We start from the raw sequence: 72,089 nt of genomic DNA, 5'->3' as shown, positions 1-72,089 counted from the left end.
AGATCCCGTCCTACTGGCTTCAACTTAAGGAACCCTGGGCAGCTGGTCTAGAAAAAAGCTAGATAAAGCTTAAATTCTTTACCTTCCGGGAGCACTATGAGTCTAATGGTGGGCCAAATGCAGCTGCATGCGGTATAGCACTAACGCGCCTTCTTTTTCAACCAACCAATCAACGATCTTTCAATATAAAGTTAACAGTTCGATAGTGTGGAGCTACGGCGCCTTAACAATATGTGTTTTTTAATCTTGAGACCTCATTTCGTGTGAAATTTTTTTGCAACAGGCCATAACTTGAATATAGGAAAAAGGAAATAGACGCTGGAAGCGAATTCCAGTGGGTGATGGACTATCTCACTGCATAGTTCCTTCAATTTATAAGTCATATCGTAGACATTGTCTACGCAAAAAAGTCTATATGAATAGAGAAGATTAGCAAAGATTCATCTCTATTAATGAACTAAAAAGTTGTTCGTGATTTCCGTCGTTAATCCTTAAACATTTCTCTTCATTAAAGTAATGTATAATAGCTTAAAATCTGTATAACCGCAGCCCCATACAGCATAGCAAAGACAACCTCGTCACGTGTCGCATCTTATGCGTATCTGCAGTGCAGATTTCTCTACCGTAATGCTTCTTTCTTTTTTTTTTTGGAGAAAGCCAATCCAGCACGCGATTTCGCTTCTCCACCAAAATGGCTGACGACACCACAAAGCGCACGCACGCCTGCAAAGTGCAAGCAAATAGCACAATAACAATTGTACATACTATACACACATCCATTCATATGTATGTACCATATGCCTGTGCATGCAGAAATTTTGCAAATAAATTTTCACTTTGTTGTAATTTTTTTTAACTGCCACATGAACCTTTGCCAAATTAAATTATTACATTGTACGCGCATTATTGTAATTGTTGTTGTGGATTTTATTTTGCAAATCCGCAAAATGGCGAACGCCGCTCATATTTCATTGTTAGTCGGTGTTATTGATGTCACATTTTGCATTGTGCTGAAGCCACAAATTGTATGCAGATTATAAGAGTCACACATACATACATACATACCAACATACAAATATTCGAACAAATATACTGACATGTATGCAAATATGTACATATAAATATATACAATAATACACGTACAGGTATGCTTACAAGTACATACATACATGAGCATTCATATTCATAGGCTCATAGTGATTCATACGATTTCCCCACCTTCGGAAGCTTCACCTTATGATTATATATAGACACATATATAAATATTATATAACCATAAATTATTTTGGAATTAAACCATTTATTCACATTACAAAAAATTGAATTTGGCTTTACAAAAGCGCATAACCACAAACGTAAACATAAACATAAGGCCTGTTAGTTGCATGGGGTCTAATACGAGTTTTCACCCGATTTTATTCATTCTAAACACAAATATACACCGTTGTAAAAAAAACACGATCTATGAATTTTATATTTTACTTTGAGGTCAAGTTCCAAAATCTTTATATTACAAGTAGGTATATGGAAGTTAAAGGAAGTATTGACAGGCATACTACTATCAGGAAAGAATTCTCTCTAAATTCCAATTATAAATTTCATCATGGAAAGACTTATGCCCATTTTATGAGCAACGTAATAGGCCTATTGAGCGTACTACTCGCAGCACCATCACCCACCTACTGAATAAAGCACGTCCAGCACGCCGTGAAGAAAATAGAGCAGCCGTAGTTGAGAGTGTACACGAAGACTGTAGAGAGTAGATTCGGCAACTCGGACTGACGTATGGAACCACTTGCTGCATTTTACGTCGAGATCTTAAATAGAAAGCGTACAAAATACAGCTTGTAACATACAAGAACTGAAGCCGTCCGACCTTTCCAAGCGACATGGCTTCGCTCTATAAACTCTTGAAAAGTTTTAAGAAGACACGGCGTTTTCGAATAAAATTTTTTTCAACGATGAGGCCCATTTCTGGCCCAATGGGTATGTAAACAATAAAAATTACCGCATTTGGGACGAAAAGCAACCTGAAGAGATTCAAGAGCTGTCGTTTCATCTAGAAAAAACAACGTTTTACGAGGGCTGCTATATATATTTCTGGCCTAATAATGAAAATAGGCATATTTATCAACGAAAATGGTTTTTTTTTTTCTTTTTTTTTCGTTGGATTTGGCTCGTCTTGGAAGACCCACACGGTCGATTGCTGTTTTGTTTCGGGCTCATACGCATAGATCCATGATTCGTCACTTGTGACGATCTTATAAACGTCTTTTGAAGCACCGCGATCGTATTTTTCAGCATTTCTTTACACCAATCCACACGAGCCTTTTTTTGAGCGATTGTCAAATTGTGCGGGATCCAACGAGAACAAACCTTTTTTACGGCCAGGTGTTCATGCAATATCGAATGTATGCTGGTGGGAGAAATGCATAGGCATGCCTCTATCTGAAGGTATGTTACATGACGGTCTTGCATTATCAGTTCACGTACGGCATCGATGTTTTCTAGCACAACGGCTGTTTTTGGACGACCTTCACGGAATTCGTCTTTGAGCGAACGTCGACCACGATTGAATTCGTTGTACCAGTTTTTCACAGTGCTATAAGATGGCGCTTCATAGCCATACAAAGATTTTAGTTCATCGATGCACTCTTGTCGTGATAATCCACGTCGAAAGTTGTGAAAAATGATCGCACGAAAATGTTCACGAGTCAATTCCATTTTTTGGCCGAGATGAATTTTTTAATTTCCTGTAAATAAAACAATTCCCGATTAAATGACAAAACGTTCTGAGTGATTTTATGCTAAAAAATGTCAAACTTTCCAATGGAAATGTCAGATTGCACCTGGCAACACTTAGTGTTGCCTACGTCAGAGATATATATAGCAGCCTACGTATATGGTTTGTGAGCCGGTTGAATCATCGGTCAATTGGAGTAGAGAACTGCGAAATGGATCACCCTATAAGTATACGTAGGTACACTACTATACTCAATTACATATTATCATAACATGGAATAAGTTTAACATTGGACTCATAGTCGAAACCTGTTCCATTTTATAGTTTCGGAGGATTAATAGAGTAAGTACTTTTAAAATGAAACCAATTTTGATTTGGTTATTTGGTTAGTGAGCAGTTAGTAAACATCCTTCGCAAACAAAAATGTTTGTAGTTTTTGTAGCACCATAGAATATAGTCGTTTTCGATATGACTTGACAGAAATTAAAATAATAGTAATAATTTTAAAAGTAATGGCTCTATGTATTCATACACTTCCAACCGGAGCTACTTGGGGTGACCATCACTAATATTTGAAGAACCAGCTAAAATCAATAGTAAATACTCATAGATAAGAATATTTTTATAGTCAACAGGTTGGAGAAACGTTTCATCCAAAAACTCTATGTACTCGGAGCATCGGTGATCAGATTACGATTTTAGTTCGTAAATGAGTAAGCTCCGATTTTGAAACCTTCCGTAAGACGTCGCATCTTATCCTAAAATTTACCCCTATCATCCAGCTTATCAAGCTCTTCGTACTCACGCATTTCGGCCTCATTCTTTTTCTGTCTGCAAATGCGTCTCGCTACCCACTTCAGCTCGTGGTATCTATCCCATCCCGCTCGTGTTGTGGTCGATCGTAACGTTGCGAAGTAGGCAGTCTGTTTTCTCTTCGCTGTGACACGGCACTCCTCGTCGTACCAGCTGTTCTTTTGCATTTTCCGAAAACCAATGGTTTTGGTTGCAGCTATACGTAAGCAGCTTGAGATGCCGTTCCTTTATATCGACGCTGGTAAGTGATCTCAGATAGCCGGAGTGTAAGCCAAGTAGAAAACTGCTCGACTGTCTGTTGTGATTGCATCTTTCAACGTCGAACATTTTTAGTGACTGTTGACAAACGGTCTTTGCTACACAGAAAAGGACGCGTGTTTTCCTTGCAAAATAGTGATCCGACACGTCTAGAACACTGGATACATGGCTTCCGCTTATCGCAACGTAATGGTTGCGATATTTTCGATCCGGAGACAAAAAAGATCCGCAAAAAATCTTGATGCCGGAAGTCCATCAGCATCTGCCCTTTTTGAATGTTTCGTTATGGAGGCTGAATTTTCAAACTGCCGAAACACCTTTACCCAAATCACCAAAATCGCTTAGCAGGGGTTTGAGATCGTGGAGGAAGCAGCTTTCATTTTAAACACTTTTAGTCAGGGTAGGCGCAAATCAGCAATATGTTGAAGAACTTCTTTTTTTTTCGAAGTTCACGAAAAATCCAACACCGAATTTGCGCCCTGTCATCCAAGACTTCTTTTAATTTTTCGCAGAGGCCGGTTTTTTGTGGGAGATTCCAAACCTTATGCACAATCACAGGAGGTTCGCCTTGTCACATTAGCTCGGCTCCAAAGTCTTCCTAGTGGATACTTACCAAATGTAAAATAATCGTTTCTGGCCACTCCTAGGTGAATGACAGTCGAAAACTTCCTTCACTCATAGTTACTTAAATAGGTTTGATAAAATTTTGTTTTTGTAAAGTTTTAAGGGGGTATTCTACTCTTGAATTTTGAAAAATTCGATTTTTTTTTTTCATATACTTATTTAAAGTTCAGACCCTTGAGAACATATCCTCCAAATTTATTTTTAAAAATTAAAATTATTTTAAGAGCTACAGTTACTTTAGTGACGCAATACCTAGCCCGGTAGGTAGACTCACTTTTTTAAACGCGTTTTTCTCGAAACTACTTTTTTCCACACGGTACCGGCATTATCTGAAGTTCTATACAACCGATTTACTTGAAATTTTGTGTGAACCTTCTTTATATTATCCTTTATCTTTATATAATCCTTAATCCTTTGTTTTTAATATTTAAAAAAAAAATTCAGGAATTTCCAAAAAATGCGTAAAAAATGATTTTTATTTTCAGGCAGTCGCCATTTTTCAAAAAAATAAATTTTCGTGTTCCCTGAGGTGGGGACTATAACAGCATTCTTACTGATTAAGAATTTCTTCTGATTTTTTTTTTTCAGACCACCAGGAGAGTCAGGATCAATGTCACCAGGATGCACCTTTTTTTACACCTGTCTCTCTGCCCCCTCGAATTATTTTAATTTTTAATATTTTTTTGTAAAATTTTTTTTCTGTATTATTAAGATATCATAAAAAACACCACAAAAAAATGGATAGTAAAAATATTTTTGGGTTTTTTTTTTAATAAAATTCAAAAAACTGCCCAAAAATTGATTTCTAGAGTAGAATACCCCCTTAATTTATTCAAAATTGCAATTAAATTCCCCGGGTAAATGATATTAAAAAGAAAGTATTTTACTAAGTTGGTAGGACCGCCTTTAAATTCTATGCCAAATATGAGCGCGATCTTCCAATCAACCTCAGTAGTGCGTTACGATTTTTACAATGGATAAAAATATCAAACAAAGAATTTGTCTCAAATCTTATATTTCTCACCAATTTAGTGTGCGGAATCATTGCGAATGTTCGAAAAGGCTTATGGTGATTTAGCTTTATCAAAAACACAGGCCTACGAGTGGTATAAAGCCTTCAAAGACGGTCGAGAGATCGTTGAAGACAAGCCTCGTTCTGGACGACCTTCGATCTCTTCATTCGGGAAGTGTTAAAGAGATGGTAAGAGAGCTCGACAACTCTCGCGAGTCCGTTTTTGATAGATATTTTGGGTATGGAACGCGCTCTTGCTCGACTAGCCCCGATATGGCTAATTTTTTTCAAAAAGAGTACCGTAAACAGGTCTCTTTGGACTTGCTTGATCGTGCGAAACTCACATTCATGGAGTGGATTATAACTACTGATAAGACATGGGTTTAAGAGTTTGACAAACAAACAAGTCAACAATTATCGGAGTGGAGAGAAAAAACGAGCCGAAACCAAAAAAAACACGCAAATCCGCTCAAAAATCAAGGCGATGGTCATTGCTATTTTCGTTATTCGTGATTTGGTGCATCATGAATTTGTTCCGAAAAGACAGACGGTCAAAAAGGAGTTATATTTGGCCGTATTGAGGCGTTTGCGTGAGAACATCCGCCGGAAAAGGCCGGAATTGTGGAAGAAGAATGAACTATGAACTATGGAATATTCTAACCTGTTTACTCGTATATATTTACAACCAAATCTACCATATAATTTACATTACAATGTACATGTACAGCATCTGTTATCTACAATTACAACGCTACTTTTACCGGTCCATTAATTTCCTTACGTGATTAAACTTGCCCAGCAAAGCACGATAATATAATGAATATTAGTTTGTTTTGATTTTATGCAAATTTTTGTACGTCAGTTTAAATTTGTCTTTATTGATTTCAAAAACATATGTATGTATGTACATGTGTTTGTTGTGCTACAAGGGAGACGGTCTGTCGAACTTGAATGAACCAGTTATTTCGCATATTCGTATAAAATAGATATTGGTTTCAAGTACAGTGACTCACACGTCTAACCAGATGAGTGCATTGCTAATGATGACACCATTCAATTATAAAGTAAAAGTCTTAAAAAAGTACATATGATACATAAAAAAAGGAAAAATCTTTTATTTTACTGTTTTAGAGAAATTACTCGCAAAGTAGAAAATTCGTTCCACACAACTAACCGGAAAATTGCAGAAAATAAGCTCATTGTTAAATTCCACTTGAATAAACACTGAATATTCTCTTCTGCATGTTAGTAGTTCTAGGTCGGTCTGTGATTAAGCAATTATTCAGTTACAGGCAAAAAGGAAAAATTATTAAAAATATTTCGAAAAATTGTGAAGAGGTCTATGATTTAAAAAAATTTTGAAAGCAAAGTAGGATTAATAGAGAGCGGGTCAAGGAAAGAAGCCTAAGAACCGAAGAGAAATTTGTACTAACAATTGTTGAAAAATATTAGTTCCCTCGGGGAAAATGTTAAATATATATTAAAAATGAAAAAAAGGAAGAGGGATTCAGCTGGAACAATTCGGCACACATTTAGAAGCTCCGATTTACATAGTAGAGCAGTTGTAAAAACGTCGGACGGAGTGAAAGAAAATGATAACATTTACGAAATTTCATTCAGAAAAGCCGCATGAATCTTGGCAAAGAGTAAGGGCCGAATTCACAATTATACCATTTGTAAACTAAAATGTTAACTATTGGCTAACTAGTAGTTAGTATTCATGGTGTAGAGTTTAAGAGAGAAAAAGAAAAAAATTTGGACGATTACTATTTTTTTTTGGCGACGGTATATAAATATATTCCAAATGTCTCCGATGTCAACATCACTTTCAATATCAGACCCAATATTATATTCGCTAGACATTTTAACAAATTATCAATGAAAGCAATTGTCAATTAGACTTTCATAACATCCGCTGTTGTTTGACTAGTAGTTAAGCAACAGAGATTGGAGTTTAACTAGTAGTTAACTAAGCATTGGTCATAGAAAGTAATTGGTTAAGCCTTGGTATTGGTTAACTAATGAATTCGACCCTAAATGACATAATTTTTAATCGGTATTCATAAAAGTATCATTTTTTTTCTTTCAAGTACTATTTCTTCTTTTTCTTCGCAGACGAAAGCAAGTCTAACTTGCAGGGATTTTGGCCAAATTTTGCACGAAGTATACTTGCCAAAACTTAACCACGGTGGTGGGCCAGTAATGGTTTAGGGATGCATATCGGCTAAAGGAAGCGACAACCCCCACTATGTACAACGTATAATGGATCGTTTCCATAATTATGTTGATAGTACAAAAGACAAGTAAGGAAGGGGTAAGTTCGGGTGTCACCGAACATTTTATACTCTCGCATGATAATGTTATAATCGAGATTTCATCATCCGTCATTTACATATTTTTTTATTTTGCTGTAAAATTAATTAGAATTAAATTCTGAGAGATTTACCGATATTTTCGGTGAAAAATTAGGTTAGGTTAGGCACTGAGTTCTTCGTGTTCGACATCAGGGACCTTGAAAAGTTATAGTCCGATCACGACAATTTTTCCACAAGGGATACCTCAGATACCGTATTTGTATAAAGTTTTATTCCGCTATCATCATTGGTTCCTAATGTATACATTATACAGAGAAGGCATCATATGGAATTCAAAATAGCGTTATATTGGAAAAAGGCGTCGTTGTGAACCGATTTCACCCATATTTCGTACATGGCATCAGGGTGTTAAGAAAATATTACATGCCGAATTTTATTGAAATCGGTCGAGTAGTTCCTGAGATATGGTTTTTGGTCCATAAGTGGGCGACGCCACGCCCATTTTCAATTTTTAAAAAAAGTCTGGGTGCAGCTTCCTTCTGCCCTTTCTTCCGTAAAATTTAGTGTTTCTGACGTTTTTTGTTAGTCGGTTAACGCACTTTTAGTGATTTTCAACATAACCTTTGTATGGGAGGTGGGCGTGGTTATTATCCGATTTCTTCCATTTTTGAACTGTATATGGAAATGCCTGAAGGAAACGACTCTATAGAGTTTGGTTGACATAGCTATAGTAGTTTCCGAGATATGTACAAAAAACTTAGTAGAGGGCGGATCCACGCCCACTTTTCCAAAAAAATTACGTCCGAATATGACCCTCCTTAATGCGATCCTTTGTGCCAAAATTCACTTTAATATCTTTATTTATGGCTTAGTTATGACACTTTATAGGTTTTTGGTTTCCGCCATTTTGTGGGCGTGGCAGTGGGCAGATTTTGCCCATCTTCGATCTTAACCTTCTTATGGAGGCAAGAAATACGTGAACCAAGTTTCATCATGATATCTCAATTTTTACTCAAATTACAGCTTGCACGGACAGACGGACGGACGGACAGACAGACATCCGGATTTCAACTCTACTCGTCACCCTGATCACTTTGGTATATATAACTCTATATCTGACTCTTTTAGTTTTAGGACTTACAAACAACCGTTATGTGGACAAAACTATAAAACTCTCCTTAGCAACTTTGTTGTGAGAATATAAAAATGTAAAGCAGTCAAGAGTCACTTTGTGAATTAAAGACAATTTTATATTTTACCACCGAAGCACAAATCGGACAAGTCACTGTATGTATGAGGGTGTAATATTAATATTTACTGACTTGTACAAACAAACGTATTTATTTATTGAAATATTATCATACATATCATGATAATATTTTGTATCTTAATGTAATTTATACTAAACCCTTCAGAATTTATTTTAAATTAAATTATATTGAAAATAGTTGAATTGGCTGAAACCAGTTGAGATCATGTGTTAGTCTACATATGTTTAGAAGTTTTTGTATGTAAAGTTTACCTGAAGAGACGATTTGTGCGATTGATATTGATATGAAGAACCATATTGTATCGCATCATTTACTTGTAAATCTCACTTGTGATGCTTTTATTGGCTCCACCTACAATCGAAATCCAAGTAATCTTACAGGTATATTTACACATACTTGGGGTACTCACAACGTGTCATAATGTTATAAGTCATAAACAAAAATTAAGACAAAATACAATGGTTGTGAACACGTCGTTATAAATTTGTTGTCGTAAATTACTTATCAATCAGGTTGGAACGCACGTGCTTTGCTTTTGTCTAACAGCGCATTTTCTTAGTTGAATTGTATTTATTACGCGTTTTTATATTACCTGTATAACATTATATTGCTCCATTATTCCGAAACCCTCGACAAAAGAAATTTAAATTTAAACACAAATGTAACCACAACACAAAAGCAAACTGATGTAAACAGAAATCAGCTGATCAGTTATGACGAACCGAATACATAGCGTTCAGAGTCGTATTTGCGTAAACATATTTTAGTATGCAATCCAACAACAAATTTTTTACACTAGCATAAAAACTTATGACTTTATGATTTTACGATGCTGTGGGGAATGATACACCACAATTATTAAAACGTTACAAATATTTATTTAATAAGCACTTCTATTCTTTATGGCGTCTAGACAAAGAGTGATGCTTCTAAAAATTCAAAACTAAGAAATAGGAATTCAGTGGAAATTGAAATTCCAAGAATGTACAGAGAATGAATAACTGACAAAACAGAGTTGCCATATCTGTGTGCCCACAGTACTCCCCCCAAATAAAGTCCTGGTGGACTTTTTTAAGGTTGAGTTCCTTTATTAGATCCTAGTCCGGGTGCTTGGTGCAGTTAGGCTGGTTGATGTATGTAGCGAATTCATTTGCTAGGTAAGAGTACGGCTGAGCGGCGTACTGTTGTCACTGGCCAATTGGTATGGTTAAGTGGTTGTTGTGCAGTTCTCGGTTAGGGCTATGGCGGTTGCATAGGAGCCTAAACGTGCGAGACTGGGTTAGGGTCTACAAGCGACCGATTGGATATTTGTGCAGTTCTCGGTTAGGACTATGACGGTTGCATAGGAGCCTAAACGTGCGAGACTGAGTTGAGCGCCTTATCCCTGTAGGTTCCGACTTTGCTACCGTTTGCAGCTTGCAGTCGAAAAGGAGTTACTATTTTGAGTTTACGAGAAAGCGGAGTTGCCGAAATCCGTGCCATTGTCGACGAGGAATTTCGTACTCGATGTGCGGTCGTAAATGAATAGTTGGCGATGTGTTTCATAGCGCGTAGCGTAGCGCAGAGGCCGGTTGGCAACCTGCGCGAGGGTTGATTGTGGCGTTGTGCACTTGATAGTGTTGCATGTAGCGTGGAGGCGGCGACTGATGCAAAGTGCGTTGAGCCGAATTCGCGTTGACATGTACTGCAGTGATTGTAGCGTCGTTTTTGGTTGTGCGTGTTGCATGATGACGGTGTGTAGTACCTGCGACAATTGATATGTGGTCGGAGGTTGTGATATTGGTTGATGAAAAGGTCAGAAGTTGGGTAGTTCGTACATCAGGATATGGAGGAACTGTTGCTAGCAAAATGATGATGATGATTGCTGCTGCTACAAAGTTTGCGGCAGTGGTGGTGGTGGTTGCTGTTGCTGCTGGTAGATAAGCGGTGCTGTACTTATGTGCGTTGCTCCAGCGACAGGTCCTGTTGAAAAGATAGTGATTTAAGTTAAATATATGTAGGTGATGTTGAATTGGCAACTGCAGTTGTAGCGTCCGTTGTTGCTATTACTGCGCTGTTTTTGGGATGGTGCTGTTGCACCTGCGATTGCAGTTGCATTTGTACGTGTTGGTTTTGCTGTTGTTGTTGATGGTTGTAGCCATGTTGTTGCGCTGTACCAGCGAAATGCGGCGACATACAGGTGGCGGTGGCTGTCAAATTGGTCTGATACAAATCGCTGGCGCTAATGTAGTAGGTGGTGGTGCCATCGCCGGCGGCTGACGCCTGAATGATGGCTGGCGAGAGGTCCGTAAGATCGGTACTGGACGCCCATTGGATATCTTGTCCGATGTCGAGACCGTAGGCGTACAGGTGGCGTATTGCGTTGGCCGTTTGCGCCAGGTGCAGTTGCGCGGCCTCGTAAGCGCAACTGGGCGGCAAGGTGATGTAGTGTTGATACGTTGTATATTGTACCAACCATGGTGTGCTGTTCAGTCGTAGGGGTCACCAATTATGTGGGGAATGATACACCACAATTATTAAAACGTTACAAATATTTATTTAATAAGCACTTCTATTCTTTATGGCGTCTAGACAAAGAGTGACGCTTCTAAAAATTCAAAAACTAAGAAATAGGAATTCAGTGGAAATTGAAATTCCAAGAATGTACAGAGAATGAATAACTGACAAAACAGAGTTGCCATATCTGTGTGCCCACAATGCTTTAAGACACGTTGTGAGTACCCGCACTATATATAATTCTTAACTGACATACACATAAGGTTTGTTGGAAAAACAAAAATCATTATATGTAGTATATGGGAGTTGAGATAGTTTTGATCCGATTTTATCTACATATTTGTACCAATACCACATACTTTAACATGTCACATACTCAAAAACCAAACATATAGAGTAAAGACCGGCGGATTTTCGAAAATCCTGATATTAGTTATATAGGGGCTAGGTCAAGTATTCGCCCAAATTTATCTATTTTAGACAAAAAGATACACTGTTATAGTGAAAAACGTTCTCTCATTTTGATTGAGATAACTCACATATTGGCCGATATATGTGGTATAAAGTCATCGGAAGTCCGAAAATCTTTATATTAGGTTTATCGAGGCTAAGGGAAGTATTGATCCCATTCAACCCATTTTTGACATACAGACATATCATATTGTCAGATAAGGATAAACCCTGAATTATATATTTTAAACATTAACCGATATCTTGGATTAAAAGTACAAAGAGAAGCCTGTGCAGAAGTTACCGAGACTATTAAGTCATGACCGACTGAAGCGCTAAACCTAAGTAGATCAGACTATATCCTCTAAGTTTTTTATTTCAATCGTCACTTTGGGGTGAGGTTACCCCCTAGACGTGAATGGAATAGAGGTTTAGCAAGGACGAGGACCTCTATCTATACCGTCGGATTCAAAATGGACTGCGGAGTAGGTATATTCTTCAAATAAATCAATAATAGATTTATCACTAAAGTATTGATATTTTATATTTTTTAAATTGCTTTTAGACTTGTATAATATTGTATAATCTTGTGTCATCTTTTACAGTATTCACTACAATATTCCTTTTATAAAAAAATATTTTTTTAAAGCAGCAAATGACAAATAGCTCTTCCCGCTCTTTGTCATGGTGTTTATTAAAAATAATCCCTTTTCACAATTCAATTAATGGACAATCTGTTACACTGCCTTCACACGCTTTCATAAAATCCTTCCACATCCATCTCGGCCATGGCCATCTATTATCTCCCGTTGCGCCTTGTGTTTGTGCCTTGTAATGCCCTTAAATTAAAATGTTCATAACACAATTTTCCAAACAACACAATTTGCAATGAACGATTTTAACGCTGTGATTCGGAAGCAATCATATCGGTCGGTGGGTTGGCGAGATGCCGTGGTGGCGAGCTGGCGAAGAAACGTCCGGGCGTCAGCAGTCATTAAATTATCACACATTTAACATCAAAACAATTGAAAAGTAGCATAACTCACCGGATGCTGGCAAGCATATGCCATGCTGAATAAGCTGTAAATGAGCCATAAACCGTCCTGGTAGGAATAGACGTTCACTGAGCATATCGTCATTGTTAGCACCGTAGCACCGTGCTCTAAACAATTCCGTCTGGCATTCGTACATTCTGTGCCCTTTCTGTCTTTCCGTTGTCTGTGTGCGCTACACTTGCTCAACCACCCCGCTTGTCACACCCACCATACCGCAACTGTTCATTCACTTCAATTCACACACAATCGCATTACAGACCACTTTAGAACTCGAAAAAATCTGGTCTTCGCCATGGCAAATGACTCTGAGACGCATTACAAGTCAAGAACATGGTTATTACATCAGAATAAACTGAGGTTTTCGCCAATACCGTTATTGTCACTGCTTCCCCTTTGGACGCCACTTGACGCCCAAGATGCTGCAACATACATACATACATATTTACAATGGTCTGTAGTGTGGGCAAATTACTTCGATGTTGAACGGTTGAGGGTTGCAGGCCACATTCATACAGAGGGTGTAGAGGTCAGAGAGGATGTTGTTATGTTTGCAATGATGTTGTAAAGCTGTTGATGATGATTATGACAGTGTGACAACAGTGTGCCGACGCACGACTCCATATGGAATATGGAATCTGATAAATGCTATATGCATTTATAGCCGACAGTGGTGTGTGATTGTATTAAGTTTGCCACGATGCTTGTAATACTCAAAAGGAAATGTCGGAGATCCTATAGAGATTAGCATGTCAAGCTGAGTTGATTTAACCATGTCCAGCTGTATATATGCAAGCTAGTCCATCAGGTTTTGGGATATGAAACTGAAATTTTGTACCGGTACTTTGCTCATCAAGGAGCTATTTATCTGTTGGAATCGTCGATGTCGAAAAACTACAGCATATAGCTGCCATACAAACTGGCCGACCCAATTTAAGTTCTTGTATGGAGGCATAGCTACAATCTCCGAGAAATCGGTCAACTATAGCATACAGTTGCGATACAAACTGATCGACACTTGTGAAGGGTATCATAGCTTCGTTTCTTGTTTTTATCATAATTTTCCCACTATCACACACTGTAGAAACTTCACACCCCACCCCGATTATACGCGCATCATTACGAGTAATTTAGTTTTTGTTTTACCGTAATTCATTGAATCCAACATCAAACGTAACAATCGACTGTCGACTAATATTGCCCACACCTCGAACTGCCGCACATATGATTCGTCCGCATGTGTATGATTGGGTGTGCGAGTGTGTAGTTAGGTCAATAGTAATACTGATACGATTGTGTCCCACATTGCGTCTAGCAACAATTTCTTGGAACTCATAATGGTAACAGCACCGTCACCACTGCCGCCCGTATAACCGACGCCGACACACTCAATGACTCGCCACATTTGCGATTTGCAATTTAAGGCAAAGTGACGATAAATCATAAACGAAACATCAATTCCAGCACTTGACCCCTGCTGGCGTAATATCGAGAACGTAAACTTCGATTTATCGAGTGTGTGTGTGTGTGTAGAAGTTTATGTGGTCACAAGGATACCGTCGAGAATGTATGTGTGTTTTGTGAAGCGTGTGTACTTGTGGCCAGAAGTGGAATTATGGCAATATTGCCAGCTCACTTTACCGTTGTACTCACATTAATTTACATACAAATGTCGGTATTTCCTTGTAAGCATTTACGTGTATGTATGAAGGTATGTTCTCTTCAATGGAACATTCGAAGAACTTTTCTTGGATTGGCTGCATCACGGCCTCAATCAAAAGTTCCAATTGATTGTTTGCGAGAATATGGTATTTCCAGCAGATTATGCAATAAAAATACCAAATTCAGCATGTACATAAGTGGCTCGGTGGACAGGGTGGACTTAGAGAAAGTAAGAAAATACGAGTTTAGTCTCATTCCAACATTAGATACACGCGCAATGTGTTACAATTAAAGGTGCATGATATACATACTTCGAGGTATCTGTAAAGCTTTTAAGTAAGAAACTTTTGAATTTATATAATATTGAGAGTAGTTATCCAATTTCATCCATTTGCAAACTGGTTCAAGAAAACCACATAAAATGTTTGAGCTAATATTAGGTTCAAATCGGTCTAATAACTTCCGAGATACGCCTTAAACAACATGTGAGTTGAACCTTAGTACAGATTGCTATAGACAATTATGAAATTTTTTTTACTTACAAGAACTTGATTTTGATCGTACAGTTTGTATAACAGCTATATGCTTTAGAAGTCCAATATCGGCGGTTCCAGAAAAAAATGCAATTTCTGGGGATGAAAAGAACTTGTGCAAGATCTCGAAATCTGAGAGACTTCTTGTTTTTTTTATTGGCGTATAGCCGAGTTTCCACCTTGTCTTTCCAACAGAGTGAAAGCTTTCCCCTTCCCCCGGTGGGTACTACGTCGAATACTCATACAGAGCTGCTTTTCATCTATTCGGATGACATGACCTCGTCAGCGTATCCACTGTCTATTAGTTCGTTAAACAATGTCAGTGTCGTCATATATCTCGTTCCATCGACTACGTATTCGCCGTTGCCATTGGGAAAAGGATCATAAATCTTTCGCAAAACCTTTCTCTGGAAAGCTGATAAGGTCGACTCATTAGATATTGTAATCATTCATTCCTCTGCACCATATAGCAAGACGGGATGACTAATAGAGTTTGGTTTTCGTTCGTCGAGAGCTTTAATTCTCAATTGCCTACTCAGTCCGAAGTAGCACCTGTTGGCAGGAGTCATTCTGCGTTAGATTTCTAGACTGACGTTAATGCTGGTTCCAAGGTAGACAAAATTATCTACGACTTCAAAGTTATGACTATCGAGCCACTCTGTAAATGTTGGTAGATTGTCACCGGTTCGTCCACCGATTGTCCGTGTGAACGGGGTCAGCATCAGATATGTGACGCAGGTCAAGTATCTGGGGTTGACCAAAAGTGAAGGATGTGTTTTACTCCACACTTTGCGAATGTGAAGGAGCGACTGCAGGCAACCGTAGGCAAAATACGACGTATTTTGAGGAGCGATTGGGGTCTCGGACGTCGTGCTGTCCGCACCATATATCGTGGCTTGTTTGCGGCCTGTGCCACATATGGAGCCCTTGTATGGTGGGAGGCAGCTACGACTGTCTTGGGGTCTCAAAAACTCCTGTCAATACAGCGTTGTATGATGCTTGCTTGCTTGCCTGTATGTCACACCGTCTCAACGGATGCGATGCAGGTTTTGTTAGGTGCACCCCTTCTTGACCTGATTGTCATACAGCGTGCTGTTGCATTCAGGTTAAGAAGGGGCTTGAGTGTGTCATTGCTGCGGAATGACTGGATTTCTGACGATGATGTGGAGAAGGAGGGATATCTAGGGAGCAAGAGTCTTCTAGATGATAGGGTTAGATGTAGGTGGCAACAACGTTGGGACAATAGTCCTAACAGCCGAGTGACGTACGAGTACATTCGGGACGTTGGGTTCATTGAGGATAACCCAGACTTCAGATTTTGTCTGAGTCTGGGTTTTCTGCTTACGGGACATGGGCCTCTGAATGCATATATACAGATAGACGGGCGGACGGATAGACGGATATAACTAAATCAACTCAACTCGTCATGCTGATTATTTAGAAGTATACTCTATATTAGCTCCGATGTTTTTTCTGTTTTGGCTGTTACATACTTCTTCTTAAACTTAATATACCCTCTTTGAGCTCATTAGCATCAGACATGATTAGATGAAATGTCATTTCTTTATATGATTCGGCCACCAATAAATTGATGATTCCGAGTGCTAAGGAGGTTCGAGTCGACTGGTGAGATGAAGCATTTAGAAGAACGATATTGAACGTAAATTTTACTTCATATTCAATTTTAAAAAGTGTCGATTGCATTGAACCTTTTTTTCCTTGATATATAAAAAGTTAAACGTACTCAAATGTACACGCCCGTAGTTTATCAGGACGAAACTAGACCACGACAAGGCACAGATTAGAAATGTGTCAAATGTACATAAAACATCGCGTATATATTTTGTACGAAATCTTTAAGTTCGAAGTAAGTAAATAAAATTAATGAACATTTCTTCCATTGCGTGTAATCTCTTTTGTTCCCATAATATAAAAAGAAATCCTCTACTAATAAAACTGAAAAAAGCTTCTAATACCATATGAAAGCTCAAGACATATTTGCACATACGAAGTTTCCACTTTCTCTACTTTACTCTTTTTATTGACAGATATTCGACTTTTCTTGCTATTATCAGCCCTTTCCCAGGTTTTGTATGTAGAAACTGCCACTTGTGACATGCACTACATCGACTTTAATAGAAACTACACATGTACTATACATTCATACCTGGTAATACACACACACACAAGAAATTGCCTATAATTGATAGTGCCGTTATAGACACGGAAGATTGATTAAACTTTGCTGCCAAAAGCGTATTCCTCTAAATTTCGTGCGAAAGTGTATAATTTATGGGGGCACAGTGTTCAATTTATATGAATTTATTGGATGTTGCATTAATAAGAAATAATAATCTTCAAATGGAATGTTGTACACAAATATACAATATCTGGCAAGGAAATTGAAGATTGTTGAGGTTATTGTTTGTAAAAAAATCTAAGCAAAAAGCAATTATTTCTTCAATACTGAGTGTGTTCAGATGGCGGTTTCGCGTTAATTGCAGTAATTTTTTAGGAAATGAGTAAAAATGCAGACAATCCAAGGAAAAGGAAGAAGGAGCCAGCTTATGACTAACTTTTCAGAAAGCTGGAAATTTAATCAAGCATTGGTATCCTAAGTTTAAACATAGTGAAATGAGCACCGAAAACGGGAACACTCAAAAGAGGTTGTTAAAAAGTCCACAAAATAATTTTAACCAACTAAGAAGATAGCATAGGAAAAATATTTAATAAATAAAAAATATAGTGAAAGCTATATTAAATGGTTGCCCTATTAAGCGGACATCTCCATTACCCATGCACATTGTTGGTGTTTAATAAGTCAATCTATTAAGGGAACAACTTTATAACTGGACAGAAAGTCGGGTAACCAGACATTGAGAAAACAGCCTAAAATTCGTTATTTTTTTCAATGAAATTTAAAAAAACAATCCCTTGGATTCTTATACCGAAAAAACGATTTCGCCTTTGAATAGTTTATTATATGAATAATAGTATCAAGGTGCTTTTCAAAGTAAACAGGAATTTTCTAATCTAGCGCCCCCTGGTGGCGCCATCTAAAGGGTGATTTTTTAAGAGCTTGATAACTTTTTTTAAAAAAAAAACGCATAAAATTTGCAAAATCTCATCGGTTCTTTATTTGAAACGTTAGATTGGTTCATGACATTTACTTTTTGAAGATAATTTCATTTAAATGTTGACCGCGGCTGCGTCTTAGGTGGTCCATTCGGAAAGTCCAATTTTGGGCAACTTTTTCGAGCATTTCGGCCGGAATAGCCCGAATTTCTTCGGAAATGTTGTCTTCCAAAGCTGGAATAGTTGCTGGCTTATTTCTGTAGACTTTAGACTTGACGTAGCCCCACAAAAAATAGTCTAAAGGCGTTAAATCGCATGATCTTGGTGGCCAACTTACGGGTCCATTTCTTGAGATGAATTGTTGTCCGAAGTTTTCCCTCAAAATGGCCATAGAATCGCGAGCTGTGTGGCATGTAGCGCCATCTTGTTGAAACCACATGTCAACCAAGTTCAGTTCTTCCATTTTTGGCAACAAAAAGTTTGTTAGCATCGAACGATAGCGATCGCCATTCACCGTAACGTTGCGTCCAACAGCATCTTTGAAAAAATACGGTCCAATGATTCCACCAGCGTACAAACCACACCAAACAGTGCATTTTTCGGGATGCATGGGCAGTTCTTGAACGGCTTCTGGTTGCTCTTCACCCCAAATGCGGCAATTTTGCTTATTTACGTAGCCATTCAACCAGAAATGAGCCTCATCGCTGAACAAAATTTGTCGATAAAACACATTTCGAACCGAACACTGATTTTGGTAATAAAATTCAATGATTTGCAAGCGTTGCTCGTTAGTAAGTCTATTCATGATGAAATGTCAAAGCATACTGAGCATCTTTCTCTTTGACACCATGTCTGAAATCCCACGTGATCTGTCAAATACTAATGCATGAAAATCCTAACCTCAAAAAAATCACCCGTTATATGTCGAATCTTGTCGTTAGAATCTTCTATCTCCATCGATTGTCTAGTGAGAATTTCATGACACTTCACAGACTGGAAGAAAAGTTATTGCGTTTTAAGTGTCAGTATGTTTGTGTTATCGGTGCGAAAATAAGCTTCGAACAAATAGCCAAAATTAAATTTTTTTTTAAATTGGTAAAACTTTTACCGAAACGTTTCAATTGATGAAACAAGTTTCTAGCGATGATTGCCTATCCCGTAGCAAAGTGCGCAAGTGGTTTCAATGTTTTCAAAGTGGTCGCGAGGACATAAATAACGATCAACATGTGGGCCAGTCAAAATCGGGGACCACCGGAAATTCCATCGAAAGTGTGCGTGAATTCATCAAAAATCAGCCGAAATCATCATTGAAATTCATGGAAATGGGATTGAACATCACCAAAATCTCGATTTATTGCATTTTGACCGAACACTTGGGCTTACGAAAGGTGTGTTTACGGTTTGTTCCGACTGACGACCAAAAATTGCTCAGAATCCAACATTCGAAGGATTATTTGACCAAAAATCACATTTTAACATTAACTCCCCGTATTCACGTGATATGGCACCGTACGGCTTCTTCCTTTTCGGAAAAATGCATTCACCCATGAAAGGAAAGTGTTATGCAGACGTAGAGGCCATTAAAAAGACTTGCACCGGCATACTGGATGCCAAACCGGCCAACGAGCTAAAACACTCGTTAGAAATGCTTTTGGATCTTGCAAAAAGCTGTACTGAAGCAGAAGGAGATTATTTTGAATAAAATAATTTGATTATGCCGGAAATTTTTTAAAGTCCTCTTTACTTTGGAATGCACCTTGTAAAATGTATACCATAGCAACGCCTGGTCGGATCCCCTAGTACTCTTATATAAAAGAATCATATGGATTTTAAACTTGGGATAATGGAAAATAAGCGGAGTTGTGATATTGTCATAATGTTAGAGGAAATGTCCCGAAAATATTTGGTCTGCGCAAATTTCACTGATTTAGTTGTAGTGAATTGCAAAAAATTCTGGCAGAAGAGCTTAATTGGTCTGAAAACACTTTAGAGAAATCGAATGAGTAATATGCAATTTTCGTTTGATGACCTATTATACTCGTATAATTTTCTTATACGCTCAATATTTTTTTAACGTTGAAAAGGTTTAGACTATTTCACCGACTGAAGTCATCATCATCAACCTTTTTCGCCCCAGTCAAATTGGTCTTTGAGCCTAGAAATAACCATAACTTTTCCTCTTAAATCATTAACGGTTTGTAAAGTTGATCCATATTTTAATCGAGCATCAATTGAAAAATAAAGCAATAAGAACCTTTCCCAATTGCTCGTGCTGGTACCTTAAAAATAATACGGGTGTGCGTAGTGTGATTTTTTTTAATGGGAGCAGATTTCAAAAATATTTTATATTCTACGGAAAGAGTTACCTAATCTGATTGCACTCCTCCATCACACCTAACTCCACACATAAATATGTATTAATTTCTAAACACTAAAATACCGAACTCATCATACTGTCAATAATATCAAAAGCAGCCTTCTACACATTCGAAGCAAAAAGTAGCAGAATTGCCCACATAAAGATTTTCTGTAATTTGGCTTGGCGCTCCGCAGTGACTAGGAAATGCAATAAGCGTCATGCCAAAAATAAATTGATTACTGTCACGGAAATAGCAGTGCACAAAACTTTTCTTCAGCCATAATGCTTTTGCGAACTTCTCGGCAATGGGCGGGTGCGAACGCCGAGTAATTGTGGGCCAGGGCAGAAAGTCACTTAAAAGACGCGCTAGGCGCGCACAGATCGTTCGTCACGTGATAAATTGGCGTTAATGCAGCTAAACGGATTTCAATAGCTCGCCAGGTCGACGAACGGGTGATGGGTGGGGTGATAGTGCCACTGACAATGTCTGCCAGTAACGCCAACAGCGCTGTAGACAGGCGTCGAGTAAAGGATATTGAAATGTTGAGTTGCACTCAATTTACGGAAATAAATATAATTTCCGGCCTAATTCATGTTATACCCATGCAAGTCTGGTGATGGCCCGCCGCTGTTTAGTTGGTGCCAAAAATTTATATACATACATATGTATACTTGTATATCCTCATGTGATGTGCAGATATTTTGCTGCACAAAATTAAATTACTTTTAATAATTAGAAATCGATTTAGCAGAACTTAATTTAATTTATATTTTTAATATTACAAGTTCAATATCATAAAATACATATATCCAAATATGGTAAATTCAATTCATTCTAGTATTGAGTGCATTTATAACTGAGTGGCATTTTGTATTGCAATTACTGTATCGAGTATTTAGGACAAGAAGGTCTGGGAGAGTTCAATCGGCACTGTTCGCACAACTCGAATCGACGTATGAAACGACTTGAAAATTTTCAAGACGATTCGAAATTTTCGAGCCAAATTTTATTCAGCGATGAGATCCATTTCTGCCTCAATGGGTATGTAAACGAATTGCCGCATTTGACGAAGAGCAACCTGAAGAGATTCAAGAACTGCCATTTCATCGAAAAAAAAAAACGGTTTGGTGTGCTTCGTAGGCCGGTGGTATCATCGGTCCATATTTTTTCAAAAATCTCTTATCGTGCCATGATAACCAAATATTTGCTGACTGAAATTGAAGCTCGTAATCTCGGCGATATTTAGACGGCCCCACTTCCCACACATCGCATCAATCAATGGATTTATTGAAAGAACACTTCGGTAAGCAGATAATTTTACGTTTTGGATCGGTCGATGAACGACCAAGATCGTGTGATATCACACCGTTAGACATTTTCCTGTGCGGATATGTAATGTCTAATAAATCTCGAACGAGTCATCGAAAATTGGACTCAACAAATGGACCATCTAAGACGTAGCCGCGGCCAACATTTGAAAGAGATGATCTTCAAAAAATAAATGTCAAAGAATGTTATTTCGAATAATTGGCTTTCGAAAAAATCACTCCACTATTGACCAAGTACATAGAATAACTCGAGTCATTGAAAATGCCTTCGAAGACAAAAAGGTTTGCTCAGCTGTTTTTCTCGATGTGTCTAAAGCCTTTGATAAAGTTTGTCATGGCGGGCTCCTAAACAAAATTAAAATGCTTTTACCAAAAAAATATTACAATATTTTAAAATCATACCTTTCGGACCGTTTTTTTCGAATTAAACTTGGAGATATATACTCTGACTTAAAGGAAATAAAGGCTGGTGTTCCTCAGGGTAGTGTGTTAGGACCCATCCTTTACCTACTCTTTACGTGCGATCTACCACATGACGACAATTGTATTACAGCAACATTTGCAGATGACACTGCGGTTCTGTCTGTTGGCAAAACACAAACTGCATCAATTGCAAGATTGCAGGAACATTTAAACAAAATATTTGAATGGACAGCTAAATGGCGAATAAAACTAAACGAGACTAAATCAGTACACATTGATTTCGCATACAACAATACTAGATGTGTGCCTCTGTACTTAAACGGTGTGCAAATACCATATCATAATACCGTGAAATATCTAGGCATGACCCTGGACACAAAACTTAGATGGAGTGCACATGTCAAAAAGAAAAAAGAAGAATTAGAAATAAAATTCAGAAACTTGTATTGGCTATTGGGTAGAAACTCTGCATTATCCACATATAACAAAATTCTAGTCTACAAGCAGGCGTTCAGACCAGTTTGGACTTATGGGATACAACTTTGGGGGTGCTCAAGCCCTAGCATTGTTGCACAAATCCAGCGATTTCAAAACAAAGTTTTAAGATGCGCCGTCAATGCGCCTTGGTATGTTCGCAGTCACGATCTTGAACGCGATCTCGGAATTGACTCAATTGCTGCATCAATTAAAAAATGTGCAAAGTCTCATATGGAAAGACTTTCTGACCATGTGAACACTGAAGCCAGGGCTCTTGTCACTCGAAGTGAATGGAAAGAAAGGCTTAAGCGCAAAAAACCGTATCACCTTATACAGTAACCAGATTCTCTGCAATTTATACGCAGAGCACCATTAATTATTTTGTATTATACAATAAGCAAAACAAATTGTTCGTTAGTTTATTTTATGTTAACTAGTTACAATGGCACTGAAATAAAAAAAAAAAAAAAAAAAAAAAAAATTTCGAATAATAATACACACTCTCCATTAAATTTGAAATTTCTGTGTTTTTTCTGTGGAAAAGTAGGGAACATCTTTTAATATTTCTTATATTGGCCAAATACATATAAGGGTTAGTGCTAATGTTAACCAGATTTTTTGGTTAAAATTAGTGGAGTAATTCCTGGGATTTAGGTTTCACCTAAAGGTGAGTGCTTTATATCGATTCTCATAAAGTCTTTTCGCATCATCTTCGCAGTGAATTGGACAGTTATATCACTTTATAAGTCTCGAATTAACAAAGTTTTGTGGGCGTGGCAATAAACCTCCTTGGGAAGGTAAGTTACTCTACTATACAAGTTATCGTTTGCATAGACACACGGTCCGACGGACAGAAAATCACCTCGAATTCAGCTCATCCGGTAGTACGTCATCCTGATAATTTATATACATATATATACATATAAGGTAACTCAATAGGTGTAAAAAGGTATTCTTCTTCAAATTGAGTTTATTTATTTAGCAACTAAATAGTATATACTATTGTAGTCCGATCTGAACAATTGCTTTAGAAATTGAATTGGATAATAATCCATGTTAACTTTCATGAAGATATCTCAGCAAATAAAAAAGTTTTATTTTCAAGGACATGTATTTTATCATTGAGTATGTATGACATATTCTATAAGTTATACAAGGTGCATTCCAAAGTAAAGAGGACTTTAAAAAAAACCAGAACGAAAGGTATTTTCGACAAAACCAATTTATTTTATTCAAAATAATCTCCATCTTCTTCAATACAGCTTTTTGCACGGTCCAAAGTAAAAGCATGTCGAAGGAGTGTTTTAGCTCTTTGGCCGGTATGGCCGCCAGTATGCCGGTGCAAGCTTTTTAAATGGCTTCTACGTCTGCATAACGATTTCCTTTCATGGGCAAATGCATTTTTCCGAAAAGGAAGAAGTCGCACGGTGCCACATCAGGTGAATACGGGGAGTGGTTAATGGTTAAAAAAATAATCGTCCTTCGAATGTTGGATTTTGAACAATTTTTTGTCGTCAGCCAATTTGTGCCGTGAACACAGCTTTCGTTAGCCCAAATGTTTGGCCAAAATGCAATAAATCGATGTTTTGGAGATCTTCAATTCCATTTTCATGAATTTCAATGATGATTTCGGCTGATTTTTGATGAATTCACGCACAGTTTCGATGGAATTTCCGGTGATCATGGATTTTGATTGGCCCACATGTTGATCGTCATTTATGTCCTCACGACCACTTTAAAAAGGATGAAACCACTCGTGCATTCTGCTACGGGATAGGCAAAAATCGCCATAAACTTGTTTCATCAATTGAAACGTTTCGGTAAAAGTTTTACAAATTAAAAAAAAAACTTAATGTTGGTGGCTCTTTGTTCGAAGTTCATTTTCGCACCGATAACACAAACATATGTACTAACACTTAAAACCCAATAATTCCACTTCTAATCAAAGAAATATCATGAAACTCACTACACAATCGATAAAGATAGCAGATTCTATCACATCAGTCGACATTTTTGTAGATTGCGCCACCAAGGGGCGCTAGATTCAAAAGGTCTTGTTTACTTTGGAAAGCTTCTTGTAGTCATCCGACATCGGCGGTTCCGAAATAAACAGCTTCTTGAGAAGAAAAGAACGTGTTCGTGATATACCGACAGACGGTCAAACAGACATAGCTAAATCGACTTAATTCATTTATATAATTATTTTATAGGGTCCGACATTTCCTAGTTTCGGTAAAGTTTGTCAACTATAGAGATATCTGATTAACTTTAAAATATTTATGTAAGATTTGAACACACAACCCAAACCGATCGATGACACTATTAAAATAATATATTAAGAAATATTTTATGTATCGGAGCCCAATGGACTCATTTTAAATAATTGTGTACACTTTATTCATTGATTTCTTTGGGCTTCTTGTCCATTTAAACTAAGCGCCAACATTAGTATAATGGCAAATCCTATTCTCATCCACCGTTTACAAATGTGTATGTTCACCGTTACTTTTTAAACGATTTAAATGCGTGTGTAGATACATATCTCTTGGAGAAGCTAGCCAATTCACTTTAGAAAAGATTTTCAAATTCGGCGCGTGCACAGGCAGTTATAACAGTGGTATTAAAGAACGTTAAACGCCCACACCCCACACCTCACCCCTCAACTCTACTTTAAATAAACGCACCTTTCAATTGCTATAAGAAGGAACTCATTTGGGAAAACGTGCGAAAATTCGCATTTATTTCGACAATTTCACACTATTTTGCGAACACGCTCGTGCCAGCAGAGTAAGGATTATGGTGGAGCTGGTGCGGTGGCATCGAACGATTGGCCATTTGATAGGGTTGAAGTGTGCACTTATTTTACAATCGGTTTTGTGTGTACATATTTTCAATTTTTTTTTTTTATTTTTTTTCTGTTTGCCTTTGTATTTTAAAATTCCAAATGTTGAAAATGGCAATAAAGCTGATAAGAAGGCAATGAACGCTGAATTTGGCAGGAGAGATAAATGCAATAGCATTTTCAGAGCGTTTATTGTGCTATGAAGGAGGAATTTCTCTATCTCGCCATTAACCTAATACTTTGCCATTTTCAACAACTTAAATCAAAGTTATATACAAACTACATGTGTGATTCATACAACTTAGTAACAAATTTAACTGTTAACTGGTTTAAAACTGGTTTTTGAGCTGTGCATTTTAGCAATAGTTATCGGTTATAAATTAGCTGCTTGAATTGATGAAACATTATTCATTGACTTATTTTAACCTAGAATTAAATATTAGCAAAAGTATTATCAGAAATGTTATAACTAAAACTTTTATACATAAAGGGTGATCCATTTCGAAGTTCTCTACTTATTTTTAAAGAAAAACACAGAAACCTTTAATGAGAAATGTTTATGATCATTCGAAATAACATTATTTGGCATTTATTTTTTTAATACTATCTATTTCAAATGCTGGCCGCGGCTAAGTCTCTGATTGTCCACCAGTTGAGGCCAATTTCCGAAGACTTGTTCGAGCATTTCGACTGATAACTGGCGAATGAAACGTGTGATGTTTTGCTATATAGCCTGAACCGAAGCGAGATTGTCCGCATAGACTTTAGCTTAACATATCCGCACAGGAAAAAGTCTAGCAGTGTGATATCACACGATCTTGGTGGCCAGTCGTCCGGAACAAAACGTGAACTTATCTGCTGACCGAAGTATTCTCTCAATAAATCCATTGGTGCGATGTGTGGGAAGTAACGCCGTCTTGTTGAAACCAAATGTCGCCGAGATCACAAGCTTTAGTTTCGGGCATCAATTTTGTTAAGATAACTCACATATTGCTCTATATATAGTACGCCGTATAAAGTCACCTAGAAGTTCGAAGATCTTTCTATTAGATATATGGGGGCTAAGAGAAGTATTTGCCAGATTCAAACAATTTGTAATACACAGACATACTACGAGTACTATCAGGAAAGGATTCTCTTTGAATTTCAATTACATATGTATCTCACACATTGAGATAGATTTTATACCTAGGGGCTTGAACAGTTTTTGCTTGATTTAAATAATTTCGGGAAATAGGATGGCATACTTCAAAAGCACTATTAGAGCAAAGTTATACCTCGTTGTACTAACCGCATTTTGATTTACATACTTATATAGTAGAACGTCCATAAATCAAATGAAATTTAAATTGTGTTATATGGGGCGTGATTATAGTCCGATTTCGTCCATTTTCACACTGCAATATTAGACTGCTACTTACCGAATTTGGTTGAAATCGGTCAAAGACATCCTGATATATGTGAGTTTAGCTCAAAGTGGGCGAGACCATGCTCATCATCCGATTTTGGCACCATATACGAGCAGGAGTCTCTCTCTTCTTCTTCTTCTTAATTGGCGTAGACACCGCTTATGCGATTATAGCCGAGTCAACAACAGCGCGCCAGTCGTTTCTTCTTTTCGCTACGTGGCGCTAATTGGATATTCCAAGCGAGGCCAAGTCCTTCTCCACTTGGTCCTTCCAATGGAGTGGAGGTCTTCCTCTTCCTCTGCTCCCCGCGGCGGGTACTGCGTCGAATACTTTCAGAGCTGGAGTGTTTTCGTCCATCCGGACAACATGACCTAGCCAGCGTAGCCGCTGTCTTTTAATTCGCTGGACTATGTCAATGTCGTCGTATATCTCGTACAGCTCATCGTTCCATCGAATGCGATATTCGATGTGGCCAACGCGCAAAGGACCATAAATCTTTCGCAGAACTTTTCTCTCGAAAACTCGCAACGTCGACTCATCTGTTGTTGACATCGTCCAGGCCTCTGCACCATATAGCAGGACGGGAATTATGAGTGACTTATAGAGTTTGTTTTTTGTTTGTCGAGAGAGGACTTTGCTTCTCAATTGCCTACTTAGCACCTGTTGGCAAGAGTTATCCTGCGTTGGATTTCTAGGCTGACATTGTTGGTGGTGTTTACGCTGGTTCCAAGATAGACGAAATTATCTACAACTTCAAAGTTATGACTGTCAACGGTGACGTGGGAGCCTAGTCGCGAGTGCGACGACTGTTTGTTTGATGACAGGAGATATTTCGTCTTGCCCTCGTTCACTGCCAGACCCATTTCTTTTGCTTCCTTGTCCAGTATGGAGAAAGCAGAACTAACGACGCGGGTGTTGAGGCCGATGATATCAATATCATCGGCATACGCCAGCAGTTGTACACTCTTATAGAAGATGGTACCTTCTCTGTTGAGTTCTGCAGCCCGAACTATTTTCTCCAGAAGTAGGGTGAAAAAGTCGCACGATAGGGAATCGAATCACCTTGTCTGAAACCTCGTGTGGTATCGAACGGCTCGGAGAGGTCCTTCCCGATCCTGACGGAGCTTTTCGTGTTGCTCAACGTCAGTTTACACAGCCGTATTAGTTTTGCGGGGATACCAAATTCAGACATCGCGGCATAAAGGCAGCTCCTTTTCGTGCTGTCGAAAGCAGCTTTGAAATCGACAAATAGGTGATGAGTGTCGATTCTCCTTTCACGGGTCTTTTCCAAGATTTGGCGCATGGTGAATATCTGGTCGGTTGTTGATTTACCAGGTCTGAAGTCACACTGATAAGGTCCAATCAGCTTGTTGACGGTGGGCTTTAATCTTTCACACAATACGCTCGACAGAACCTTATATGCGATATTGAGGAGGCTTATCCCACGGTAGTTGGCGCAGATTGTGGGGTCTCCTTTTTTATGGATTGGGCATAGCACACTTAAATTCCAATCGTTAGGCATGCTTTCGTCCGACCATATTTTACAAAGAAGTTGATGCATGCTCCTTATCAGTTCTTCGCCGCCGTGTTTGAATAGCTCGGCCGGCAATCCATCGGCCCCTGCCGCTGTGTTGTTTTTCAGGCGGGCAATTGCTATTCGAACTTCTTCTTGGCCGGGTAATGGAACGTCTGCTCCATCGTCATCGATTGGGGAATAGGGTTCGCCTTCTCCCGGTGTTGTGCTATCACTGCCATTCAGCAGGTTGGAGAAGTGTTCCCTCCATAATTTAAGTATGCTCTGGGCATCGGTAACTAGATCACCTTGGGGGGTTCTACAGGAGTATGCTCCCGTCTTGAAACCTTCTGTAAGCCGCCGCATCTTTTGGTAGAATTTTCGAGCATTACCCCTGTCGGCCAGCTTATCCAGCTGTTCGTACTCACGCATTTCGGCCTCTTTCTTCTTCTGTCTGCAAATGCGTCTCGCTTCCCTCTTCAACTCTCGGTATCTATCCCATCCCGCACGTGTTGTGGTCGATCGTAACGTTGCGAGGTAGGCAGCCTGTTTTCTCTCCGCTGCGACACGGCACTCCTCGTCGTACCAGCTGTTCTTTTGCACTTTCCGAAAATCAATGGTTTCGGTTGCAGCTGTACGTAAGGAGTTTGAAATGCCGTCCCACAGTTCCCTTATACCGAGTTGTTGACGAGTGCTCTCAGAGAGCAGGAGTGCAAGCCGAGTAGAGAATCGTTCGGCTGTCTGTTGTGATTGCAGCTTCTCGACGTCGAACCTTCCTTGTGTTTGTTGGCGTGCGTTTTTTGCTGCACAGAGGCGGGTGCGAATTTTGGCTGCAACAATATAGTGGTCCGAGTCGATGTTAGGACCTCGGAGCGCACGCACATCTAAAACACTGAAGACGTGTCTTCCGTCTATCACAACATGATCGATCTGGTTGGTAGTTTTTCGATCCGGTGACAGCCAGGTAGCTTGATGGATCTTCTTATGCTGGAATCTAGTACTACAGATAACCATATTTCGGGCCCCGGCGAAGTCGATCAGCCTCAACCCATTTGGGGATGTTTCGTCGTGGAGGCTGAATTTACCGACCGTAGTACCAAAGATACCTTCTTTGCCCACCCTGGTGTTGAAGTCGCCAAGCACGATTTTTACATCGTGACGGGGGCATCTCTCATAAGTGCGCTCCAAGCACTCATAAAAGGCATCTTTGGTCACATCGTCCTTCTCTTCCGTCGGGGCGTGGGCGCAAATCAGCGATATGTTGAAGAACCTCGCTTTGATGCGGATTGTGGCTAGACGTTCATTCACCGCAGTGAATGATAGTACTCGGCGACGGAGTGTCTCTCCCACCACGAATCCCACACCAAACCTGCGCTCCTTTATATGGCCACTGTAGTAAATGTCACAAGGACCTACTCGTCTTTGTCCTTGTCCCGTCCATCGCATTTCTTGGACGGCGGTGATGTCAGCCTTTATTTTCACGAGGACATCAACCAGCTGGGCAGTGGCACCTTCCCAGTTAAGGGACCGGACATTCCAGGTGCATGCCCTTAATTCGTAGTCCTTATTTCGTTTGCCATGGTCGTCATCAAAAGGGGGGTCTCTCATCCGAGGCTGGTTCTGACTATTCACTGGGGGTGTTTTTTTACGTGGCGGGTCCCAAACCCTGCGCACAACCCTATGCAGGGGATGCTTCGCCTTCTCACGTTACCTCGCCTTCAAACGGATGTTCTTAGGCTACCCAGAGGATACTTGGTCAAAGACCGGAAGTCGTGAGCTGCTTGAGTCACATGTAAAAGAATCGTTTCTGGCCACTCCCAAGTGAATGGCAATCAGAGAACTTTCCTCACTTGCGTGAACTTCTACACATGACTCCATCCTCCAAGTCTCTCTCTGGCGCGAAGAAAATCCACGATAATTCAAGAACAACCATTACATTCACCTCAACTGACAGTTTGGCGTGGTGGAATCAACGGTCCGTACTGCTTCTTTTGAAATGAAACTGGTGACACCATTACTGTATAGTGGTATAGATCGATGATAATCAAGTTTTTATAGACGCAATTGGAAGAAGTTATTCGTGACATCATCTGGTTCCAACAAGACGCACGTGCGACGACCGACTTATTGCAAAACAAGTTTGATTCGATTATTTAAAAAAATTGCGACATTCAATGGCCTCCAAGAAGTTGTGATTTAACACCATTAGACTACTTCTTATGGCGTTATTCTCTCCCTTGCAAAAGAAGCGGAGGTCATTTGAAAGATGTTATATCCAGACGTTAATTGAATCGATTGTACTTTACCTGCAAGTTATGCGCGATTTGCGCGAAGCAATCCGCCAGAAACGCCCGGATTTGTGGAAGAACAAAAATTGGCTTTTGCACCATGATAACGCCCCTGCTCACACATCGTTGCTTGTGCGCAACTTTTTGGCCAAAAACAACACACTAATGATGCCGCAGCCACCGTATTCCCCAGATCTGGCCCCCTGTGACTTTTTCTTGTTCCCTAAACTGAAGAGGCCTATGAAAGGACGACGTTACGCTTCTCTTGACGAGATAAAGACGGCATCGAAGATGGAGTTGAAGAAGATAAAAAAAAAATGATTTTTTGAAGTGCTTCGAAGATTGGAAAAACCGTTGGCACAAGTGTATAATATCTCATGGGGATTACTTTGAAGGGGACAAAATAGATATTCATGAATAAACAAATAATTTTTGAAAAAACACAAAATTCGCAGAACGAGAATAATGAGCGATTTATAGAGTTCGGTTTTGATTCGTCGAAATAGGACTTTACTCTTCAGTTGCCTACTCAGTCCAAGATCGCACCTGTTAATAGTTGGTGTTGTTAATACTTGTTCCAAAATAGACGGAATTACCTACAGCTTCAAAGATATGACTGTCAACGGAAAAGTACGGTCAAGAGGCAAATGCTGACTCTTTATTAGATTACAGAAGATATTTCGTCTTGTCTTCATTCACCACTTGACTCACTCCTCCTTTCTCTAACAGGGAGAAAGCAGAACTAACGGCACTATCGTTAAGGACATTTATGTAATATATTGTACCTTTTTATTTAGTCCTACGGTTTTTATTATTTTCTCCACTATCAGGCTGGAGAAATCGCACGATAAGGAGTCGACCTGGCTGAAATAATATAATACTGAGAAATATTCATTAACATTCGAAACATTGAAACAAAAATTATTAAAATATCAACAGTGCTTCGATGTACCTCGAAATTTTAAGGACACATGAAACTCACTTGAATCACTTTAAAGAAAGTTAAGTAATAACAATTAAATCTCTCTAATTGGATATTCGTTGGTAATATTATAAATATTTGAAAGTCTTTCACCATAGCCATTGATTATTTCTTTCGCAACAACTTTTCTTGACACACCATAACCATCGTCGAAATGCATCGCTGTGCCGCTTAACAAATCAAAACGAAAAATTTCATTTAAGTTCTATCAAATAAGAAACTTTTTGTTTGCCAATATAAATAATAATAAAAATGTACAATTGACGGCGCTTTGCTCTGAGTCAGGAAGCAGCTTTCATCGAGCTTTCATCGCCAGCTGTGCCAACCTATAAATATTCGACACTTGCAACGGAGGCAGGCACAATTATAATCACTGGAAAATTAAAAGAAAAAATAATAATAACAATAATAAAAACAATAATTAGCAGTCGCAACGCAGCATCGATACTCGTAGAGCTCACAGCGGGACACAGAGAAAAATCCGTTTCTTCGCTTCGGCTTTTAAGTGCTAGTATGGTTGGTTGTCTTTGCTTAGAATCTTTTCAGAAAGCCAATCACACGGCGTCAACAACGCCACCAGCTCCAAAACTTTGTCCAAACTTTTTATCTTGCACGTAACTTTTACTAATTTACTGTTACCGCCAAGCGTCGTGCATACTAAACAGTCGCCGATACATACACACGCATTAGGATGTTGGAGACTTTTTGCTACTGCAAATAACATCCTCTTTGCTGTGTCAAATATTAGCCCACGATAACTCACAACAACTTCATTGACAATATTAAAAACTCTGTCGCTTTTTATTATTTTTTTCGAGGTGACAGGAAAATTGTTTAATAAAAAACATAACATATGAATTCAATTCTTTAATCGGGAAATCAAAAAATCTAATGCACTTCATAGCCAAAAGATCTCTGAATACAAATGACAGACAAATTTTTTTCGTTGTTAATTGCACTGCGTATACCAAGAAAGTCAATAATAAACTGAAAACAAGTAAGGAAGGGCTAAGTTCGAGTGCAACCGAACATTTTATATCATATTGATAGATCATTTGGGCCTAAGAAAATTGAAAACACGATTGGTTCCAAAATCACTCAACTCTTTCGAAACAGCGTCGCGTTAACGTCTGTGAAATGCTTTCCGACAACCAGGATGTCATAAAACATATTATTAGTCGCGCTGAGTCTTGGATCTGTGCTTGCGAGCCGAAAACAGACGCTCAATCAGCCGAATATCGTAGCAAAGGTGAGCCGAAGCCGAAAAAACCAGCTCAGAGCATGTCGAAAATCAAGGTTATGTTGACAGTTTTCTTCGATTATCGAGTTGACACATCTGGGTTTTTATACCACGATAACCACGATAACGCATCGCCGGATACTGCATTGATTTTTCGTGAGTTTTTCACCAAATTTGCAACTGATATCGTGCCGCAAACACCGTATTCGCCTGATTTAGCTTCTGGCTATTCAACAAACTCAAACGACCGCTCCGGTAAACCGTTTTGAATTCAATTGGAGACATTAAACGTGAATCGCTACGCGCATTGAAGGCTATTTCGGAAATCAATTTTAACAACTGTGTCAAGGATTGTAAAAAATTTGAGTTGACTAATTTTTGAGTAATTTTATTCGAAATGTTCTTCCGTTCTTCAGGCGAGGCATTCCGAAAATCATTTTTGTGGTTACGAGTCTTTTTCTAATGTTTCTGCCTACAATATAACACAAAATCTAAATAGAATTGTGATCCGGAGATTGGAGAGGTGAATTCAACTGTTTTCGGTTATACCACACCCATTCTTTGACAACTCTAGCTGTATGCTTCATGTCATCATCTGTTTGAAATTTTTGGACAATATGCTATAATTTCTCGTCTAATATTTAAAGATATTTTCTGCTATTCATTGTAGACTCGGCAAAACTAGATTTTCGGTGCCAGCAGTCGACATGAACCCCCAAATCATTATAAGATCTCCCCCGTTGTTAAAAGTTGAAACAAGATTTTGTGGAAACAGCTCGCTATTTCGAGTTTTCCAGGCCTTACCATGGTTTTTTGTGAAAAATAATATGGTTAAAAAACATTTTCGCGTCCAACTTCGCTGGGGCACCTAAACTCTAAATCCACTTCCATGATATTCCAATCCTAAATCTAAATATTCCGATGTTAGTAGCAAATTCAAAGTGTTTAGAAACAACGAATGATGCATTTTTCGGAACAGATTTCTCATAACTTTGTAACTCACTCCTGAGTTCGATCACTGGATTGTTAAATATATGTTCCAATGTAATGACTAAGCACTCATCTTTACTTCTTCGAGTATACAACTTCTTTCTTATAGCCTTTTACTAAGCAACACTCTAATTAGAACTGTGTCTGTTGCACAATCCAGCAGCCCTTATATAGTAGATTGTTACCAAAACATCACCACTCGAACATTTTGGTCCCGATTAGACAAATTTTCAGTACGAAACACATAACATTTATGTCTCTCTTCGAGAATGCTGTTAACTTCCTTCCTTAGCTGTCCTTCTTTTATTGGAGTTAATTTCATCCGTTTTCAGGAAACCCAGTTTCTGGCACATCTCCTGAAATGAAGCTGTTTCGATATTCCTTTCTTGGTTACAACGTAATTCCATTGGTACACCATTTCTTGTCATCCACTTGTAAATAAATACTTCCACTACTGGCTCAGCGTCTCGACTAGGAATCGGGTATACTTGTGGCAATTCGTTGAAATGTTCCTTAACTACCAAAACATGTATGTTTCCTAAGTTATTGGGGGAGATGAACCATCTACCCCCAATTCAATTCGCTCAAATAGTGTACCGGAATTATACTGCTTCATCTGGCCATGACTCCTCGACCGAAACCCTTTAGCTACAACGCACACAGAAAATTTGGCAATCTTCTCTATAGCCGATTGACGACAATCAGCCCAATAAAACCTTCGCTTCAATTTCTCTAAGAATGTCGTGATTCGCCAATGTCCTCCAATAGGACCGTTGTGCAGCTCGCTTGGAACTTCGGGACTTCTAACCTTCGGAACAATCGCTATTGCTCGGGAACTATGGCCTTACTTTATGCAAGCAGCCCCACAATATGCTTTTGTGACTCTTCCTGCAGCTGTTTCTCCACCCGTGGGATATTTGTTCACCTCCACTTCATACATTCTTCTTCCTTACTGGCATAGACACCGCATACGCGGTTATAGCCGAGTTATTCATGCATTACACCTCGCAAAACTGTATATTCTTGCAAAGACTGATCCACTTCAGCATTAAGTTTATTTTGCGCTACTGACTAGAGGGTCCTTTGTACTGGGTCAGATGCTTCCTATCTTCCTATTGTAAAGAGCTTTGTACTTGTATACAAACTTCCTGCTCTTCCAACTGTTGAACATTGAGTCTCTTCCTTTAACTGTGATTTCATTGTTTCTTCCACTAATTCCTATTGATACATAATTCGTCAACATTAACGTTTTCCGTTTCCTTGGCCTCTCGTAACCGTGACTGTAAATCGGAATTTAATCCATTTGTTGCCAAACCCGTTGATGCAGCTTCATTTTCAGTTGTGTAATCTTCAGATCGCTAAACTTTGCCATTTTCGAATAATTATGTCTTTGTGTACATTTGTATTTATTTGAAAATCACACTTCTATGTAACGGATTTATCAATAAGAACGCTGCTAAAGTTTACTTATAGGGACCGCAAACGACATAAACAGAAAAACACTCCAAATTGAGAAGAATTAAACAGGAGGTTCTGCAGAGTGGTGCCCTCTCACCGTTGATGTTTAATTTCTTCATTTCGAAACTCCCTAACCCACCAGAGGTATTTCCTATCACCTCGTACGCTCATAAACGGCTATCTCTCTGACCTTTCTCGCTTCTTTTCTGTAAGGAACCTACACTTCCCCAACTAAATCCAAAGCGACCATATTCACGAACTGGACAAAGGAGTGCAGACTAGACCTTAACATTGCAGTCGATTAAATTTAGACTGTAAATAGCCCTAAGACTTTAGGTGTGGCACTAGACAGCCTGTGCTCCTTCACTTCTAATACGACAGCAATAACTGCCAAAGTACAGAGCTGCAATAAAATCTTCATGTAAACAGTTGGCATCTCATGGAGAAAAGACAAAGAAACGTTGTTGGCAACATACGAGGCAATCGGCCAGCCGGTCCTAAACTACGCCGCACCAATATGGTCGCTTCAGACATGTCAGAGCACTACACTCCGCTCTATAACGGGATGCCTCGTGATGTCTCTGTGTTATACACATAATACACTCCTCTCCAAGCAGTTTCTGCTGAAATGCTTTTACAGCCTGCAGTCTACTCTTTCAAGCGACGCCGCTTCATAGGAACAACAAGAGGTCTTTCCTTGACTACGTGGACAACATGAAACAGTACGCCGACCAGACTTCGGTCCCAACTCATTTCAGACCCGCATTGACCACCACTCACTTCTTCACCGGCGCCTTTTCAGTGGATGGCGTGCTTGGAGTCAAACCGTCACCCGTTGCAGACAAGAAGCGCGAAAAACTAGAGAGACGCTTGCGCAGCTTCGCAGGTTAAACTAGTACTTATCCAGATTCAAACCCGACAGACCAAATACAGGTTCAGCATGCAAAAAGTCCCCGCATAACTCTAACCACATCTTTGCATTCCCAAAAAGCCCCACTCATCTGACACCCTTCTCCCTATGGTCCGGCCCAATCGAAACAGCATGTTTCCTGGGCCTACTGTTTGATGACCTCGATGACTTTACCACCCGAGCGGGTATCAACATAAAAACTAATTTCGCTAGGCTTCCAGATTTATTGATTGATTTATAAACGAGGAATGCACCGCGACCTTAGGTCTATTGTGGAATCATTCCATTCAGCATTGATGTGAAAGGTTATCTGAACTTCTTGGATAAGTAAACGGGCTTGGCAATGCTGTCCCTTGGGAGAAGGGCCAATGCGTGTTTTTCAATGTACTTACCAAAAAAATTGGATTATTTTTCAGAAAAGCTATTCTGAACAATTGCCGTTATAACAAATGCGTAAGTATACCACATACATATATCTTAAATTGTCGACTATAATAACATATAAATAAAATAGTTGATTTAGGAAATCCCGATTTGCATTCTTTAATACACTGATATTTGTATAATAATCGATAAACCTATTTGTCGATGATTTATCTAAATTTCGTGTAAACGTCAAATAATTAACAGAGAACGTAAAATAAACGTTCTCTTTGGTAAATGCCGGCATTTGACATTTCTTTGTCCTCTTCATACATTTTACCTCCTCCTTTGGGTCGTAATACAAAAAATTAGTGTAATACCACGTAAGCCCAATCAACTAACTTTGTTGTCTTGGTTAAATTATTGAAATTAGGAAAATGTATCAGTTGGGCTTAAAAAGCCTGCAATTGCAGCTGCTTCTATTGGCAATAATAGTAACGTTATCCGTAGCGGACGTCCCGCGACCGGTAGGTGTACCGCTATACAAGGCCTCTTTGTACGCTCCTCGCTCGGACAAAAGTTGGGTATGTCTAGATAGCAAAAAAACAATTCGTCATACACAGATAAACGATGATTTCTGCGATTGCGAAGACGGTAGCGATGAACCAGGAACATCAGCTTGCCCAAATGCTGTTTTTAATTGTGAAAATGTTGGATTCCGCCAACAAGACATTCAAAGTTCACGTGTGAATGATGGAATATGTGACTGCTGTGACGGCAGCGACGAATGGGAAGATGGTGGTAATAAATGTGCAAACACTTGTTTAGAGTTAGGACGTGCAGAGGAAGAGATAAAAAGATCACTAGCAGATTTACATAAGCGAGGTAGTGAAAAACGAGCAGAACTGATTAGCAAAGGTAAACAAATGCGCACCGAACGTGAAGCAAGACATAAAGTGTTGCAACAAAGACGTAATGAGCAGGAAGCAATTAAAGCAGAAAAAGAACAATTGAAGAAAAATGCAGAAGCCGCTGAAGCAGAAGCATTGGAAATATATAAGGAACAACAGCGTGAAAAAGATGCAGCTGCGGCCGAAGCCGCAAAATCACAAGAAGATTCACAGACCATGCGTTATGAATCTGAAGCGGCATTTATTAAATATGACACGAACAAGGACGGTTTTGTGGAAGTAACTGAGTTAATGGTAGACATGACACTAGATCGTGACCGCAATGGCATTGTAACTGTTGAGGAAGCAAAGTATTTCCTCGATGAACGTGATCGCATTGATTTAGATTCATTTTATGATTTGTCGTGGCCACGCATTAAGCCGCTTAAGATGTTGGCTGAAGGTATTTTTAAACCACCAACTGTCGAAGATGTTGAACATCCAGAAGAAGACGAAGGCGAAGAAGAGGGTCAGACGGGGCCTACAGGATCAGATCAACTCCCAATCGAAGAAGGTAATTTCTCATACTAATCATTGAATATGAATTCCTTTTAATTGTAATTTTATTTATAGGTCGTGAACAAGAAGGTGCCTACGGTGAGGAAGACCTCTATGAGGACGAAGAAGGTGAAGCTGATGTTGGAGTAGGTAGTGTGGCTGACGCAACACACCCGGAGCCTGATTATGATCCGGAGACTAAACATTTAATAGATCTGGCGAACGAGGCTCGCAATGCCTACTCCGAGGCAGAGCAGAAAGTACGCGAAATCGAAAATGAGATTAGAGACATTCAAGATCAGACTTCAAAGGATTATGGGCTTAATGAAGAATACGCTGCATTGGACGGCGAATGTTTTACATTTGAAGATCGAGAATACCTTTATACTTTTTGTCCTTTCGAGCGTGCTTCACAAAAACAACGCAGCAGTGGGCATGAAACTAATTTGGGAAGCTATGAGCAGTGGATAGGAGAGGGTGATAAAAAGTACCAGAAACAAAAGTATGCCCATGGTACTGCTTGTTGGAATGGACCGCAACGCTTAACAATTGTAGACTTCAAATGTGGTCTTGAAAATGCCATTAAATCTGTAGCAGAACCTAATCGCTGTGAATACAATTATGTGTTCGAAACACCAGCTGCTTGTGATGGTGTGGTTGCAGACGACACTCGTCAACGAGATGAACTCTAAAATAAGGTGAAAAAGAGATACAAGTGCTCACATTCATATTTGGAATGAACCTTCAGTAGATATTTATCCACATGTGTCTAGTGTCGTTTTAATTATAAAGGAAAAAAGTTAAGTGTAAACTCAATGTATTTAATAAATGTAATTTATACTGAATTCTAGGATCATCATCAGCATTCCTTTGATTGTAAATCATACCAGCAGGAAATTTATTTGTACACTTTTTATAATATATACGTAAGTTTAATTAGTAAATATTATCCACTTGTATTAACTGATATAATGATCAACATATATAAAATGTAATAATTTCCTGATTGAAATAAAGTAAATACTTCCGATCGCCTATTTACACAACTATGCCTTTCCATGATTATTTTAAGTAAAATACATCAAATATATTTAATTTTATTACAAAAAATCATTCAAGAAAACTGTAATATACCATAAGTAGATTGAAAAATATATATCATAATGTATCGGGTATATGTAGATATATGTATGCTTTTAGAAAAGTGAAAACTTCAAATAGTATTACGCTTCATTTACGGCCAATTTAATGTCCTCTAAGTGTGCATCTAACTGGTGTTCTAGAGCTAAAATGTGGCCAGTATTACAGTGTTCACCACCAACAAAAGTAAGAATCAGTGGCAATTTGTTCATTTGCACTACCTGTAACCAACATTATTTATATTTAGTGATACAATTACAAATGCTATAAACGTTCTTTGACCAACCTGATAATTGGAATACATCGATATAATTACTTTGTTACGCCCCAAACCCAATTTTCCGGCTTGTTCACTGGCTGTTGCAAAAGTGGGTATAAAGGAAGGCATAAGCGCGAAGTCAACATTCTTATCCTGACTTACTCGTAGCAGTGGCACGCCATCTCTGTCGGTAACTTGTATTATATAGAGACCATTGACCCTTTAGCGATTAAGAAAATAACAATTTATAAAAGATAGCACACAATATATTTGGAAAATACGCACTTATGTAGTAGACCATTGAAATATTTCTTTACTTCATCCGTCATATTTCACGAGATCATACGAATCCTGCGAATCCTGGGCACAATATTTCACTTGTAAAAGCTAGTTTTCTAATCAAAACAAATCACAATTCGCATTTATGCTTTGGCCACTTACTAATTGGTACAATCAGCTGTAAAAATAATCACATAGAGCTCCCAACTCTCTACTGTAGAATGTATACAACGAGTTTTTGTGTTTTGTACCATGGTTACCACAAGATATTAAATTACTGAAATGTAAAAAGAAGAAAAGTTATTGTAACGATAACATTTTTCTCTGTTTTGAGTTGGGGTGAAGAAATTTTCTATGATGTAAACATGTTTTTCGTTCCGCTGTGCAATATGTAAAGTAAAATTTTGATATTGGAAGCTTAAAATAAACGCAATTGCCATCTTTGATTTTTTGTTCTGATAATACAATTATTAAATATAGTCGCAAAATGAATAAAATTAATTGACAATTTTTAATTGTCTTTGCCACGATACTCTTTAAATTAGAAAAAATGCATTATTTTACTAATTGTTTGTTCTGAATTAAACGATAAAATCAAAGGAAAAATTAATTTCTTCTGAAATATGTCTCCATCAATTTTCAATCGTGATCGATTTTTTCGATAATTTGAGAAGTATTTTTCACCACCATTGACATTAATTTTTCTTTTCTGTGCATCATTTAACAACAATGCAGATTTGTTAAAATCTATACCATGGTTAAAATTTCTCATGGCAAATTTGTTTAAATGTTAGACAATTAATTGAGAACAAATAAAACAAGAAGAATGGCTTTTCTACGAGGATCCCTTAATTATGTGTGGTGCACTACAAGTGTACTTGGAAAAGGAGCAACTGGGTCGGTTTTTCAGGTAAGGAAAATATTGCAAATTTAATTTGGGGAGTCACTAAAGATAATGCGATAATATTCTCAAACAGGGAGTTAATAAAAATACTGGCGAATCTGTGGCAGTGAAAACATTTAATCCATACAGTCATTTGCGGCCACCGGATGTTCAAATGCGCGAGTTCGAAGCACTCAAAAAACTACATCATGAGAATATTGTCAAACTATTGGCAATCGAAGAAGATCAAGAAGGCCGCGGTAAGGTAATTGTTATGGAATTATGTACCGGTGGAAGTCTTTTCAATATACTCGATGACCCTGAAAATTCTTATGGACTACCAGAGAATGAATTTCTATTGGTGCTGGAACATTTATGTGCTGGAATGAAACACTTACGTGACAATAATTTAGTACATCGCGATTTAAAACCGGGGAATATAATGAAATTTATTTCGGAAGATGGTCAAACCATATACAAGCTAACTGATTTCGGTGCTGCCCGGGAATTGGATGATAATCAAGCCTTTGTTTCACTTTATGGAACAGAGGAATATTTACATCCTGATATGTATGAACGTGCTGTGCTACGTAAACAAATAAATCGTTCATTTACTGCAAATGTGGACTTATGGTCCATTGGTGTCACTCTTTACCATGTAGCAACTGGAAATTTACCATTCCGTCCTTTTGGCGGCCGTAAAAACCGCGAAACAATGCATCAAATTACCACAAAAAAGGCGTCGGGCGTTATTTCGGGTACACAACTATCCGAAAATGGACCAATCGAATGGTCGACTACGCTGCCATCATATTGCAATTTGTCAGAAGGTCTGAAGACATTGGTGACACCACTCTTGGCTGGTTTGTTAGAAAAAAATCGAGAGAAAACCTGGTCGTTTGATCGTTTCTTCCAAGAAGTAACACTTATTTTGCGTAAGTTCGTTTTGCATGTTTTCTTCACAAATCGCACCACTTCTGTGGAGGTTTATCTCGAACCAGACGAACAAATTGATAATTTTCGTGAACGCGTTTTTCTACAAACCGAAGTACCAATAGAAAAACAAATACTTTTATTCAATAATGAGCATTTGGAAAGAAAGGTGACGTCCTCTTCCATATGTAAGTGCCGACTCAGCTATTCAAATAAACTTTCGGATATTTCAATTATAATTTCTTCCTTTTTTAATAGCTAAAGCTTTTCCTAAAACCACTGCAGAAAATCCAATATTTCTATATAGTAACGATGACAATAATGTACAACTACCCCAACAATTAGAATTGCCAAAGTTTCCAGTATTCCCAACTAACGTGTCGGTTGAAAATGATGCCAGTCTTGCTAAAGTGTGTGTTTGCTATTTGGATTTGAGTGAATTCAGATCATACTTTATTTATTAATTTTTAGGCCGCCTGTAGCGTGGGGCATGAATGTAAGAGACGCATTGACACCTTTACATCCATGGATATTTTAATGAAGCGTTCTGTAGAACAATTCATAGCAATGTTAATAACAACTATAACTTTACTATTAAAGTATGTATCCTTTTATATTTTTGTGGCTGAATTTGCATTTAAAACTAATATATATTTTTTTTAGAAAAACCAAACATTTGGAGAATCTGCTGACAACAACACTTGATTATGCTGATGCAGTTAAACGCATTGGGAATTTAGTAAGTATACATATATAATACGTACGTATTGTTCTGATATAAGTTTCCCAAGAAGTTTTTAATATCCAGAAGGAAACGTCGGAAACCCCATAAAATAAATATATAGATATTTAATTATGTAAATGATCAGCACGAAGTTTGTAATATCGATCGGAAATTTGCACACGAAGCTGCCTATTTGTCGATATCGGATCAATATTTCATATAGCTATCATACAAACTGAACGATCAAAAACATATTTTTGTAAAGAAAGCTCTTTTTTCACAAGATAGCTCCATGAAATTTGCCATGGATTATAGTCCAAGGAAACGATGTAATCTTGATAAAAATTATTTCGATCGGACCACTATAGCTGCCGATCAAAGTCAAGTTCTTGTGTGAATTCTTTTGTATTTATTAAGTGTATATCTTCGGTGTAGCCGAAGTAAAATTTTTTCTTATTTCTACTTAATAAATTGCAGGAAAGTTTTATATTATCATCTTATTTCTTCTGTTTTTAGACAAAATCAGACAATGAACTCAAACCAATAGTTTCTACTCTGTATGATCTCAAGCCCAATTTCGATGATGCTGCCGATGTTATAATGCAAATGTATAAACATTTCGTCGCTGAAGACGCTCTGAAGTGCGTGTTTTTATATTAAAAAAAATATAAATAAATTAAAAAGTGCATACTTTCAGTGATCAGTGGTCATCTGCCATGCACGGCAAGCGGTGTCCTTGTCGCACGAGGGCCAGTCCACGTGCGAAGTACTTGGTGGAGCGGCTGCGTGATTCCTGGCAACATTTGCTACGTGATCGCGCAACACGTACGCTCACATACAATGACGAGCAATTCCATGCTTTGGAAAAGATAAAAGTAAGCAATAAGATAAGATAAGCCAACAATAGTATTATTCTTATTTTAATTGTCATCCCCTTCTCTTTGTTAGGTTTTTCGTAATGGCGATCGCATCAAAGCTTTGCTAATTGATGACGTTAAACCCGCCGTAGCGCAAATGGCCGAATGCCTCGCCGATTGGTATAAACTAGCACAAACCGTCTATCTTAAAACGCAGATATTGGAAAAGGACGTACGCGACTATGAACGTAAATTGAACGATTTACGTGATGAGTTGTATCATTTGAAGTCGGAAATGAAAGCCGATGAAAATAGTAAAGCGCCTACAAACAATAATAATAAATTATCAAAGAACGTACAGAAAAGTCTTATTAAGGTGTGTACATTTTCATATCTACATACATACATATATAAATATATTTCTATAAATTTATAATTTTTTTTTTGTAGAAAATTCACAAACAACACGAGGAAGTTTTACAAATAATGAATCAAAATGCAATGCTCATTAATCGGCTTAAGGAGTTGGGCATTGATTGCAGCAGCGTGAAGCAGTTTGAAACTGTGCTAAACAAAACGTAATCAATGTTTTATTGAAAAAGTAAGATAAGACTGTGAAAATAACTACAGGGACTCGGGTTTCTTATTTTCATATTCTATGACAGTTTTCATATACAAACATATATACGCATACAAAAGCTATTTACATATTCCTAAAGCGAAAATTATTTCTATTATTTTTTTTGCAGTACATGACAAAATATTATATACACTTATTCCATATTTGATCTTTTTTCCTGAGTCCTAGTAAATCTGTTATAGAATAAGTATTCAGCAGACTTTTTAACACATAGTTGCGTAACCATTTTTTTGAGTCTTAAAATATCCAAGACACCGCTTTATTAGCAACTTGTGCATACAAATTAATGCTTGTTGCAGAAGTACCTATAATTACGTATGTTTTCTAAATTACCGGTAGTTAAGTATGTATGTATGAACGTAAGAACATAATGGAATATTCTTAAAGTTGAATTTATTATAGCTTTTAATTAAGAAATTTTTGTATTCAAACTATTTTACCCAAAGCAAAACAATAATGATATCAAATATATATATGTCTTATGTTATTATTGATTATTCACCAGTTAGCACGTTGAACTTTGCTGATCTCTTACAATTAAAAGCGTAAAAAACCTTGACTTCGGTTGCACCGAACCAATAGTAGTACTTATTGTAGTGGCAGAATCCATTCCTTAAGTAATTTCGAGGAATGATGCCGAGTTGACAGTCCTTGGCCAGATAAAAATCCGGATACGTTCCGGTTACTTAGACCTGGCTGTCGTGTGAACGGTTCCCGAATTAAGATTGCGACTGTCAATAATCCTAAGATTTTAGGTTTTGACAGCCTGTGTTCCTTCACTCCTCACACGACGGCGACGAAATCCTCACTGCACTAGCCGGCAGCACATGTGGAAAAGACAAAGAAATGTTGTTGAATGGCAACATACAGACAATCAGCTGGCCGGTCCTTAACTACGCTGCAGTGAAACTCAGACGAGGAAGCTTCAGATATGCCAGAGCACTGCACTCCGGACTATAACAGGATGTCTCGATGCCTCCGAACGAACATCTAGACAGTGAGGTTAGTATGCTTTTAGTTGAGAGCATAATGAACTTTTCGCCAAGCAGTTTCTGATGGCATGTTTTCGTAGAAACCATGGTATTGGTATGATGGTATTGCAATTGCGCTTACAGAATGTTCTGACACATCCCTAACTATAGCAACGACAATACGGCTAGTTTGAGCACGATCGTTGTCTGCGGAAAATTCAAATAAATTCAGATGGATTGCGCTGGCACCGTCTGGTTATAGGAAATGGTAGATAATATTTCCAGCTTGTGAAACTACCGTTGTTTTAGTTATGACCAAGAAATTGGTGTACGTTGTCACTAGTATGCAATTCCTTTGTTTGTTGCCTTAAATGCCACTCAACGCAAATTATTATCCATACAAAGATTGCATTGGCATTGGTTGGTCATGATTATCGTATAATGGTAGTTTATCACACTGTTCCACCCGGCACACTTCAGCTAATATAAACTTTCGGAATGCAGCTACACGTAAAAGGCATATTACTGTTGCCTTAACACACGAACTTCGTCTGATATTGTCATATTTTTCAAATTGTGGTTCACCTATATTTTCTGATTCAATGCCCACATTCTTTTCTTCCCAAGAAGCTCTTTTTTATCTGAGTCGCCGATATCGTACCACTATAACATATAGTTGTCACACAAACTGACTAAACAAAATCGAATTAAAGATATTTTTATACGCTTTTTTGCTAAGAAATGCTCCAATTAAAGGTATTATAGCGTCTCTTCTTATTTTTGGTTATGTTTTTCATACAACATATTATTAAATTTATATAACAATTACAATTAAACGAACGATTAAATAATATTACGAAATTGAGCAGACGCAACACTCAATTATATTATGATTTTAGAGCCTTTTCAAAAAATTCAACCATTAGTGGATACACATCATCGTACTGTTCACTCTTTTTCCTTCGAACTTGATCACGGTAACGTTGCAATGCACCTGATATCAATTCTAACTTTTCACGGTCCGATGTATGCCCATCTAACCATTCCATCAAACGTTCATTCGACCAATTCGCGGTGGTATGCGGACTCTGAAGTTCGGCACTGGCATGACCGAACAATAGAAACAACACAATATAGCTGGGCACCAGTGAATCATTACCCACACTTTGCTTCACCAATTCTTGAGGAGGTTGTACAATTAAGAACGACATTGCACGTAGTAAGCGAGCAGAATTGCCTAAATCTGGCAAATTGGAGCAAATCGGTTTAAGTGCTTGTTCCATATGGTTGCAGTCATTATTTAGACGTTGGCGCCCGGCATCGCTGATTGGACGCAAAATGCTCATATTGTGCACAAATAATTCTATGCAACGTTTAGCCAATTCATGACCACACTTCGCCACCATCTCTTTATCTTCGAAGGGGCCAATATGATTCTGCCAGACACGGCTAATAAATTCCTGTAATGCAACATTTTAAGCAATAAATACAATATAAACATTTTTCATTACCGGCAATTACAGAATGTTACGTACCTGCAACTCCTTCATGTACATTGAAGGGCCGACAGTAGATATTTTTTCGGAACTAAGTCCTGGTTCCCGATGCATGCTGAGCAGTATAATACTAATCGTTGACAAAATTGAATCCATAATCTGCTGTAATATGGTGCCAATTAAAATATTTGTTTGTTCCAAAGATTTTGATATTTCTTGCTGTGCCGAAGATTTTGATTTCGAAAATTGCACGTTCAAGTCGGCTAACATGCGGCGAACGGAGTCTTTAAAGTAATACAAAATATTTGCCAATATCACATTCTGTGTTTGCTGGAAGTTTGGAATGTCAACTACTTGTTTGGAATCGGGACCCAATTTGATTTGTGACTCCAATTTAGTGCATAAATCTTTGCCACAAGCTATAAAAACAGCTCCAACGGAATTTGTTAAGCGCGTGTCTATTAGAGCAGCACTTAATTCTGTAGAAGCAACTCGTATAAATGCATCAACTGTTTCATTTGATGGTAAGTCGACACCAGCGAGACAAGCTTTCATATTTGCGGCACACTTGCTTATATAGCCCACTTCCAATGAAGAGAACATATCGTTATCGAACAGAAATTCACCATTCAAACGCTGCTCGAAGCCGCGTGCTGAGGTCAACAATTTTGCTAAGCCTTCTTGCAATGTTTGCGTTACATGAGCTGGACTATCAGTAAAGCTTTTGCGTAGTAGCTCTTGCACGGCAAACCAAAAATGGTTATGGACATCATATATTTCTGTGGAATCGAAGCCGAATTGTCTTATTTGATCCAAAGCGCGTTTTAACAAATTTACTTGTTCGCAACTTTCATAAAGCTCTTCATACAATAGCCAGTGAAGTGATTTCCAAAATTTGGCTCTGAAATTTTGAGTCGTAGTCAGCATAGGTGTTTTCCCAGGACCACGAACAGTAACACTAGGTTTGGGGGAAAGGGTGTTACCACTTTTGGTCAAGACGGTAATATCTGTCCCAGCAAAGCATTCTCTAAGTGATTGTTCTAAGTCGGAGATGTACGTTGCTACTAAGTTCTCTAACGACTTTTGTAGTAAGTTGAAGTTTTTAACTATCTAAGAAAGTGTGGAAAATTGATTATACACTTTATGCACTCTGAGTGTATAATAATTTTAAGTTATTACCTTGAGAGCATTAATTACTAAAGCTTCATTCCTTTCCTGCAGACCTGTTACAAGTTGCATTTGTGTCAGGTTTCTTAACTTTTGTCGAGAGCTTATAACTTCGGTTCGAGCATTTTGAACGAAATTAATTTTTTTCAAATCTTCGTCATCAACCAATTGTCCTAGTTCATAATGAAGCTCCGCTTGTTTAAGCACATCCTTTGTAGAACGTAGTTTCGCTGTCAGTGTAAGTAATGTGCCGGCCGAGCGTAGAAGGTGTGATAACTCGTGCAATCGTCCCAAAATACGCGTTTGGTTATCGACTTGTTGGTATTGGGTATCAATTTGAGATTTTAACTTTTGTCCAGTTCCACGAATTTGTTCCACATCGTTAGCTAAAGTATTGAGAGCAACATCGAACCGACCAGCATGTGTTGCCTGCTGAAGTAAAGCATCATGTTTTTCGCGTACTTGATGATGTAGATCGTCATTGACATTTTGCAAACGTCTTGTAAGTTCCTGAATTTGCTCCTGAATTGTCGTGTTGGCATCTATATTCGTGATAGATTCGTCATCTAATTCCAAATTAGACCTATGAATGATAGAAAATTAAAAAAAACTATAAATTACACTGTTGCGTTATGGCTAGTAGTTACATTTGAGCTTTGATTTGATAGAAGTATGAAGTATACAAATATCACAGATATTCCGTAAATTTGGTTTGCAAATCAAAACAGAATGAAATACGGGATAAAATGTAAATAACATTACCAGATGATTTGAATTTTTATTTAATAATTTTTTTCAATATAGGATTGCCAACGTTTACATTAATTAATATAATTAATATGGGAAATAACATATAATTAGCCCAGCTACGTAAGAAACCTATCAAATCAAACTAAAATTTTATTATAAATATTATAAGGCCAAAAAACAAAAAAAGCTTTTATTATTCAAATTTTCGTTATTAAAGATAAAATTATTTCAGCCTTTTAAAGGTAATATGTTAGAAAAGTTAATATATTTTATTTCTTAGTAAACGAGATATCTTTTCACCTAGCTGAATAGAAAACAAAAATTTATCCCTAACAATAGAACTTGTTGTATTTGAATAACTTTGGCCCTAAAAATTTCCATATGTGTATACCCAGATGTGTACTAAATAAATTAGTACTGTGTGGCAACTTTCTATAGAACAAAAGCTTTAAAACATGTGGCACCATTCTAACATTTGGCAATCGTTGAGGAGTTCGGGTAGAATATTTCTCGTTGGAAAAGTCTGAACTTTTATTTTATTCTGATAAGAAATTTAATTTCAAAACATTACAAAAAGCTATCCAAGTATTAAAGTGATAAGTGAAGATTGTGTGTAAATAAAATTTATGCAAGAATGTGCAAAATTAATAGGTATAGTTTGAAAAAATAAAGATTCTTATATGAATTTTCTGAAAGTGAAATGACACTTTGAGAAGACAAGAGTTTAGAACTATACTCGAAGACGAAGGTGGTGGCGACGGCCATTAAGGAATTCGTGAGTTTGAGATGTGTTAATTCGTCAAAGCATCGTCGGGATTCGGTTAAAGCTAAACAAAGTGTCGCCAGTAGAGAGGAGTGGTGCTTGGGAGTGCTGCCAGATGTAAAGCGCCTTAAAGATTGGCGCATATTTTAGCATTTGTTTACAATTGTTTATATTTGATAAAGTGGGAAAATTAAATTTGAGTGCGTAAAAATGATTAAAAATAAAAGCTCAATGAATGAGTAATAGTTTTTATCCAGTTATTTCACCTAATGTTTGCTGTATACGCAAAAGTGAGATTTATAAGCGGCAAAGTGTATTTGATAGTTTTATGTAATTGTTTTTAAATAAAAGACGTAGTATGTCATTAAAATTAAATAGTAAGTAAAATATATATTCCATATACCAGCAATGAGTAATGTTTCATATTTAAGTTAAATTAAAAACATATGCTATGGTTGTGTAAAGAGCGCGTAACCGCCTTCTCATCGCTCCTCCCAAAATTTTCAATATGACCTTTGTGGGCATGCGTCGTTCATAGCGAATGACGCTGTGTGCATGTATTTTATTGTGCTAGCTTAGAGTTGCTAGTCGGGTAAAGAGACAGAGCACAATGTTTATGTCTGGTTGGAAATATGAACTTGGGAGAGGATGTGTTTTCTAAGAAGGGTCAATATGACTTATACCCAATTAGCATTTGTTTATAAACAATAAATATGGAGGCGCCTGTGTTTCTAAAAACACAATTAATATTACGTTTTTTTTGAAAGCTGTGTTGAATGTGAATGTACGCCTTTTATTTCAATAGATGCTTTCCTTACTTAAAAAAAATATATATATATTTTAATTATGTATATATTTTTTAAAAGCTTAACCAAGTATTTAGAATCTTTAGTATCCTTACTAGTGTTTTAAGTTTCCTCTCAGTTTATTTGAAGACCAGAATATCACTTTACCAATTGGATTGTTGCCGCTACCTTTCCCAATAAGAAACGCAGCACTGTTGATTGGGTAGTGGCCCCTCACTTTTCGTTAATCAGAATCTGTGTAAAAGCAGTTGTCTGACGCGTCAGGCGCAGCGGCCGATTAATAAGAGTGCACTAAATTGAGCGTCAATCCAGAGAACATAAAACATACATACATATGTATCAATCATTCTGGTTGTACGTACATTTGTTATTTCTTCGTTCTCATCTCCCTCTCAGCAAAATCAACGTTTGAAAGCCACTATGCTTACGGTGTTGGCGGCTGAGGAAATGGCAGCGAATTCGATGAGTTCTCTTCACTTCTCTCCACCTAATTCGGTTCAGTTGATTTCAGTCTACGCACCTTAACTCGTCGTCTCACCTCCGCCGACGTATTTTGTTCTATTCGGATTCTTTCTTCCTTGTTTTTTGCTTGGCACCAAAGTTCTTCCCCTCTAAATCAAGTTAATTCAAAAGTTATTCTTCAATGGCGTCCCATTAAGAAAAAATATATTCGAATATGCACAGTGGAGTGAATAATTTGTTTATGAAACTTCTAAATGTGCATATTAATTGTTTTAGAAACTTTGTGTTAAAAAATATAAGTCTTAAATATTAGTTAAAACTAAAGCACAGATAAATGTAAAATGTACCGTCGCATATAAGTGTAAAGTGCAATATTTGAGAAAGATATTTTGAAAATCAAGTGACTCGTAATCAGCTCGGAATTTGCAATTGTCATAATTCTTGTAAAGTGAAGCGAACAAATAACCAAATAATACATATGTATGTATGAATATAGATTTGGAAGAGGCGAAAACTTAAACATTTACGTACAGAAAAGACGACTTATTAACGTCATCGTGTCATTCTGGTAATTGTAAATATGTATCAGGTATTAGGTTGAGAAGTGTGTGTGAGTGGGTAAACGTTCGGCTGGCTGGTTGAATGCGAAGCAATTGGGTTGGGGAAGCAATAGCGTATAAGCGAGTTTATGAGCGAGTGAGCAGGCAGCAGAAGGCAGGGTTGCATTTATGCGGGAATGAAATGAGCTTTGAAATATACCTAGGCCGTGCGTAACAAGAAATCGACAGCCCGATGCCTTGCCCGCGAATGCACAATTTGACGTACAAACATACATAAGTACATTCTTGCTGCCATATGGATGTTATTTACTTAACATACTCGAATGTAAAATTATATGCAAAATTTAGTTTAAATACATACATATGTATGCAATAAATAATTGAAGCTTTGGAAAAGGTTCTTTGTTATAGAATAACAAATATTGTGTGGACAGAAGATCACTATTGCAGTGATCCGATATAACACTAACAGTGGGAATACTCTTATTGTAATAAAATATTGTGCTGAATGTATTTGATTTTGATAAATGTTTTGATAAAAATTTACATTCAGGTTTTTGGTGGGTGGGGGACGGAGACGTCAAGGTCAGGGAAAGTCAAAAAACTGTTTGACACTAGTATTGTGTTTGTAGTTTGCTCAGCAGAAATATGAATTATGAACTAAATAGGAATATTTTGAATTTTTTTTATCAAATTTATAATATTAATGGTTAAACTTAAAAAAATTAAGTACTTTAAGTTACGACAGACGCAAAACCGCTGCTTTGCGCCATAAAATTTGTATTCTATTTCTTCTCAAATCTGTATATCTACTTTGCAATCACTTTGCCCCACCTTCACCTCGACTGAATTTCGTTTTTTATTTATTAAACAATTATGAAATGCACTCTAATTGAGTATAATGGAAAACGAAATCAAACGTCTGAACAACGGCAGAAGCTCATAGCAATAGAATGAACATTTAATAGCTCAGTCTCCGCTAAAACTCGACATAGCAGCACGAAAGCACGAAGACAGTGGATTATGAAGATAATTATGACGATGACTATAACAAATTTGGGAGAGGGAAAGAGAGTGCAAAGAGAATGAATGAACTTTAATTAAATGAGTAATAAAGCAAACGAACTTGATTATACGCCTTGGATTGAATATTTCATAGGGTTTTGTCAATCAACTATTCTGCTTAATATGTGTTTATTTATTTACTACCTTTAATTTTTAGAATTTTCAATTCATTAAGTATACATACATACATATAGTGGAAATAAAATAATAGAAATTAAGCGCTGGACAGCAGATACTTAGGCAATATGCGGGCTAATGTCGTGTCGTCGTTTTTGGCGAAGGGGTCGGAGTTCTGCATTGCTGTAGTAGTATTTTATCTTATTGGCATTAGTGCGGTAAGGTGTATTTGTTGTTCTATTCTAACTTGATGCGGCGGGGCATTAGCAAGAGCGAGAGGAAGCTTTTTTTTTGTGAATAAAGTCGTAAAGAGAGCAAATTGGAAGTAAACGCACACATACAAACCTACAAATATTGCTGATATGCATTCATACACATGCAAACGTAATTGCATGCATTGAGCAAGAGGAATGGCAAAATATAAGAGCCGAAAAATAGATCGAAAGGGGAAAAAGGTTGAGGTGAGGTAGAGGTGTTATGTACGGTGGTCACGAAGTCTCATCATTTAGGCGGTTTTTAATTTCTGTGTTTTTTCCCTACTATGTTCATAAAGTAAAAATCGGTCTGTTTATGATAGGGAGTAGGAAGATTACTTGTTATAGTTAAATTCTTAAAATATGTAGGGATGTACAAATAGAATTTCTGGATACAATACACTGGCTTTACACTTGGTATCTATGTATGATAATATGCATCCACAGAACATAAAAAAATAAAAAATTTAGAAATCGCAAGTCATAAATATATCACAACAATATTCCCTGGTTGATAATGTTAACAAAGCTGTAATTGCAGATTGCTTTCTGTTAAAATCAAAACAATGTTAATATTTCACGGGGTGAATTCCATTGTTGTGAGGTGAATTCCCCGGTTGAAATTTCACAAATGTTCGCTGCCAAAAATGCACCTTATCATTCTTTTATGTTCTCTGGTGCATCTTTTCAATAATGACCATACATACATACATATTGTGTATATGCATAAATAACGAAAGACGAAATAATAAACAATAAGTACATTTATATACTTATGTATAATCGTACAATACTTTTTAAAAGCAATAAATTTCAAGAGTACATATATAAAGTTATATAATATTTAAAATCAATGATAGTGCACTGCACTTCAAAATATTATCGAAGATGTTCGCCATGCAGAACAGAATTCTGTGGTGTTTAGAAAATGAATAGTGAACATGCAGCAGTCAAAGCAACTCCTGGTGAGTCAGCGAAAGCCACAATTACTGTAGCCACTGCTAATGAATTGAATCGGCAATACCAACAACAGCAACGACATTCACCACAGCAACATATTAACAATTCTCATCATTTGCATCAACTGCAATTACAGCAACAACAGACGCAAAACCAACAACTAAACGAGGTGAGTTTTTCTGGCAAATAATAATATGATAAATCAATGTTTGTGTTTATTTCTTGCCAACTTTTGGTTAATATGCTTTTATAGTAAAATAAATATTTGTTTTGTTGTTTATGTTCTTTTTGGATTTACTTATATTTGTCACTTTTCGTCTACTCACGCTGTAACTGAGCTTTACATTAATATCAATAACAATAATTATTTGCATCGTCCGTCTCGGATTCTATCTCATATTTCACATTGCACTCGGATTCCATCTCATCTTTGTATACATTTTATGTTAATAATAATTTAAATAAATGGGTTTTTGTTTTTTCATTTACATTATCCTAAAATTGTTGCTTATTAAATGGATAAATGTCGGACTTAGAAGTTTTAAGCTGAATAAGTATTAAAGCATTTTTTTGGTATTGTTAGTTGTTAGCGTGATACACCAGCTACGGCGACCGCCAAAATTGAATTACAGTAGAATCCCGATTATTATTTAAATTACATATAATAAAGTTTTATTATGTAATAAGTTTTACAAATGTAGTTTAGGTAATATGTTCGATATATAAAAACCGAGCTATAACGATAAATAATGTATTACTGGGAAATAACTTGTTATTGGTCTTTGACGTAAAGAATCACATCGTTTCATGATGAATATTCGATAATCGATGTTCGGATAATCGGGATTCTGCTGTATGTACATATGTATTTATGCACATAGCTGAAGTGCTTACCGTAATTACGTACATATGTATATAGGGTGTTATAAAAGTTGGGATTAGCATTACAAAAATGAATTGATGCAGATATAGTATACCTATGTACATATAGACGATACATACACATATATGTATGTACATATACATACATAGATATTTAATAGAGATTACCTTTTTAAGTTTATGAAGTCTCTGATTTTACATTAAGTGAATTTATATTTAGCTATTTAGATGAAAAGACTTCTTATAAAAACCAAATTTATGTCTATCCATTTGCATTTAAAATTTTAATTTTTGAGAGCGGTCAAGAGAGGTTAAAGCTTGAAATATATATTATATAAAATTCGATTTTATTCAAATAGCTTAATTTTTTAACTGATTATTAATAGATATTTAATAAATTTTGTTATGAACAATACATATATGTATTTAATTAAAAATTCTCACAAGTTATTTCCCACATCTAGTTTGTATATATAAATTTAATTATTTACTCATTGTTTCACTTCCATATTTAAGTTCAAAATAATTTACCATTAAACACATTATATCTTTAAAAATATAACACTACTTTTATACATACATACAGTATATTCAAATGTAGTTTTTATAAATTATTAAATGTCGCTTGCAGTTTTCATTGTTCTCTCTCTAGCCTTATTCAACCCCCTTCTATTCGGTTAGGCTACGAAACATTTTGCAGCGCAAATCCTTTGCTTACTAAGAAACTCTCCTTACATATACATACATACATACATATGTATAATTTACCCTATCACAATTAAATGAATGTTCGTGCCTTTTGATTAACGCCACACCTCTTCTCTGATTCTGCTCTTTCTCTTTTTCCTCCAAGTCCTTTTCATAACGAATAGTTCTTACTTTGCCACTGCTGTCCTTAGCTTTTAGTTTTCCTGTTCAATATAGCATATGAATTTGTGTTACGTTGTATGTGCGGAGTATGGCTTGCCATGAAATGTCTTGGCCCATTTTATGGGATGGCGCTCCCAATTTGCGATAATATTTTTGTTTTTGCTGCAGCTTTAAATGGGTTTGTTCATATTGAAGATAATCGTATTGTTATAAATGCTAAGATAGCCTTAAATCAGATACTTGAAACGCTTATGTACATACATACATATGTATGAAGGTATACACGAATTGTATGTCAAGAGGGTTTTTCAAAATTGCTCTTTTTAATTTTTCTGGAATATTTTTTAGGAAAAAGCTCCAAAGCTCTATATTTAGCGAAAAAATCGGTTAATTTGGCATTGCAAAATGAAAAATATTAACAAATTGAAAACTCTTGAGCATTACCTCATAATTTATGTATAAAAACATAATTGATGCAATTTAAAGTTATGAGGGCACCGACTTTGTGAACGCGAGTTGAGAAGAAATATTTTTTGATTTTAAATTTGATAAAACGTTTATAAGAACAGAATAACCATAATTTAGTCTATTTTGCTAAACTTCGACTTGAAATATAGATAAAACATTCTTAAGATATTGTGCATACATACATACATATATTTAAAACTCGTAAAAAATAAATTATATCACATACATATGTACATATGTACTGAGAACAATTTTCAATTTCTTATGTAGAGGTTAAACGCATCAAATAGTCAAATAATTTGCAGGGTATATTATTGATAGCGATAGTCAAGCGGCACTTAAAGGAATCTCTGCCTATGAGATAAAATCGCTATTGGTGCAGGAGTGTAGAGAACGGTAGAATAGCCTAGCGAAACGTAACCCAGTGCATCTCATCTGGTTGCAAGGTCACAAAGGTATAGCCGGGAATGAACTGGCTGATGAGCTCGCTCGCCCCGCAGCATCAACTAACATGGTGGGACTTGACCATTCAACCCGGTGGGTTCTCATATCACAAAGGAGCTGCTCCACAAGGAAGAAGGAGTAGGCAGAAAGAGGAATTAGCAAAAACTCACTTTTATAACCTAGGCCTAGCTTCTTACGCAGAAATGCTTCAAACCTAAAATATTAACCAAAATGCGTTGAGTCGATCCAAAAGAGATTTTAAGATCCTCTGTTATCTCTATCGCCAACACGATGATTTTCGTGGAACACACTTTTCGCGTCGTAAACAGCTTTCAAACTCACACTCATTGACATAGCAGATCAAACTTCTCACGAATATAAAAAAGTGGTACCAATCTTGGAAAAATTGTTTATTGAAAATATGCAACCCATCCACACTTTCGTATTCAGTCCTTACTTTACTTACTTTTTTGTAATATTTAAGAACGAATAAGACTATCCATGTTACACAAAATATTGAATGTAAAACTATTACCGAATTTACGCAGACGAAGCGACAATATATTATGTAATTGACATCAGCCTGAACCACATAAATTCTTACATTTCTACAGACACCAAAATCCATATAAGTAAAATATTATCGATATTCATCTAACAGATAATCGTAATGTCATGAGCTTACATAAGCATCTTTTAATGAACTTCTTGTAGCTATTCTCATTTGACATTTGACTTTGTATGGATTTCTCTACTCACTCGTATGCATATGTGCGCTACGTTGTATTTTTGTGTAATATATGTATGTATGTATGCGAGTATATTTGTGGACATGAAATATTGTGCATTTGTCTAAAATCTCACTTTACCTGTATATTAATTCATTTGCACTCAGTTGTAAACACTCACAAACATACATATGTATATTGTACGATGATTTTTGAGAACAAATTTTCATACGAGCAAGCAGACGCATATACTTACACATACATCTACATCACATACACACAACCATTTGTGGATATACGTTCCTGCATCTAGAATATTGTATGTGCTAAAAGAGCTGTTGGTTGGCAAACAAATCACGTGCATATATAAACGTACATATATGAATGTTATGTAGCTTACAAAAATAATGCCAAAAATAACAATTTGCATCCTAAATAAGAAAAGAAATCCTTTGAGTCTGAAATTGTGATATTTCATTTTTAAAAGCATCCACAACATGTTGCAGCCACAGCAAATCCGAAGACAACAAACAGCACAACAACAACAATTGCAACTGCAGCAGACGCAGCAACAGAGTAATTCAATGTCGTTGGGCAATGCAAGTGGTGGAGGTGGTGGTGGAGGCTCCACTGCCATAGTGACAACCCCCTCCACTATAGCCACTGTCACCGCTGGGACAGCAGGCGGCATGGTTGGTGTTGCCGGTAATACCTTAATACCATTGACAGCCCCAGTCCAACAGCAGCCAGTTTCAATAGCCACTTTGACGGCGGCGACAATTGCGGCCGTTGCAGCTGGAGGTGGCCCACCAACCACTCTAACCGCGACACCAGTAACTATCGGTGGTCTTAGCATAAGTGTTACGAATCCTGCAACTGTCGTTACTGGCAATATTGCTGACACAAAGATAGGCCAAACGGCATTGCAACAGCACCAACAACAAACGCATCAACAGCAGCAAACAATAAGTTCAACTGGAGACACATTAGCGACGGCATCAACCACAACTGCACTATTGCCAAATGCACCAAACGTAAGAGTTTTACGTCGTAGTACAACAACAACACAATAAATGAGCAAAATTAAAAATTCACTCACACTTACACACTAGCTCATCATGCATTATCAACCAATCACCGGTTCATTCAATGCGCACAATCATCGAAACAAAAACATAAACACGCAAACATCAACACGTTGGAGTTACATTAAACGTCCACCGCTGGTTCTGTAGAAAGATTTATAAGAAGGGCCAAGCATTCTGCATGAAATGTGTTGGATTAGATTACATGATATAATAATTACAGCGAAGGTTTATCAACTAATATTCCGCCAAATGTTTTCGAGCTTTAGCTTGTAGATCCATAACTTCCAATGCACGACAAACAAAATTCTCTAATGACCCGCTTGCTGGTTAATCCTTTTTTGTTTTCAATAATGGCTTAAATGCAAAGATTTATTATAAATTACCGTCTCTTACCTATTTTCTAAGAGTTTTCTGTTGACTTTCATTCATACAATCGCACTAATCTCATTTAATTCCTTTTTTTTATTGAATACAACTAATTTTATTTCTCTTTCATTTTATATATAGTATGTACGTTTCTATATAAATTATCAATTTATTTTTTCAGTTGAGCAAATATTGGGTCGTTTCAAATGGTCAAGCGCTTCCCTATAATATTTTGCCAAATAGAACAATAATTACACAACATCAGCGGCAGCAAACGTCGGACCAGGATACACATTCACAGCAACAGGTGCAACTGCAGCAGCAGCAACAACAACAACAGCAACAGCAAGCTAATGCATTACAAATTCACGGTAATGCAAAAATTTCCAATTTGAATTTTTTATTTGCTTTTTTAGTATTTCGTGGTCGAGCTGCCAAAAATAGAGTTTTTTTTATTGTTGCCAGATTTTATTAGTCTTAATGATTATTATTTTTTTGCAGCTGCAGTAAATGCAAGCGATGACAATCGACAGCAACAGCAGCAGCATGTTTCGCAGCAGCAACATGTAACTGCCGCTGTGCAGCAGTCACAGCAAACTCAACAACAGCTCCAACAGCCCCAACAGCAACAACTCTTACAACGAGAGCATATTAAAGAGGAGAAACCATTTTTAGACAACGGGAAGTTAAATCAATCCTTAGTTATGCAACACGTAGGCGCAACAGCATCGTCCGCGCCGACGACGTCAGGTGCTACTACCATAACCCTAGGTGCGCCGAAAACCGAAGTTAAAGACGACGTTGGAATGGGCAAACCGCCTATTGAAATGTATAAAGTTAACATTGAAGACTTTTCCCAGCTTTTTACCTATCATGAAGTTTTTGGTAAAATTCACGGTGATGTCATGAATCAGGCCGCACATGCAGTACCCAATCCTGCACCACCACCACCGCATGGTAATGCGAGCAACAATGCCGCAGTTGCGGCCGTTGTGGCCAGTGCTAATGCTGCCGCTGTCGCTGCTGCTGCGGCCGCGGCGGCCGCAAATACAACAAGCGGTGTTGTGGCCCCCACAACAACTACAAATCTAACGACGGCAATCAGCACTAGTGGCACTACCACTGCCCCCGCAACGGCTGTCACAGCAACCCCAACAGTGACCGGGGAGCTGTTGATGCCGAAAATGGAGGGCGGCCTACCGGTTGTGGATCAGACAACAACCATCGCGCTTGCTCCTGATGGCACACCCATCGCCACTGGTACACATGTCTGTGACATTTGCGGCAAAATCTTCCAATTTCGCTATCAATTGATCGTTCATCGACGTTACCATAGTGAACGGAAACCATTCAATTGCCAGGTTTGTGGACAGGGCTTCACTACTTCACAAGATTTAACGCGCCATGGGAAGATTCACATCGGTGGACCAATGTTTACGTGCATCGTTTGTTTCAATGTATTCGCTAACAATGCCAGTTTGGAACGGCATATGAAACGACATTCGACCGATAAGCCATTTGCATGTACGATATGTCAGAAGACATTTGCACGCAAGGAACATTTGGACAACCACTTTCGTTCTCATACGGGCGAGACACCTTTCCGGTGCCAATATTGCGCAAAGACATTCACACGGAAGGAGCACATGGTGAACCATGTGCGCAAACACACGGGTGAGACGCCACATCGTTGCGATATTTGTAAGAAGTCCTTCACGCGCAAGGAACACTATGTTAACCACTACATGTGGCACACTGGTGAGTGGTGGGGCGCGTTAAAAGACAAATCCCCTCTTTAACCTCACAATATTTCATACAATTTCATTCACGTCATTTATGCAAACAATGATCATTTATTACTGGAATGGTTTTTATTTAGTGTGTCATGTATAATTTTCAAATCAGTTCCAACCGATTTAAGTTTAAATGAGGAATTGCTTTGTTTGTTTAGCAGATGCCAAGTAAGTTCAATTCTTATTGGATAAACTCTAAACTGCAATCAAACTAGATAGGTATGTAGATAGTTGTATGAGTTTGTTCACATAAAAGCGACGCAAAGCAAAGCAAAATATTGGGCAGCTCTGTTTGGCCAAAAATCTATAATAAGCAAAAAAAAAACTTTATTGGAACTTAAAAAAAGGAATTATATATACCTGTAATTCAAATATTACTTATTAATTCTTATTCTAAAGTTAATCTAACATATCCTTAAATGTGATCGAATGAAGGGCTGCCAAAATAACAATTCCAATTGTGTTTGAAACACGCAAAACACGAAATTTTTTGTTTGAAGGAGAGTGTTCTGTCAAAAATTACATTTTATAACAACTTTTAATTATACCACTTTTGAAGAAAGCAGATTGGGTATTTTAAAAATAACTTTTGGACATTTTGCACAACAATATTATTTTTAGGAGCTCATTTCCCGAGTAGACCCAAATCCCGCTTATAAAATCCTAAATACGTGCATTCATATTATAAATAAATATTGGTTCACGTAGATAAATGTAAATTTTCTAAAAATCATAAAACGTTATAAAATAATATATAATGAAAAACTATAACAAAGGAACAACAGAACTCAATAAATATAACGATTTCTTTATTAACTTTTTATTAAAAATATTTTGCATTTGTTACAAAGTATAGCAAAAATACTTTAGTAAAAATTATTTGTGTTCCTTGAAATTTAGTTTCGTACTGAGTTTGTCAGTTATTATTAGCCGATTTATTTCTGACATCTCGCCTTTTTGATATCAGTTGTTCAAAAGTCCCTAATTTTCATCGCTACCAACATAATAAGGGAACGCGTTTGAAAGAGAATTTTGAGAAAATTAGAGATTCTCTCATCATATCATCCTTGATCCTGCAACCCTCACGCGTCTTATTTTGAAAATGCAACACTGTGTTTAGTATATTGTAAATATAATAAATTGCTTGAGGTTCTGTTAGTCAAGACTTTAAAATAATATAAATGATGTTTCCATTTTATTGTCACGATGTTTACAATGAATTTATTAGGATTAAAAAGGAAGAAGAGGAATCATATTTCTATCCCCCACCCACCACTCTAAATAATTTTATGAAACAAAGTGGTGTCGAATTTCCAAGTAAATAGTTGACAAAAGTTACCCTTTAACTATGTGTGTCCAATTGTAAAACATTTCCATTCTTTAGTCACATTTCATAACCACAAAACCATTTAAGTGCAGATATACCTATGTACTAAAAATATTGTTTTTTTTTTCTTATAGGTCAAACACCTCACCAGTGCGATGTATGTGGCAAGAAGTATACACGTAAAGAGCACCTAGCTAATCATATGCGTTCACACACTAATGACACACCATTTAGATGTGAGATATGCGGCAAAAGTTTCAGTCGCAAGGAGCACTTTACCAATCACATTCTCTGGCATACAGGTTAGTATACGTCTTATACCAGTGAAACAATTGTAATGGTTTTCAAAACTAATTATATAAACTCAATTCACAGGCGAAACACCTCATCGTTGCGATTTCTGCTCGAAAACATTTACACGCAAGGAACATTTGCTAAACCATGTACGTCAACATACCGGCGAATCGCCTCATCGTTGCACATATTGCTTGAAAACGTTCACACGCAAGGAACACCTAGTAAATCACATACGTCAGCATACTGGTGAAACACCGTTCAAATGCACCTATTGCACGAAGGCATTTACGCGTAAAGATCATATGGTGAATCATATTAGACAACATACCGGAGAATCGCCGCACAAGTGCACATACTGCACAAAAACATTCACACGAAAGGAGCATCTGGTAAATCATGTGCGTCAGCATACTGGTGAATCTCCTCATCGTTGCAGTTACTGCAAGAAGACCTTTACACGCAAGGAGCATTTGACGAACCATGTACGTTTGCATACTGGCGATTCACCGCATAAGTGTGAATATTGTCAAAAGACATTTACGCGTAAAGAGCATCTAAACAATCATATGCGCCAGCACTCCAGTGACAATCCACATTGTTGTAATGTGTGCAACAAGCCATTCACTCGTAAAGAGCATCTCATCAATCATATGTCACGCTGTCACACTGGTGATCGTCCTTTCGCTTGTGAGACTTGTGGTAAGTCGTTTCCACTCAAAGGAAATCTGCTGTTCCACCAACGTAGTCACACTAAAGGGCAGGAATGTGAACGTCCGTTTTCATGTGAGAAATGTCCCAAGACCTTTATATGCAAGGGTAAGAGATTTTTAAAATTCAATAAAAATTGTGAGTATATTAAGCTATATATCTTAAAGGTCATCTTGTCTCGCATATGCGTTCGCATTCGGGCGAGAAACCACACGCCTGCACATTGTGCAGCAAAGCTTTTGTTGAGCGTGGAAATTTGAAGCGTCACATGAAGATGAACCATCCCGATGCGGTAATGCCTCCTCCGCCGCAGCCTCATCCGCAAATCCCAGCTGGTATACTGACGTCGGTCAAAGAGGAAATAAAACCAATATTTCGTAAGTGTTAAAATGATTGTAAAAGCATGATATAATTACGTAAAATAAGATACCCAATTTGAGCAGTAAATCTTACAGTGCTTGACACTCTTGGTTCCTAAATAGCTCGGGGGTAAAACAAGCTTTCAAGTTTCCTTATAAATCATTCTTATTTTAACAGATACCGTACAATTTTTATATCCTGAAATATGTATATATGTGTGTATAAATGATCGACGTGACGAGCTAAGTCGATTTGTCGAGATTGTCTGTTTGTCCGTCTATATACGCGAATTAGTCCCTCAGTTTCGATCTAAAATTTCGCAACGTCGTTTTCTTACCAAGAAGATGCGCATTTGTTGGAACCGCCAATAAGGGGCCACTATTGCATATAGCTGCCACACAAACAACGATCGAATACGTTTGCATGTATGTTCAACTTTTTTAATAGTTGATAATGAAAAGGTATAATCTCAAAACAATTTGTTCAGATCGGACTACTATAACATATAGTTTTCATACAAATTGGTCTATAAAAACCAAGATAAATATCTTTTTAACCCCTTATCCTTTTATACCTTTATCCTATTAGAAATGCACCTGCAAGGAAATTAGTTTAGGTTTACCCGAACTTAACTCTTGTTGTTCCAAAGTTCAATTTTATACCACAATTCTGTACTGTGATACAGTCACAAGTCTCTAAAGTTCAGATTTTAAATTAGATAAAGTTTTTGTGACTTGAGACGATTCTGCAATTCAGTATGTGACAGTCACAAAAATCTCTCAATTGAAAACAAGCAGGTCTAATCAGCTCGTACATTTCACTATTTAGAGATGTATTTACACTTGAATAAAAATATATTTGTCGATAATAAATATTATGTCTTCTATAACATAGTCAAAAACCAAAATTATCAATAAAAATAAAAATATACAAATACCATATTTAAATTTATTTATTCGTGTTTGAGGTAATTACAAAATATCGATTACATAATCGATTGTATCTATGATGATCTCTATAAGTGACTTGTCAGTAATATTTTGTGACTACAGACTAGAGACTGTGTTGTAATTAGTAACTTGCCACAAATTAAGATTTTACTTCAAAATGTCTCAAATAGTGACTATAGAGATATACACACATAGATACTCAAACCAGTCACAGTTAATTTTTCATTTTTGTTTTAAAATATTACTATTATTGTTAATGGCGTCCTTTCAGCAAATTAAGGACATCATTTATGATTTAAATTTTGCTAACAATACATAATTATGATTTTTCACATTTCCGCTCAGTTCCGCATCAAACACCGACCATGCACACCATCCAACAAATTACATCGGGCGCAGCTGCGGCAAATGCCGTGCAGTTGGCCCCTAGTCTAGTGCCGTTGGTTACCTCAACGATAACTTCGCATAATAATCAGAAGCCTCAGCAGCAGCAGCAGCAACAACAACAGCAGCAACAGCAACAACAGCAGCAACAAGCACATCAACAGCACCAACAACAGGTGCAACAGCAGCAGCAACAACATCAGCAGCAACAACAGCAGCAGCAGCAACAACAACAACTACTACAATTATCCATACAACATCAACAACAGCAGGAGCAACATCGCCAACACCAGCAACAGCAACAGGCGCATCACCAACAAACACAGGCGCAAGCACAACAACAAGCTCATGCACCACAACCTCAACCGCAACAACCGCCACCCGTGCCTATCGCACTCATACAAACCGATCCGGGCGTCTTGGCGCGTGCGGCCATGCAACTGCAGCACCTGCCAGCGAATGTCGAGCAACATCCGGTGGTTTACTAACAGCAGCATAATTTCACACACTGGTGAGGCGCGTTGACGGCAGCGTTCAATAATAATAATAATAACAACAACAACAATAACGTTAATGATATTAGCGAGGTGGATAGAACGGTGCTGAGATAAACGCGAGGCTGCAGCTGCTATTGCCCTGCCACAATGGCGACTGGGGCTTAGTAGTGCAACCGAGACTGTAAGTTGCTGACGTGATTGTGAAAAGGCAACATTTTATATGGCGCGTAAGCATTAAAGTAAGACGGAATTCGTATAGTAAAAGAAGTTTATTTTTCTGCACATATTTCTAAGTTTTTAATTTAAGTCATTTACATATACAACATAAACCGTGCTGCATTATTGTACGCGCGCATATATATCTTGAGTCCAATATGAAGAACGCGAGCAACATTTTTATTACTATATAATTAGAACATAAGTTTAAACCCCAACATTTAATTTGAAAATGAAGTCAGATTGTCGCTAAAATATTCAAAACCTCGCGACACGCTGTTCTCCGCTTTGCATAAACCTGAATTAATGAGCAATTTTCTTTTTCTATTGTGTTGATTTGAAAACTCTACTTTTAAGCTTTACTTTTCAGCTTTACTGTTTATTTCGCACTTTTTATGTTGAAAGTCCCGAATGGTAGTTTTGTGCAATATGACGAGTTTTCTAAAGCTCTACTTTTAAAGTAGCGGCATTTATTTTTACGTAAACAGTGTTTTTCACGCTTACTTTATTCAGTTTCATGCTAAGCTGATTAACAGCGTGTTTGGGTAAAAACAATTGGATGTGCTGAATTGTGAATGTTTGGTTAACACATTACCTAAAAGCGTTACTTAAACTTAATGAAGTGCCAAATTTGAGTGGGCATCATATATTTCAGACATTAATAAAATTTGTAAATTACTTTTCTTTTATATTTTTAAATAAAAATATGCTTCCAAATGCTTTATTTATTTTAAATCTTATTAAAAACGAAATATAAATAAAAATTTTAGACAGAATTTCGATTCAAATTTTCCAACAGGTTTTGTGTGTCACATTTGCTATAAAAATATTGAATATTGACAGTTATTTACGAAAATCATGTTCTCTTCGTTCTACGGTTTCTTTGCATACTATGAAGAATACAAATCGTGCCATCCAATTTTATATACCTATATATATGCTTATATGTTTAAGATGCATACATACATACAAATATGTAAGGTATCGACGAGAAATGTATATAATACAAAGCATACATACATATTTAAATATATGATTATATGTATAAAGAAGTATTTTGAAAAAATCAACAACAAAGTGTAGTGAGGTTGCGATCTCGATATTTGTTTTCACCCCGTTTTTTATTTTCGACTCGTTGGGTTTTCCTTATTATCTGCAGCTAAATGGTTTATAATTTTTCTGTGACAACCACTTTTAATTAAACTACAATTTATTAAATACATAAAAGTAAAATATAAAGAGATACGCTGTATTATTCGCATTTTAGAAATGAGTAAAATTAAGAGACTCAAGAGAGACGAGAAGACGAGTGGTAATTAGTATAACCGAGAGAGAACTATTGTCATAATTGACTTTGATTTAATTTTTTGTTGGATAGAAAATTAAGTATGATATGAAAGATAAAATTAGATGTGTTGTAGTATGGCTTTAAGCGTAGTATATGCAAAAATTGTAAATTAAAGTTAAACATTTGAAATTCGGTATTACTATTATTGATGAGAGAAAAATAAGAGAAGAAAAATTTAAGAATGTGTACGCAAGCCAGCATAAGAATGTGTACAATTCCAAATTAAATTATTCATTTATATGCAACTAGAAATTAAGGCAGCAGCAATAATAAGCAAATATTTAAAGAAGTCTAAAATAAAAGCCTACGAAAAAATTTTAAAGCGACAACTTAGTGAACATTAAAAGAAAATCATTAAATTAGTTATACATACACACATGCTATACATACTTTATATATACATATAATATATATATAAATATGTTATTGGATCCGTTAATCATAAAGTAGTTGAACTAACTCGTAGCACACGTACGTACATATACACAAAAATACATAACATACATACAGTTGATAAAAAGTTTGTTTCCGAACTGCAAGTAACTCTAGCTACAATCAGGTAGAAGAATGGGAAAGTTGACAAGTTACTCTCAAAAAGTGCGAAATAATTGAGCAAAGGCTCGGGGAACTAGAAGAACTTACCAAGGAAATATCATGTTTTTTTTGTGTTAAAAACGCCTTTTCAGTAAAAATTGTCTGACTAGTGATGCTAAGCAGTTAAGAAACAAACCTATTGTAAATCACACAAAATCATCAAAATGTAAACAAGAAGTTCATAAAAAAATATTTTCGTAAGAAAAAGCACGCTCTCAAGCAACAAATTTTTAATTTATCTATTTTATTTTAATTTTTATTTATATTCTCTTTTTATTTTCTAATTTTCTTTTTGATAATTTGATTTCTAATAATAGGTATCATATTTATTATCTTCTCTCATCTATGTGCTACATTATTATTATACTATGATTGACCCAAATTTAAATTTCCACTTTGACACTTCAACTGGTGCAGAAAGTATTCGCATAATAACTGAAATCATCGATACATCATTTACATACATGCATATTTATCAACTGCATACACACAAATAAAATATCTAAACTAACCAATTATACATAGCAACTGCAAATATAAAACTAAACATAAAAATTAAAAATAAAAATAAATAACTGTTAACGCTTTAATTTACAATTAATCGATACGCATAAATAAATGTACGGTAAAAGGATAACGGATAGTTATTAATAAGACACCATACAAAGGTGGGGTTTGATTTTTTCGTATGAGCAGCAGCGTTAAGGAAGCGTAGAAAACAATAACACCAGCAAATTATTTTGTAAGAAATAGCAATGTAATGCTTACATATATACACACATTACTAATAAATGAAATAATACTAAAATTATTGCAAACATAGTGTTAGTTGATAATAATATATATACATATATACAATATACACTTAAGCTCATTTACTAAGCTAACAACTAAAACAACAATGATTGTTATTAAATGGGTATAAAAGTAATGCAATTAATATATACTAATGGTTAATTACAAAACCAAAAACACACAAAAATATAAAGATCTTCAAGTACATTATTATGCGCGCTGAGCGTTCGATAAGCATAAATGCAAGGGTGACAATGAAAAACATATACATAGGTATTAGCTATAAATATGCAACTAACTTTGCACAAGCACTAACTAACTAGAAGCGTTGAAGAGCATAGACAATGTCACATGTGTAAACGCTTAAATAATGTAACTGCATAGTATTGTACATGGACATATTGGTGGCTACTTGGTTACAATATTGGTACACTTTGTAGGTCGCAAATAAAATTCTTATGAGCAAGACGCTTACACGATAAAAAGAAAAAAGCGCTAGCGCTTCTGTACATGCTGGCCACCTTATGTACCAGCGCAAAGCTAAGAAGAATTAATTAAGAAATGATAATGACAATGTTGAAAGTTTGATTTTGCTTTGTAAATGTGCATCATTTTTAGCGGCTTCCAGAAAAATGCGTAATTGTGAGCAATTACAAAAAAATTATAATAAATGTATGCCAATCAATAGCACAGTCTATTAGAATGTGTATGAATTTGCGTTTATTACACTGAAAATGTATAAATAGATACATATGTATTATTATTAAGAAGAAGAAAATTATTGCTGATCGCTTTGTCGCTGATTAACATATTTAAAAATATATATTGGAATTTATACTTTAAAAAAGTAAAATATCAACCAATAAAAAAATGCATATATATATATAACAGTAAAAACAAAACATAATTAAAGTTGTAATAATAAGAAATAGTAATAAAAACATATCCTTGTATCAACTAAATCACAGTTTGTCAAATGAAAGCAAAAACTAACATGTTATAATAAACAAAAAATATTGTAGCGCATAAAAAATAGAAATGTATGCACTGTTTTAAGTTGAACTCTTCAATGAAAAGCTTACAATATATCGTTAAACAATTGCAACAACAACAAGAAATAACAATTGCTATAAACATAAACCTTACTATATATTTTAATGCACTGCAATTATGTATATATACATACATATATATTTGATTCGCTTTTGAAAATAATATGATCATGTGTTTTATTTATTTCTTTTGTGGTTTGTAATTTTTAGGGTTTTAGTTGTTAGAATCAGGTTTTATTTCTGATATTATTTAGTTGTTATGTGGGAGAATTTTTGACATTTGTGGTTTGTTTACATTACACACAACCGGGGTGCGAATTTTTAGATGCAAAAATTTTGGATTATTTATTACATTTTCAAATCGGAATTAAACATTTTATTTTATTTAATTAAATGATTAATTTTCAATCCAAAATTTTAGAACTAAAAAACAAATTTTTATTAAACATCTTGGAATGAAAATTTAATTTTTAATACTAAACAACTTGGATTAATAGAGAGAATACATTTTTTAACGCAAAGATTGGAGTAACAAATAATTTTTTTTTAATTTGACCGTTGAAATGACAAGACATAAAGTAGTTAAGATTTGAATACATATTTTTTACTGAAGCTTAACTAAAAACAATTTAATACAAATACGGTAAAAAGAGCTAAACTATGTTGTTTTCATTAAAAACACGCTTTGCTTTTGAAAAGATAATCAAAATGCCAGAGCAGCAAGTATGCAGACGCGAAAAATTAAAATTTTAAAATATTTTCTTTTCCAATTTTTAATTATAAGCTTGGGAATACATTTATTTGTTTTTATTTTATTTTCTTGTTTTTTTTTTTAATAAATTTTTAATTCGATATTTGAGATTTTTTTTTCAATGACGTAGGATGAAATGTTTTTTTTCCATCCGGTATTTTGGATTAAAAATAAAAATAAACATAAATTAATACGATTTTTGAGATTTATTTTTTTATTTTTAAATAACTTATGTATATGTATATTTTTCATTAAGATTATCGGGACTACGAAGTAAGATTAAAAAAAAAATAAATCCAATAGTTATTTAGGTTTTGCAACCCTTCACACCACTAATAAAAATTGTGGTCACTATCTTTTGACCCATGTTTTGTTTTATTTCATACTTGCAAAAACAGTTTTTTTTTAATATAAATTGTCAGTGATAATTTTGATAATTTGTTACAGACTCAACAGCATAACAGCATAGCAGCATAATTAATCAAATTTAAACAAAAAACTAAGGGCGAAATAACCATGCAGGGAACAATTTTAAATTGTAAACTTTTACTCATAATATTAAAAGATTAACAAAAACAAAACAAACAATTCAATTAACCGAGACAAGACAATGTTGCAGTGTGCACTCATTAGCCGTAGAAAGTAAGAACACCCTAATTTGATCAACTTTACTTGTTTCTAACGTAGTTTCTTTATATTATTAGCTGAGGTGGCTAAAAAATAGTGAAGAGATGTATCAAGTATCTTACATGCAAAATTCTACTATATATGTAATTCATGAACATTTAATTTTTCTGTAAAAGAATTCAAAAGCTTTCCATTTCGTTGCAGAAACCTATTAAATGTAATACTATTGCAAAACTGAAGCTAATTTTAAAAAATGTCAGCATGTCACCAAAAGGGATAAAAACTAAACCCTTCTTCTATGCAAATATTAGTATTGTTTCGAAATTTTATTTTAATTTTTTGATGCCCAAAAATTCAAACATATTTAACAAGAAATATCTCTACACCAATAGATGACAAGTTAACTTTATGGTGAGAAGTCTCGATATTTGTATATTGGAAGCTTTAAATAAGTAAAGAGTAAAAACTTCTAATGACACGCTTGGAGAGATCAATCCAAACAAATTAACTGAAGCAAAAGCGTCATGTTTCCTATAAGTAAATAAAATGCAATAATCGCAACCTACATACATACATTTATAGGCGAGTAAACGCCGTAAATAATATAGACACGTATACCAATAACAAAACATAAATCAATAAACATTTGATAGACAAACAAAGAATAAATTAACATAGCCGAAAACAGCAGCCACGTTTTTGAGAACAATAAGCAGTTGAAAGCAGTAATATATAAGCATGCCTACATACATACAATACCTTAATATTAAACTCATACATACATGCATACTTACATTAATTACAGCAAGAAGGCGACGGAAAGCATTATATATAAATTATATACATATATATATATATATTATATACAAAAATATTCACAAATATATCTATATATATATATACAATCGTATACATGACAGTATATACATTCGTATGTATACCCGATATATACACATAAATATACATACATATATATTTGAAAATTACTCATTATATAAGAATGCAACTGAAGTATACAGTAAAGATTCAAAATAGAGTAGTTAATAATGTAATAACAAGAAAAAAATAAAAAAAACAACAACAAAAATAATATAGTAGCAACGTAGCAGGACCATAGAAAATACCTAACTAATCTGTAATCAGCAAGGATAATTACATACATACATAAGAACATATTTTACATACTTAAAAATCAACTACCCTTACACAACAATAAACAGCGACCATTAAGAGAAGTCCCGTTTAATGAATTGCAAATGGCAGATTTGGCAAAGAAATTGAAATTGTAAAATGACTTTCACAGAACGCATGCACACACATTTACATACATATACATATTTCATAAGTATTTGTAAACAAGCGAAATAAATTGAAATTGTGGAGTTGATAGCGAAGTGGGCAATGTAAAGTTATTTATAAAATATCACACACAAACACACACACATGCATGCAAATTAGAAATACACGTAAATTAACACAAAAATGATGTCGAAGGAAAGTTTAACGCAACACATGAAAAATAAGCAAGGAAATATTAAATATGTAAAAATAAGAATTTTAGAAAAATGTATTGAAAATGATTGTTTTATTTCAAATTGGATGGTTTAGTGCAGGGTATACATTATTTTTCTGCTCAGAGACAAGAAAATTACAATTCTAAATAATTTTATTCCAGATTTTGGGGAAAAAACTAAAAGATAATTGTTTATAAAAAATTAAAAAGAAATCCTGCGATCAGGCACTAGTTCATGTTGTTTTGTTTTTAAGGGGTCAGTAGGGTAATCTGGCCTGTTTTTTACAGTTTTTTTTTCATAGAAATTTTGATTCTACAACAGAACTTTTCACATATGAGGAGTTATGTACTTATGTATGTATATCGTGGAGTGTATAAACAAATTTTTTCGGAATTTTTTTATGATATCTGTCAGAGAAATGGCTGTTTGAATAAGATGCGTTTTTTCACTGGCAGACACGATTTCTCATGTTTGGATGATCGGAAACACAAAAAACCCAACTTATTCTTAAGGTAGTAGTCTGGTAACTTGGGTTCAAAAAATCGAAATTTTTTTTTGCTTAATTTGAAAGTACAATATCTTAAAAATATGCTGTGAAAATTTCAGACA

The 72,089-nt window shown here is 36.5% G+C and overlaps 5 protein-coding genes across 18 annotated transcripts; 3 read left to right on the top strand and 2 right to left on the bottom strand.

The window, feature by feature from the left end:
* Positions 1–37,187: 37,187 nt before the first annotated feature.
* LOC105225131 (glucosidase 2 subunit beta) lies at positions 37,188–39,381 on the top strand. The gene is made up of 2 exons (XM_011203470.4): positions 37,188–38,351; positions 38,411–39,381. Exons 1-2 carry the CDS (start codon positions 37,325–37,327, stop codon positions 39,025–39,027), a joined length of 1,644 nt encoding a protein of 547 aa, XP_011201772.1. The 5' UTR covers positions 37,188–37,324; the 3' UTR covers positions 39,028–39,381.
* A 16-nt stretch (positions 39,382–39,397) lies between these two features.
* LOC105225132 (ragulator complex protein LAMTOR3 homolog) lies at positions 39,398–40,228 on the bottom strand. The gene is made up of 3 exons (XM_011203471.4): positions 40,020–40,228; positions 39,762–39,954; positions 39,398–39,696 (listed from the first exon to the last, which is right to left on the bottom strand). The coding sequence occupies exons 1-3, from the start codon at positions 40,061–40,063 to the stop codon at positions 39,559–39,561; spliced, it is 375 nt and encodes a 124-aa protein (XP_011201773.1). The 5' UTR covers positions 40,064–40,228; the 3' UTR covers positions 39,398–39,558.
* Positions 40,229–40,727: 499 nt separating this feature from the next.
* LOC105225130 (serine/threonine-protein kinase TBK1) lies at positions 40,728–44,523 on the top strand. Its single transcript, XM_049462409.1, has 9 exons — positions 40,728–40,923; positions 40,991–42,017; positions 42,088–42,239; positions 42,301–42,428; positions 42,493–42,568; positions 43,070–43,194; positions 43,251–43,428; positions 43,502–43,786; positions 43,861–44,523. Exons 1-9 carry the CDS (start codon positions 40,840–40,842, stop codon positions 43,990–43,992), a joined length of 2,187 nt encoding a protein of 728 aa, XP_049318366.1. The 5' UTR covers positions 40,728–40,839; the 3' UTR covers positions 43,993–44,523.
* LOC105225129 (conserved oligomeric Golgi complex subunit 5) lies at positions 43,982–48,472 on the bottom strand. The gene is made up of 4 exons (XM_011203468.4): positions 48,332–48,472; positions 47,697–48,267; positions 46,557–47,627; positions 43,982–46,481 (listed from the first exon to the last, which is right to left on the bottom strand). Coding segments are annotated over exons 1-4 (2,217 nt in total). The 5' UTR covers positions 48,334–48,472; the 3' UTR covers positions 43,982–45,908.
* Positions 48,473–48,903: 431 nt separating this feature from the next.
* On the top strand, positions 48,904–68,753 carry LOC105225128 (zinc finger protein 473). Of its 14 annotated transcripts, none has more exons than XM_049462180.1 (9): positions 48,904–49,085; positions 53,322–53,590; positions 57,320–57,847; positions 58,449–58,638; positions 58,769–60,025; positions 61,522–61,689; positions 61,763–62,500; positions 62,560–62,769; positions 64,048–68,753. In XM_049462180.1, the coding sequence occupies exons 2-9, from the start codon at positions 53,390–53,392 to the stop codon at positions 64,572–64,574; spliced, it is 3,819 nt and encodes a 1,272-aa protein (XP_049318137.1). In that variant the 5' UTR covers positions 48,904–49,085; positions 53,322–53,389; the 3' UTR covers positions 64,575–68,753. The 14 variants fall into 14 exon arrangements, with proteins under 14 accessions (XP_049318137.1, XP_049317963.1, XP_049318093.1 ...); XM_049462006.1 differs by having other exon boundaries at positions 53,266–53,590; XM_049462136.1 differs by having other exon boundaries at positions 48,904–49,209.
* The last annotated feature ends 3,336 nt before the right edge of the window (positions 68,754–72,089 follow it).

The sequence above is a fragment of the Bactrocera dorsalis genome, chromosome 1 (assembly GCF_023373825.1).
Source record: "Bactrocera dorsalis isolate Fly_Bdor chromosome 1, ASM2337382v1, whole genome shotgun sequence".
In the NCBI taxonomy this organism is placed as follows: Eukaryota; Metazoa; Arthropoda; class Insecta; order Diptera; family Tephritidae; genus Bactrocera; species Bactrocera dorsalis.
This window is presented reverse-complemented; position numbering and strand designations above follow the sequence as displayed.

What these genes read in the sequence shown, in the direction of transcription:
- LOC105225131 (XM_011203470.4), top strand. Translation starts at nt 37,325, where the DNA reads ATGTATCAGTTGGGCTTAAAAAGCCTGCAATTGCAGCTGCTTCTATTG. An exon ending in TCAACTCCCAATCGAAGAAG is followed by an intron (nt 38,352 to 38,410) that starts GTAATTTCTCAT and finishes TTTTATTTATAG; the next exon opens with GTCGTGAACAAGAAGGTGCC.
- LOC105225132 (XM_011203471.4), bottom strand. Translation starts at nt 40,063, where the DNA reads ATGACGGATGAAGTAAAGAAATATTTCAATGGTCTACTACATAA. An exon ending in TTCAATGGTCTACTACATAA is followed by an intron (nt 39,955 to 40,019) that starts GTGCGTATTTTC and finishes TAATCGCTAAAG; the next exon opens with GGTCAATGGTCTCTATATAA. An exon ending in CGATGTATTCCAATTATCAG is followed by an intron (nt 39,697 to 39,761) that starts GTTGGTCAAAGA and finishes TGTTGGTTACAG; the next exon opens with GTAGTGCAAATGAACAAATT.
- LOC105225129 (XM_011203468.4), bottom strand. An exon ending in TAGTAATTAATGCTCTCAAG is followed by an intron (nt 47,628 to 47,696) that starts GTAATAACTTAA and finishes ACACTTTCTTAG; the next exon opens with ATAGTTAAAAACTTCAACTT. An exon ending in TGTACATGAAGGAGTTGCAG is followed by an intron (nt 46,482 to 46,556) that starts GTACGTAACATT and finishes GTTGCATTACAG; the next exon opens with GAATTTATTAGCCGTGTCTG.
- LOC105225130 (XM_049462409.1), top strand. Translation starts at nt 40,840, where the DNA reads ATGGCTTTTCTACGAGGATCCCTTAATTATGTGTGGTGCACTACAAGT. An exon ending in ATGATGCCAGTCTTGCTAAA is followed by an intron (nt 42,240 to 42,300) that starts GTGTGTGTTTGC and finishes ATTAATTTTTAG; the next exon opens with GCCGCCTGTAGCGTGGGGCA. An exon ending in TACAGAAAAGTCTTATTAAG is followed by an intron (nt 43,787 to 43,860) that starts GTGTGTACATTT and finishes TTTTTTTTGTAG; the next exon opens with AAAATTCACAAACAACACGA.
- LOC105225128 (XM_049462180.1), top strand. Translation starts at nt 53,390, where the DNA reads ATGAATAGTGAACATGCAGCAGTCAAAGCAACTCCTGGTGAGTCAGCG. An exon ending in TCACATTCTCTGGCATACAG is followed by an intron (nt 61,690 to 61,762) that starts GTTAGTATACGT and finishes CTCAATTCACAG; the next exon opens with GCGAAACACCTCATCGTTGC. An exon ending in GGAAATAAAACCAATATTTC is followed by an intron (nt 62,770 to 64,047) that starts GTAAGTGTTAAA and finishes ATTTCCGCTCAG; the next exon opens with TTCCGCATCAAACACCGACC.